The sequence below is a fragment of the Carya illinoinensis genome, chromosome 6, assembly GCF_018687715.1.
Source record: "Carya illinoinensis cultivar Pawnee chromosome 6, C.illinoinensisPawnee_v1, whole genome shotgun sequence".
In the NCBI taxonomy this organism is placed as follows: domain Eukaryota; kingdom Viridiplantae; phylum Streptophyta; class Magnoliopsida; order Fagales; family Juglandaceae; genus Carya; species Carya illinoinensis.
Genome location: NC_056757.1, coordinates 31688823 through 31759765, shown reverse-complemented (window position 1 = coordinate 31759765; position 70943 = coordinate 31688823). Strand labels below are relative to the sequence as shown.

Sequence of the window (70943 nt, the reverse complement as noted above, 5' to 3'; positions counted from 1 at the left end):
TATTAGTGTTCAAATAGGTTTCTTCTATCATGCAATGAAAGAAACCTACCTGCGTATTCCTTTGGATGACATGTAAAATGTGTTGTAAACATAACTGCCACTTGGCTTACCATACCCCAAGTTGAGATAGCTTGAATCTACTGCTGGGCTTACTTGCAGGTTTTGATGTACATACATGCATGGTGCTCTCAATAAAAGGGATAGTCCAATCAACCTCTTAGATTCCGTAAAGCATTAATTTCATCGAATATATTTGTATTCTGTATCATGCCAAAGGTAGACTGTATCATGCCAGAGAGAAAAACTAACTTCACCTTTAGATTATTTTTGAAACATGCTTTCTTGAACGTGGTCAAATTTGATCCTTGTTGCTTTCGCCGTAAGTGGTAGATTTATGTTAGACAATAAACTACGTTGGTGTTGGAATTTACTTTTGTTAAACTGCATGCAGGGAAGTGCAAGAAGACTGGTAAAAGCTGCTTTGCAAGAAGCTGCAAAGAAGAGAGAAATGAGGTATTCAGACTTGAAGAAGATTGACCGTGGTGTTCGCCGGCATTTCCACGATGACATCACAGTGATTGTTGTCTTTCTTGACTCAAATCTCGTGAGCAGGGCTAGCCAAATCAAGTGTCCAAATATATCTGTGAGAGGGGGTGGCATAAACCTTCCCCCTAAGACACTGGCTCCTTGTACCATGCCAACTGAAGCTGGCAATACCTAGTTAAGCTGTATCTCCTGTTTGTCTGTTGTATCATTCTCTTTGTGAATACCAGGTAGCTTCCAGAAGAGATCACATGAGCAGGCCTTTAATTCTTTAGTGTACACTGTCAACTTTAACTGGAAACCGATACTTGCATTTAGCTTCTGCGCCAAAAACGAAAATACTGGAGAAAAAGTACTTTTCTAGATGATACTTCTTATTTCCTCGGCACTGTTTATACCATCTATTATTTATGATTTTTTTAACTCTCCCTTCATATGTGCTTGCTTGTTTGCTCTGTTCATTTACTCTAAACTGGCATTGAGAAAAGTTTCAAATGTAGAGTGATTTGCAGGCATGGTTGTGCCTTGATACACAATGGATACTCGATATTTGGACCACTTCTCTCGGGGAAGCGAGTTCAGAACATGATAGTGGTCAGGAAAATTCAAAAATACTCATTTTGTGAACATATGAAAAGAGCTCTACGTTTCTGGGTAGTGGCTCAGATTTATGCTGCCTTGTTGTTTAAAAAGAAGGGAGAGACTATATAATGAGGTGATGCCAATGGATGCAGCAGAAATACTTTTATGACATCTTACAATCGGGAGCGTTTTCAGTCGAGTTCATGGGGTTGAATGGTACAACAATGGTGGTCATCCATTGATCTTGGTTCACTTTAACCTTTTTTTTTTTTTGTGAGAAGTGGTTCACTTTAACCTGGGTCGGTGATTAGAATGCTGTGTTCGATGTCTTATTTTTTAACACTGTTCACACGAGTTTTACTGGACGCCGATGGTTCCGAACGCCTACTTGCAACAAGGCCGGCTGTATAAGGGTGGGTTTAGTTCCCTTCCCTTCTCGTTTGAATTATAAAGCTAAGGGCGGAAGAGAGAGATAGACACGTCAAATTCTAACGCAACAATAATTATAAGATTTATTTCACAAGTCGTCTCTCTCATTTTAAACGCTATAGTTGTGGTAAGAACTCTAGACTCCATAGTTTAGACATGAGCTCTGGAGAATCTCAAACCGATAAAGGTTACTCTTGCACCAGTCACAATGTCATTTCAAATTTTTCAGGTCTAAATATTAAGGGTTTGGTGGGGAATTTATATTCTCTCATCTCATCTCAAAATTTTTTATAATTTTTTTTTTCAAACACTATTTAAATATAAATATTTTTTAATTTTAAAATTTTAATTTTTTTTATCTAATCATTATTTAATTATTACTTCTCAAACTTCAAAATAAAACATAAAATTAGTTTAACTTTTTTAAAATTTAAAATAAAAATCATATTGAAAATTATATTTTAAGAATATTTTAATTTTATAATATTTTTATTTAAGTATTTCTCTCTCATTCTTTTAAAATTTAATAAAACATCTTTAATTTAAACTATTTATCTATTATTTACATATTTTTTTCTTTTTAATCTCATCTCATTTTCCGAATCAATCCTAAATAAAAACAGTGTCATTTCGTGTCGCCGTCGGAGAAACAGGACAGTGAAACAATGCCCTTTAGGACAGAACTAAACTAGTTTAAACAGAGACGGCAAATGGACTTCCCACTCATGGGCTTTGATAATTAATTGAAAAAAAGTGGTACAATAAACGTCTAACATAATAATATCCTCGAAATTCTCAGCAGAAACATCGAAAAAGAAAATGAAAAGCAAAGAGAAGGAATTAGGGGAGAAAGGCTAGCATTTCTGTTTCGTGAAATATATTTATTGTTATAGAGTGTGAAAGTGTCGTACAATTTATTTAAAAAAATAATTAAATATAATTTTTTTATAATAAACATTATTTTTTTTAAAAAAAATTATGTAATATTTGTACACTCTAATATAACATTATTCGATACAGTGAATGTTGCGGCACAAAAAGGGTATTTAGAAGCTCGACATGGCTGGCAAGCAAAGTCTGTAGCTCCAGAAGTAGAAGGATAAATTAACAGGTAAAGCAGTAGCTTGCTTTTGCATTGAAAAGCTTTTGCAGAGGACATGAAGGCTAGGAAGGAACAGAAACAGAAGAGGAAATTGGACAGAAGGATTCTAGCGTTCCAGAAGTTCAAGCACAGAGCAGGTTTCTTGAATACAAGCTTGCGGGATTGAAGTCAGAGAGTCAGAAGTGGAACATGGGCATGAATACTTTGAGTGATAAGAAGGATCAGTTGCACACATGGAAAAAGGAAGTTGGATGTGGAGAACGAAAAACTCCACAACTGCACTCAAGAAACATAAAGGATAATATTAAATAGATTACAAACTGTTTCTTTTTCCTAAGGCTTCTAAAAAAATGTACCATTTGTCCTTGTAACTTTAGAAGAAGATGCTGAGAAAGCTGAGTATCTATCATATACTAAAGGGATCCAAGGTTGAAGACAATGGCAGCAGATGACAAACAAATCTAAAGACGAAGGCTTTGAGGATCTGAAGTGTATGGCCCCCCATAAACGTGATGTATATATGTTTATAACTTTGCAAAGCACGTTTGTTTAGTTGTGTTTTTTAATTGTCTTATAAAAAATTTTGTTCAGAGTAAATTTGAACAACAAAATAGAAATACAAACCGAATTTTGTTTTTTTTGTTTTTATTTTGTTCATGATCATTGTAATACTCAGTCATATTGCACAGGGCCAATAGAGAGAATATTGAAATTTTTGTGTTGTTGCTAATTGAATATTTCTGAATCTGCAGCAAGTTGAATCATCTATTATTTTTTTAAAACTTGTACTGCAATAGTCTCTATAAACTTGCTCCTATATGTTAAATATTTAATGAAATTAGAGAATGAATAAATGTGTAAATAATTAATTTACAAAAAAAGTAAAATAAAAAAATAATTAGTATGCTCCTATATGCTATATATTTAATAGGATTAGAGAATGAATAAATGTGTAAATAATTAATTTACAAAAAAAGTAAAATAAAAAAATAATTAGTATTTTATTATAATTTAAAGTTGAAATGTTTCATGTATAGTATAGAAACTGTAGGAATGAAAAAATTTATTTTATGAATTTTAAGTTGTAAAATTTATTTTGATGTGTTTTCTTAATGTTAATTATTGTTTTACATTTAAATTGATCTTTACTTTAAATTAATTTAATGTTGGACTTTAATTATTTTATTTTATTAATATTGAGTCGTAGTATTTTTATTTGGCTCTTATTTATTTTTTTTATTGTGCATTTTTCTTTTATTGAACTCTTCTATTTTCGGACTGGGCCTGGTAGAGTGTATTTTATTTTTCTTTTGAGTTCAGCCCAACCCGTGAGCCTTCAACCCAGCCCACTAAATTCCTCCCAAACGGCGTCATTTGATCCAGCCATTAGGGCTTCTTCTTTTCTTTTCCTTATTTCTCTAGCGCGCCGTTGTTCTTCTCCACCTCAATTCCTTTGTTTTCATCCCCTTCATCAATCTGTGCACCGCTACTTCTCTTATTCTCCTTCTTCATTTTATTTTGTTTCTTTCCTCTGTTTTTTCACGTCGGCAGCTCTGCGCTTCGATCCTAGGCGTTGAACCGGGTCTTTGTTCAGCAACCCGGATATGAGGTTCCTCGCGTGGAGCTCAAGCGTGCCGGAGGGCGTGGAGGTCGGGAAGCTAGGGGGTTCTTTTATGATGCTGCGCAGGGTGGCCTCTTTCGATGGAGCCGCGAAGGGCGTGCGACCGTATATCATCAACGACTTTCCCGTGCGATCCACCGGATGCGATCTCCAATGCCACATATTCGTGGGTTCTGACGATATACAGCCATTGATGATCAACGGCTCAGCCACAAAAAGCCGTTGTGTCTACTGGTTGCGACGAAGGTTTTGCACCTTCCGCAACCAAAACAGTGTTCGGGAAGCACCGTCGTCGTTGTGTTTTGTACATGACGATGTTGTGTTGGAGAAGCACCCTCGTTGTTGCGTGACGGTGTTCGTGGCGTCGATGGAGCCGAGGACCACCCTCGTCGTTGTGTTTTGTACGGAATGTAAACGGAATATTAATCTTTTACACGAAAAAAAAAAAAAAAAAAAAAAAAAAAAAAAAAAAAAAAAAAAAAAAAAAAAACGGAATTAGCATTTACTGTAGATTCTTGTAGCAATATAATAGACACTTATTATTATAGATAGATATGGTGTGAAAGCAGCTCGCAGATACACATTTCTTTATATGTTCAGCAGATTTTTTTTGCAGCATCGAATTGATATTTGGTAGTATCAATAGTTGTTGGGGTTGCCCGCGATTTTTATCGCAGAACCTGTAAATTTTCCCTTTTTTGGCAAAAGTAACGAGAAGTGCAGAGAGAATGGAAATCCAAGTGGGCAATTATTGTAAGTAATTGAACATTGATCTTGATCTTGCGCAACGGCAAAAATGTACCAAGAAGTCTCAAACTGAACTTTTATTTGGAAAATGGATATCACTTCCTAATTATCCTCATAAATGCAGCATTTAAATAGACCTTAACCCAAACCAACTATGAATTGATTCGCGTTTCACTACAATCTTTCCAGTTTTGTACAAAAAGTAATGATACACATCCTAAAAAAGCTCGGGTATGATCATTCAAATGAATAATTACAGATTGCACAAGCTACAATTACTATCTTCTCTAAGCCTACCTTAGGCACAGGGAGACCAAAAATTGAGAGAAGAGTATAAATTCGCTTACAACAGCAGCAGGTGAGTTTATGCCAAAAAATGGGACAATGTCAACCTGGAGCCAGCTCTCAACTGCAGATCCCACCGCAGCACCAGCCACAAGGCCCCCTATGGTAATTACAGTAGCCTTCCCTGCAAACATGAATAGCAAAGCACTCAAATATTTTCACCTTGCAGATACAGTTGAATCGTGCTTATATCCACAATACCAAAAATTTTTGCCCTGCCTTGCTTTGAAAATGGTAACTATCATAAGCCACTGCGATTATCTTATGTTACGGGACAGGAGATAATTTTCGTTTGTTTTTTAGAACCAACAAACTCAACCAGATCACCATGACAGACCAGAACCAGGTAAGTTGACAATGGATAAATAATACTGCATTGAAGTTCTCATTAATGATGTCTTTTTTCTACATTGATGTTCTTGCTGAAGAAAATCATTTTTACTCACTTGTGCTTTTTCAACAACTGGATGACCTTAGAAAAAGTGACATAGGTGTTTAGTTTAATGGAAACAAGGTCTCAAGTAGACAACGCAAAAGCGCCACTGTTAAAAACATCAGAAAGCAGATAATGTTGTTACACCGATGCTAACAACATCAGAATGACAGGTTCTACAACCACTGCTTGAATTTTTTTTTTTTTAAAATAAAAAATTATAGGAAGAAATGTAATCGAAAGTCCAAGCTACCAAACTAACACTCTATTAATAGAGGCATCGTTCTTGTTATACACCATAAGGGACATGAGCTATATGGGATGAGATATGGAGATGTGAGAGGCTTCCATGATCTCTGTTTGTGGAGCAAAAGGGGAAAAAAAAAAGAATGCAGCCATGTCAAAGAGATGTGGCTAGTAGAGAGAGACACAGCCAGTCAATTGAGTCGTGTAGTGTGAGAGCAACATGGGTGAGTCTGAGTGTGTGATGTGGGTGCATGTATAGAGTTAGATTGTGAGAAGAGAGTGTGTTATGCCTGTGGAAGTGGAGTGGATTAAAACCATGCAGGTTGAGTTTATAAAAGCCAGGTTTATTGGTTAGTTTGCTTTGTCTGTGGTCAGTAAACTATATCTTGTATTGGGTTTTCTCCCACCCAAAAGGAGCTAATTTGTATAAGTGAAATTGTTTGAATATCTTTAACTTCTCTTTCCTGGTTTCCATCACATTCTATGCTAAACTTCTTGAGTTTAAATTTGTAAGGCATCTCAAACTTCTCGAAGACAACATACCTTTGTATTCAAATAAAACCATGCAAGTAGAACCATATAGACATAAGAAAGCTGCTTACCTAACTTCACATTTTTTTGGGTCATGAAATACAAAGAAGCTCCAAAACTACTGGCCAAGATTAGTCCAGGAACATCAGCCCCAGCATATGGGGCTGCATTGGATGTTGAAGCTCCATTGACAAAAGTTAAGACCATTAAAGCCCCATATACACCTGCTTGTATGCCCAAATCACTGCTTGATGGTGTCTCAACTGAAATAAGTGGATTCTTCACAGCCTGCCACCACTGAGGCATTGATCCCATCCCAGGAGCACTTAAAGGTTTAACATCGGCATAACGAACGCTACTATTCACAACTTTTCCCGCTCGCCGCTGAGTTAAGCTTTGCATGAGCAACATATCATATGCAGCCTCAACCTAAAACACATTAAAAACAGTAGTGACAGGGACAAGAAGACTACGACAACTCTGTTGATAGATAGTCAACTACTTCCAACAATGGATAAATAACAGAAATTATACATTGACCTAAAAGAATGCACCACCAGTTGGGTCGAATAATTCTTCCAAATCAGGCCTGAAACTGGACCTATCTATCGTCAGAATTAAATAGCATCAGATCAAAATCCTCCAGATATTCAGAATAATTCCATATTGGAGTACTTAGAATTCTAACCGTCAAGTGTTACTTACATCGTTTAGATTTTGCCATTTTAGTATGCCTCAAGTCTATAGGATTTCCAATTTTCATTAATACATTGTGTCTTATTATATTATATGATGGGTAAAATCTTATCCATTTGATTATAAATTTGAGGACCCTAACGTTAAGACCTTAATCCAACAACATCAACAAAGGCCCCTCCAAATTATAAAATGAGTAACCATGTCTTCTTTGACAACCCAGAGCCCACTAGTCATACAAATTAAAGGCCACAACCAGATGACTTAGTTTCACACATATATGACTCTTAGTGGAATTGGTATGGTCCAAAATTTTAACAAGCGGAGAGTGATACAACCCATAATCAATAACAAAAGTCTTAAAAACTCTAAATAAGTGACATATCTATAAGAGCCAGTAAAGAAAATGGAAATTTGATATTTTTTTAAAGGTAAATAAAAACTTATTGAAACATAACAAAAGACGTTGCCCAAGAACAGGAAGTATACACAAACAAGAAAACACCTAACTGCAATCTAGGAACTAGAAAATGATACAAATGGCAATTTGATAATGTGGTGATAATACAAATAAAATTAATCACAACAAAATAAAATGATCACTAATGCTCAATTTGTTAAATTCATTTACTTATCTAATATCGATTACCTTCTCAAAAAGTTTTAGAGCTCAAAAAACTCTCCCAGAATTCGAAGTACGCAAATATATGTTAGAAAAAGAAAACGATGAAAAAAAATCTGACTTTAAAAATGCTATTTTTTTATCTAATTGGAAAGACGAACAAAAGCAATCAAGATCCAAGCTAAGGAGAAGGAACCTGCGCTATCGCTTCCTGGTCGTCCTTACAAGCGGCGAGGATCGAGTTCTTGGCGCGGAGTACGTCATCGAAGGAGGCGCCCTCGGATACTCCGAGGAGCTTGAGAGCGTTCTCCATGGACATCTCGAACGGCGCAGAGTCGTCGGCTCTGGAGCCGGCATGGACCAGAGTGCGCCGGTAGGGAACAACAGTCACTGTATTCACGCATCGGCCTGGCCACGGTTCGTTCTTTGTGAGACCTACGGCGTGAAATGGGCAGAACCTACGGGCTGGGGGCCGGTGGTAGGGTGAGCCGGCTGTGAAGCGATTGGGCCGGACGGAGAGAGTGGCAGCCATTTTCGGGACAAAACGTGAGGCTGGAGTAGCGTAGGCTGCAGCAAGAGAGGCGGTTAATCTAGATTCTACACTAGCGGCTGTGTTTGCGTTCGAGAGACTTCCGGCCTTTTTGGGATTGCTGTGGAGGTTAAAAAAGTGCGGTAAAATAATTTAAAGTAATTAATCATAAAATTTATTCGTTTCATAATTTTATATTAAATTACTTCTAAATTAAGAAAAAATAAAAAATTACATTTTAACAAAAATATTAAAGTGATCCTTTTTATCATAAATACTTCAGAAAAATTAATCTATATTTTACCGTATTATGTATATTATAAAATGAGCCTCATTATTTTAACACAATGACGATTTTGCTTATCTATATTTTTTATTATTCTTTTATAATCTATTTAAGACTTTACTTATCAATATTTTTTATTCTTCTCTTATTACTTATGTATCGTTAAAAAAATTTTCTTTTTCATTATGATTACTGAAAAATCTATTAGACTATTTTTGTTATTATTTTATTATAACAGTTGATTTTTATCAAATATATGCCCTTTTATGTTATTTTTATCTCAAAAAATACTTTTTTAATTTATTTCTAAACGAAACTAATATTTTTAAAAGTGTTTTAAATATACAGATCCCAAATAATAAATAACTTTTTAATAATAGAACTTATTATGTTAAACTTTAAGTTATAAGCCTTAAGTTAAAAGTAATATTTTCCACCACAATTTCAAACATACTTTTTAATCCCTGACCGTCAGATTATCGAGCATGAGGTAGCAGCGTGTGCTTTTCAATCTCTATGTTTAATGTTTTTCAATAAGATATTCAATCTCTACGTTTTATTTAAAAGAAATGCTTGAATCAAAAAAATATTTCACAAAATTAAATTTATAAATTAATGTAACTTGATATAATATTGTAAAAATATTTTTATTATAAAGTATAATATCTAATATCTCATATAAAATCATATCAATTTATAAATTTACTTTTGTATAATTTTTTTTTGTAATTATAGCACACACTTGTACTTAAGAAAGGTAGATCAAGGGATAGATTAATAAAAAACCAACACCACCGTTGGAGAAAGAGTTTTGCTACATACAAACATAATCGGACATTAATCTGTGTACCAATACTGATTTATTCATACTTAAAATTTAAATTAACAATGTTTTCAATAAAATCTACTTTTTAATCAATCACATCATATTAGTACACAGATTAGTACACAATTATGCTTGCAACTATATTTTTCCTTAGAGAAATAGCTGCAGAAGAAGGAAGCCTCAGGAGGAACCCATTCTAAAATAGTCGAGACATTTTGGGATCTCATTGTATTACAGTTTTTTTAAACTTTTTAAATTAAGGTTTATCATTTTGTTTCTGTCACGGTATAATTTGTACTTGTCTGTGTTGACTTTATGCTTTGTTTTAATCCCACATCGGTGGGATTAATAAAAATGGCATAGGCCATGTATTATAAATAAGAGGTTTAGCCTTTTAGTTTAAGTGCACCAGTTGAAAGCTTATCTAGTAACTTTTGACTTTAATTCAATTATTCTTTTTAACTTTTTGTAAAAGGTAAATGGGTGTAAAGTTAAAGTTTTACTAGTGGGGTAGCTTTGTAGGTGTGGTGAGGAGAAAAATTGTGTGATTGTAACAATTTTTCACATAGTGAATTTTCTTCTCTAGGTCTGGTGGTGTTTCTCCTGTTTTGGAGTTTTCACGTAAATTTCTTGTGTTGTTATTATTGCTCTATTTTTCTTGTTATTCCTGCAAATGGTAGATCCTAAGGGAGTGAATTTGGAGGTCCAAATTCTCAACAATTAGTATCAGAGCCACTAGATTCTTTTTGTAGGGTGGAGTTTTGATGTGGTAGTGTGGATAAGTACAGTCTAAGGAGGTTCTGTCTAAAAGATTGAAAATTTTAAGTGTGTCCATTGTGACCCTCCAATCTTTCATGTGAATTGACTTAGTGAAGTACTATTCATTTCTACAGTAAAATTCATCAAAGCAATGTCAGGAAGTAGGCCTTCAAATCTTGTCAAATTTGAGGTGGAGAAATTTGATGGAAAAATCAATTTTGGCTTGTGGCAAGTACAAGTCAAGGATGTCTTGATTCAATCGGATTACACAAGGCATTGAAGGGTAGACCAACACATGAAATCAGCACTGGTACTAGTGTGACTGGTGAAATGAGCAGATCTAAAATAAGCGATGAAGATTGGGAGGATCTGGATTTGAGAACAGCAAGTGCGATACGCCTGTGTCTGGCTAAAAATGTTCTTGCAAATGTGCATGTAATATCTACAGCAAAGAAACTCTGGGAAAAACTTGAAGAGTTGTATCAGACGAAGGGCGTCTCAAATCGTGTGTACCTGAAGGAGCAGTTTCATACACTGCGGATGAGTGAAGGTACAACTATTTCAGATCATTTAAGTGTTCTCAATGGCATTGTCGTTGAGCTAGAAGCTATTGGAGTTAAAATTGATGATGAGGATCAAGCCTTAAGATTCATCTGGTCTCTTCCACCTTTCTATGAGCACATGAAGCCTATTTTGATACATGGGAATGAGAAAATAATTTTTTCAGAAGTTACCAGTAAAATCTTTTCTGAAGAGAAAAGACAAAGTAGTGGAAGTAATGTTCCACTTGAAAACTTAGTGATGGTAGCAGCTGGAAATGAGAAGATGAAGAACTCCATGAAGAAGAAAGTAGTCTGCTGGGAGTGTGGACAATCTGGGCACTTCAAGAAAAATTGTCAAAGAGCTGGAGCAAGTTCAGCAAGTAGCTCCAAGTCAGTAAATGGAGATACTGATATTGATGCTAATATTGTGTCTCTCTCCATGGAAGATTTCGATTTTTAAAAAGAGACATGTACATGCTCATGGCATGCCGCTAATTCCCAAAATTGCCATGATAGAGGATGTGTTAATATTAGCGGGTCCACAAGTTTGCACACAGGCATTGGTTTGGCATTAATGCAGGATGTGTGGTGGAAATTCATGTCGATGACTGATGAACTTCCAGGAGAGCCAAACGTAGAAGTTACACCATAATTTTCAGCAATGTTGTTTTCGACATGGGCCGAAGTGAAATGCTTGGAATTGGTTTATTCTGAGTGTGTATGCTTTTATGGTGAAACATGATAGCAGAAGCTATGAAGATTTTCATTGAGATGGAGCTTGGCTGTGGGATCAGTCAAAGTCGGAAGGTGGAGATTGTTGATTTTATGCTTTGTTTTAGTCCCACATCGGTGGGATTAATAAAAATGACATAGGCCATGTATTATAAATAAGAGGCTTAACCTTTTAGTTTAATTGCACTAGTTGAAAGCTTATCTAGTCACTTTTCACTTTAGTTAAATTCCTATATTAACTTTTTGTAAAAGGGAAAGAGGTGTAAAGTTAAAGTTTTCCTAGTGGAGTAGCTTTGTAGGTGTGGTGAGGAGAAAAATTGTGTGATTGTAATAATTTTTCACATAGTGAATTTTCTTCTCTGGGTCTGGTGGTTTTTCTCCTGTTTTGGAGTTTCCACGTAAATTTCTTATGTTGTTATTATTTTTCTATTTTTCTTATTATTCCTGCAAAAGGTAGATTTTAAGAGGGGTGAATTTGGAGGTTCAAATTCCCAACAGTCTGCAGCGTCACTACATGAATCGTTGCCACCGGGCTGAAGGATGGGGATATAGTGGTCTTAACTCTCAAACTGCATCAAGGTCTTCGAGTATGCCACTGTGAAGGATAGAGGTAGATTTCCACAAGTAGATTTCCACAATCTAAGGACCTATTCATGACAGATTCTAAATTCACATGCAAGTAATGGCTAATATTCCTTGATCTAAATATCTATTAAGTTTGGTAAAAGATTTGTATAGGTGGCACACAAATGGCTTTTGGTGTAGGTGTCATCCTTTCCTATCCATTCACTGATCTCCTTTTGTCACATATATCTGTTATTTTTATAGATCATGTGAATTGAACGCGCATGTTAGATTATTCTTTTTTTTTTTTTCCTTCTTAGTCATTTCTATATATGTTCTTTACATGGGTAACTGGGTTCATACAAGTATATGATGCAAAGGTCTACATCTTTCCCGAACTTATTCATGGATGGAAACTGGTTCATGAAGGAAAACAGAATTTGAATACTTGTATATTTGTTTATTGGTTATATCGGTAGATTACAGAAAGTACAAATAGAAGGACATGTTACGTTCAATTGCTAACTTTCAGCAATATATTTAAATTCAAAAGTCAGTTACAGGAATCAAAATCAAATGGCAGGATCACAGCTTTCTCATCCATTATTTGTAGTGTTGATATCAGCAGCTGGTAGATGATTTGAAAGCTTCTAATTTTCAGCCATAGAATCTACTTGATCTTCTACAGTTCACAACTCGACAAGTTTCCTAGGTTGATTCGAATTGTCTCATTTCCCTTGCTGGTCTGAGTGAAATTACAAGAGCAAATGAAGATATATTACGATGAATGTCACAAACAGAATAAATCTAATGTCATGTGGATTGAAGCTGCCATTCGGATGCTAGACTTGACAATGTTGAAGAAGGTTTAGAGGAAGATGAACATCATGTTACAAATATTATAAATCATGCTAAGAACAAGAATTACCGTCATCAAATTACTGTTTAAAAAAATATCTTTGAAAAATATCTTGAAAGTAAATCTTGATACTCTATAAATATTAGTAGCCAAATCTTCTTCTCCTCACAAAATATTAGCTTTCAATGAAACCCATATTTTGAAATTTTCAGAATAAAACCTTTATGCTAGCTTCTTGGCTTACATACGTAATTTACCACATTAAATATAATGATATAATCCTATATTACTATATTACAATGGTGCAAAAAATTTCGAATAATTATTCAACATATTGGGTTTAATCAAAATACCATTATAAACTATATATCTAACTCGTTTTTATAAAACACGAAACATACAATCAAATGAAACCCATATTTTGAAATTATTCTAAAACATCATATCCAAGTGCTTCCCTGCCTCAACAGTTCTTGATCTGCCACTGGCATGGATTCTTTTTGTACACCGGAAAACACAGCCTTTTGTTTTGGAAGTTTTAAACACCAATATGTGTTTGTTTCCACATAAAATAATCAAAGGACATGATGCAGAGAGATGAATCTGTTGTTACAAGCAGAGTTGTTTAGCCAAAAAAAAAAAAATGTCTATTTATTAATTTTAGAGCATCAAATTCAAAAGCTTAAACTAGTGATGGAAGTTTTTATTAATGCATTAAATCCATACGTTGTATTTCGCACCATCAATCAAAACCAGTCCAAGACAAGTTTTGAAAAACAACAAAAATTGGGAAGCCGCGGTAGACCCCAACCCTAACCCTCCCTGTCCACGCCACATGCCATGAACTATTTATAATTAATAATTAATAAATTTCTAAAAAATTAATTTGAAAGACTATTTAAATCTCGTTTAAATATCAAGATGGGTTGAGTTATTTATTAATATTAATGAGTAGAAATGATGGAGTGAGTTTTGTAAGACCTATCTAAAATGAGTTTAGATGTATTTATGAGAAATTAAAAAATATTATAGACCCCACGTATACAGAGGTGTTGAGTTGAAAAATATTGTGAATCTTATATGTAAAGAAGTTTTGAATTGAGATTAGTTTAATGATTTGAGAGTTAGATACTAAGATGTTAAATTCAGCTTAAAATTAGACTGAACTAAGTTAAAAGTTCTAAATGGACCCTTAAAATTGATATTTTCAATTTAGTGCATTAATTAGATATTTTGATAATTTTTTTCTTTATCATGTTATGTTGGGGAGTAAACATAACTAAAAGAACCTATATTTTATAATAAATAGATACTATCCATTTCATTTGAAAATTGAGAAATTTTTGGTTTGGTACTGGTTTTGTTTGGCATTTGAAAATTTTTATCTTAAACTTAAAATTATCATCTCATCATTACAATTTTATCAAATTTCCATACAAAATATAATAAATAATTTAATTTTTTCTTAATTTTTTCAAATCTCAAAACAATAATAATATTAAAATATAATATTTTAATATTTCATCTTAAAACTCAAAATTCTCATATCAAAATTTTCACTTACCAAATCGAACTGATTTACTAAATTTTGTACCAGGGCTAGGTCTAGTTGTAGCTTATTGGATTTTCCAATCGGCTAGGTTTTTAAAAAATTATAAATTAAGAGAAATTCTATTTACAGTTTTTAAGTAAAAACTGCATGTGTAGACTATATACTAAATAAAAAAATATCATTTAAAAAAATATTTTTATAATTTTAAAGATAAAATTACATATAGTTACATTGCTGGCTCTATTTAAAGACGGTATAAAACATTGCTTATAAATTAAATTAATTTGAAAGAGTGGATATGATTAACTTAAATTATAAATGGAACTAGATTTAAGAAATCACACATATCACATTCTTGTTTTATTTTTATTTTAATAGAAATAAATATCTCACATTTTATATAATAAAAAAATAAAATAATAATTTAGCTTATATAATTTTTAATTAATAATTTATTTATTATGTACGGAAATAAAATTGCTAAATAAAAATAGACAATCATTGTCTGCCACGTCCCTACAAGGCAGCCAACGAAGAAACTCCATCTATGCCGTACACCGAACAAAAAACTCTCGTCCTTTTGTCTCTCCGATATTATTACCATAAAATAATTAGACGATTCATAAATTATTTTAAATTATATAATTCATATATTTTTCTAATCCGTTGGATCTCAGTTTATTTCTTCTCTCTCTCTTATTTCTTCTCTCTCTCTCTTTCTCTGTTTCGGATCGAAAAATAAAGGTATGCTACTGGTGTATCTTACTATCTTATATAGTCTGTGAAATTCCCAGATCGTCATTTTCTCCGATACAATCTTTAATTGTGTGGTCTCTGCGATCACAAACCTCTGGATATTTACAGCGTAGGAATTGGTGCGACCGATTTAATACCCATCCGGTGCGTGTTCATTTTCGTTTCCTTTCCATTTTACTGTGTTTTATCGGCTAGAAAATAGAGAATTGTAAATGATTTAGCTAGTCCAGATTGGTGTATCTTATATATAATATAGGAATTTCATCTAATCAGGGTGGCCAAAGTTTTGTTTTTTTTGACCTTTTTGTTGGGGTGATTGAAGCTCTGAAATGGGTGTACCGCCAAACAATCATGAAATGGAAGAGGGAACGCTGGAGATGGGCATGGGTGAGTTTTGCATTGATGTCATTGTTTTCTTTAACGTTCTGTATTTGGGGATGTGTTTAATTTGGGTATGAGATTTGATTTCAATGCGAGTGTCAAGCACAGCGGATATCCACTTTGAACTCAAAATCCATACTACTCATAGTAAATTGAATAAATTGGAAGACTAAGGAGAAAATGTAAGACTGATGGATCAGTTTTTATAAGTTTTTCCCTTTGTTTATTATTTTACATTGCAGAGTATAGAACTGTTTCTGGAGTTGCAGGACCTCTGGTTATCCTCGATAAAGTAAAGGTGGGGGTTTTGCTCTCTTGCCTCTCATCGCTTAGTATGTTGCCAAGAATTATCAATCAGGATTTCCCTTTTACTCATGTTTTCGTGATCAATCTATCCTCTGATAACCGTTTCAGGGACCTAAGTATCAAGAGATTGTCAATATTCGTCTGGGAGATGGAACCACCCGGCGAGGACAAGTCCTGGAAGTCGATGGAGAAAAAGCTGTTGTTCAGGTTATTTTTGTTTGGCTATCTATATTATTTGCTTCTCATGGTTATGATTTCCCCATAATCGACATTCTAGCATGATTTATAAAATTTGAGGAATTCCTTGTCTTTATTGTGGACTCATATGCTGCTTCTCAGTAGTATAGTTTATTCATGTCTCTAATTGCCCTACACTTAAAAGCATCCTTTTCCCCTTAAATCTCTTCTGGTATAATTAATTATCAAAAAAATCTCTTCTGGTATAATTGTTTATTGTTTTTTATATATACTTTGTTATCTGGTTGGCTTTGGCCAGGTTTTTGAAGGAACATCCGGAATTGACAACAAATACACAACCGTGCAATTTACAGGAGAGGTATTAAACTTTGTTCTTATTCTTCCCTTGTACTTTGAAGCATGTTTTGTCATAATTAATTGGGTTGTCCAGGCGCTGCAAGGTACACTTATCTGGTAAAAGTTTTCAAATCTAGAGTCATCTATCTGGTGAAGTGGCTTCATTAGAGGGGATACTAAAACACTGCAAAACCTTAGTTGGTCTATGTGCAGTAAGCTAGAGATCTCATTTGGTATTAGAAACTTCTGATGTCACTCTAGGTAAAAAGCAACAGGATCTCCCTGATATAACCTAGTGATGTATTAGCCCAGATTATAGATCACGGTTCTCAATTTTCCTTTGTAACCCTCTGATTCTGTGACTATTAGTTCAGTATTGCCTTCCTCATTCTCTCGCTGGACGTGTTGCAGGTTTTGAAAACTCCCGTGTCATTGGACATGCTTGGGCGCATATTTAATGGTTCTGGGAAACCCATTGATAATGGTCCCCCTATTTTGCCTGAGGCTTACTTGGACATATCCGGTGAGTTGTTGGGGTTAATGATAAGTATATGCTTTATATATAAATATTTGCATTGCTTCAATTTGTCACATCTTTTCTAGGGAGTTCTATCAATCCTAGTGAGAGAACCTATCCTGAGGAAATGATACAGACAGGGATTTCAACAATTGATGTCATGAATTCGATTGCTAGAGGACAAAAAATTCCTCTTTTCTCTGCTGCCGGTCTTCCCCATAATGAAATAGCTGCACAGATATGTCGACAGGCTGGTTTGGTCAAGCGATTGGAGAAGTCTGAAAATCTTCTTCAGGTAGAGGTCATTCTAATATTTTTTTTTTTTGGCTAGCGACGATTGCATATTAAGCTAATTAGATGACTGAAAGAAGGAGAACCACAAAAAGGGTTGCCCCATATCTTCTGATGACTCTGACGTTTTACTGATTTTTATATTAGACATACTTAAATGCATGGACAGCATAATTATAATTTGTAGATGAATCCAAGATCTTCGTAGAATGTCCTTGAGGAAGCGTTAGTTTTCATAAAGTATCCCCTTGTTTCCCCACTTTAGAGTTTAAATCCACAGGCACTAGCCACTCCCTGTTACTTGAAATATATATGGTCCTGGAATTATCTACCTTACTTTGAAATAGTAATCTACCTCTATTGTTGTAGATGACCCTCAATCTCCTTTTCTGTTAGATAAATTGCGGGAGTTGTTGTGAAATCTCTTAAAGAGTTGGAGAGGTCCATGGATGACTTGATGTCAAACTGCTTCAATTGTTGTATTTACCTCATTCTATTGCTTACTTGTGACCCAGTTGTTTCTTTTGCCTTTGAAATAAATGAGCTGGTTGTTTCCTGGATGGCCACTTCGTTTACAATGTCTCTTTTGTTCTTTATAATGTAATTTTTTTTTTGGGGGGGGGGGGGGGGGGTGGAATTCAAACTTCTAGGTGATTATCCTAACCTACTCAATGAATTTACAGGATGACGTAGAGGACAATTTTGCCATTGTATTTGCAGCTATGGGTGTAAATATGGAGACTGCACAGTTTTTCAAACGTGATTTTGAGGAAAATGGCTCGATGGAGAGGGTGACCCTCTTTCTGAACCTGGTACTTTTTAAATCTGCATTTGAATGATATCGTGACTACTTGTTTTCTCTAATGTGAGGATTTTTCTGTTATCCCTGTTTGAACGTCATACCTAAAACGTGTTCACTGATCTTCTCTTGGGCAGGCAAATGACCCCACAATTGAGCGTATTATCACTCCTCGTATTGCTCTTACTACTGCTGAATATTTGGCTTATGAATGTGGGAAGCATGTTCTTGTCATCCTTACAGATATGAGTTCTTATGCTGATGCTCTTCGTGAGGTAATATAAAAGATTTGTTAATTTGCACAAAAAAAGTCCGACTGTTTTGTAAAACCCTTTAGCATCTTTTTCCATGATAGCTCTGAGGTATTCAATATATATGCAAACTTTACATGGATTCCGGCTAGATTAGAAAGTCAAAGATTTTGTTTATCTGGATCTTTTGTGTACCATGTGAGATCTTTAAGAACTTCTTACAAAAATTTGCATGACTCAAATTACTGATTGCTACTGTGCAGGTGTCCGCTGCTCGTGAAGAAGTGCCAGGAAGGCGTGGCTATCCTGGATATATGTATACCGATTTGGCAACAATTTATGAGCGTGCTGGAAGAATTGAAGGGCGGAAAGGCTCCATAACACAAATTCCAATTTTAACCATGCCTAACGATGGTAATGCAATTTTGATCATCTTGCCTACTGTTCCTTCTTGCTTTAGTGATGGTCATTCTTGAACATTGATTGCTTTGTTTTGCCAGATATTACACATCCCACTCCAGATCTTACAGGATATATCACTGAAGGGCAGATATACATTGACAGGCAGTTGCAAAACAGACAGGTAGGGTTATAATAAAGCTTAAGGTTTTGAATTAGTGTTGTTGGGCACTGTAGTTTGATGATGGGAAATCATTTTCAGATAGATCTGGGTGTTTTTTTAAGCATGTTAATTTAGAGCTGTATGTGCATGGTGTCAACATGCATTGAACAAACTAAACCTTTATTTTAATCTCATCAATAAGAAAGTTTGTTTTTACTATCCTAGCATGCTTTTGGTGAATTTTTTTAGTGCAACTGGGTTTGAAGGAACTGGTTTGTCATTGAAAGCCATATGTAAAAAGTAGCTCCCATTTAATTGATCTCAAATATTAAAATCACCATTGTTGCACTTAGAAGCTAGCTCTCATGTTCGTTTCTGAGGCCAGTATAGGTGTTAGGAGTGATATTGATTGGCTATGTGGGCCTCTAAATGATTCTGAAACTAAATATTGATCTGTTTGAATTGAGCAGATATATCCACCAATTAATGTTCTCCCCTCCCTGTCTCGTCTGATGAAGGTAAGAAGAATCTTTAAATTGTTTGGACTTTCAGTATATTAAAGGGGTGGAATCTTAGAAATTTACTAATTTGGGCGAGTGTTCTAATGTATTATGGATTTTCTGCAGAGTGCTATTGGTGAGGGGATGACACGCAAGGACCATGCTGATGTATCCAATCAGGTCTGCTTGGTTAATTTATAAATTCAGTGATGTCTCACTTAAGCCATCTAACCTTCCTTTTACACGCATTGCTTGATTTATTTTTAGCTATATGCAAACTATGCAATTGGGAAGGATGTCCAAGCAATGAAAGCTGTGGTTGGAGAAGAAGCACTTTCTTCTGAGGACCTGGTCTGTTACCTCTTTTCTTTCTCATGAAGATTTTCTTTTTTGTTCCATCATTATGTAAAATAGATCATGCAAAGGAATGAAAGAAACTAATGAGATTTATATTTATAAAACAGCTGTATTTGGAGTTCTTGGACAAGTTTGAGAGGAAATTTGTCACCCAAGGAGCCTATGACACACGTAATATCTTCCAGTCGCTAGATTTGGCATGGACTCTTCTTCGCATTTTCCCCCGCGAGCTTCTCCACCGTATCCCTGCAAAGGTCCTTGACCTGTACTACAGCCGAGATGCATCTAATTGACAGAGGAAACAAGCAATATCTCTTCCCCCGCCACCACCCCCCCCCCCCCCCCCCCCCCCCCCCGCGCGCGCTTAATCATCACCACATGAGCTTGGCGGTTTGTTTATTTATTTCCCTTTCCTTCCTGGGTTGCGCATCTCTCTTATATACAGCACAACAAATAAAGGTTTTGGTCCAAGTCAAGTCCCACCTATTCCAAGCCCTTTGGCTAGTCAAAATGACAATCTATTCTTTTAGTGAGGCACTTCAAATCTTGTAATCCCCATGTTTTTTTCTTCTTTTTGTTTTTGTTAGTTCGGATCCTATCTGTGTTATGGCTGTTGCACTCTCTCCTTTGATGAGATGTGAGGAACAATCCTGCTTTTAGGATAGATGATGCCCTGTCAGATATGCTGCTTGTTCTATGTCATGCTTTAATCTTTTATGTTATATTCTCGTATCTTCATACACTCAAGACTACGTATAATATGTGATCGTGGTAATGCTTAAGGTATCAATGCTTCTCTCTATTTAATTTTTGAGAAATGATACACCCATAACTACTTGTATAATTATGTTTTAAAAAGAGTATTTATGTAAAAATATGTTATTTTTACAAGTTATTTTACAAAATTATCCCTTGTTCTAAACGGAATTGTGTAATGGATTGGAAAAAATGATTGTATCTGAACCATTTTTCGTAATTCTTATATTCAATTTTGTGCAACAAATCAAATATTTCACAATCTTGCATTGTTCTTCTTTTGGAGGAAGGATGGTTGCTTAAGTTATCTAAATTATTTCCTTTCTGACTTAAGAAAATATTATATTCACTTGTGTAATATTTATAATTGTATAAAAGGGTGCACAGAATTCATTATGATGGCATTCAAGAGGCTTATTTATACACAAGAACATGCTGAACATTGTTTTCAAACTTCACTCTAAGAGGTTTCCAATTTAGGATAATGAGATGAGATGAGATGATTTTAGATAAAAGTTAAAAGTTGAATAAAATATTATTTTTTAATATCATTATCATTTTAGAATTTGAAAAAGTTAATTTGTTTATTATATTTTGTATGAGAATTTAAAAAAATTATAATAATAAGATGAAACACTTTCATTATCCAAACAGCCTAACTTCTTAATAACAACCTACAAAATTAATCAACACAGAGAATTTATCCCTTTTTTCCCCTGCACTCCTAAAATACAATACAAACTTTATCTAGGGCCTCAGCATTCTTTCTAACGAAGCAGGGCTGAGATAATGAACATAACGTATACTAATTTATGGAGAAGTCTACAAAGAAGCCAAGAGAAATGGCCAATCATATAAAATTGAACCTTAGCCAGCTTTTGATGTTCTTGCTACAGGTGGCAGGACAACCGAGTCGAGGTTACCAGGATAAGGAGTCCACAATCCTAAACCTCCCCTACTTTCTTTCATTCTGCTACCTTTCCCATCAAGCTCAGTGATATTCTTCACCCATTCAACAGCTGAAGAATGCTCCCTCGTGTGTGGGTGCAGCACAAACAGCGAGTAGTACTCACAATTCGGAAACATAAAGAACTTGAACAAACCCCCTAACCTATATACAACATAGCCAAAGCTCAGTTGGTCTCTTGGTGTGAAGAGGTCGACCTCATTGAACCACAAGCAGCTAAATAAGTTACTCATTGCAGTGTGCTCCCGTATGATGATGGCTCCCTCCGGCACATCTGCAATGCACAACTCTATTAATATTATGAAATAACAAATGTATCATGCATCTTTCAACTAAGTAAATGCAGTTTTTTCACAAGTTACCAATGCAGAGCACCTTTTTTTTTTTTCACTATATGAATTTCATTTATTTTCTCTTCGTGTGAGCGGAACTCCTTCAACACAGAAGATTCTACACTGAATGAACTGTACTGTGGAAATTGAATATCTTTCGACAATAAATGCTTGTTCACCAATTGAAGTGTTTATGACGCATGCACTCTTGTATTAACAACTTTTAATCCATCTTTTAGGTTTCAATTCCCCCCCCCGGCTTTTTGAGGCCTGAACATCAGTTAATGAACTAATTCCTTATTTCCATCTTACCACTAATGGTTTTTCCTCCCGGACTCCATGAACCCATTCCTTCATAGCGGTAGATTTTCATGTGGAGATCAATAAGAGGTCGGGCATATCGCTTTCTCCGCTTGTTTGCATCAGCTTCCTCATATATACTACGGTGATGCTTGTGCTGAGCAATGGCAAATGAATATTTCCCCCGCCATAAGTATCTGAAAACCAATAATTCCTTTAAAAGAAGTTTCTCCATGATAGCAGAAAGAGAGTGAAAAATAACAAAAATCTCAATATGGAAGTAAGGTTAATGGAATAGAAAAGCAGTCCCTCGACAAGTTTCAAGACACATATATACATACGAAAACGTTAAGGTACCTTTCCATTATTAGCAATGGATCAACAATCAGTTCCATTTTGCCATCAATCCAAATGCTGTACTGAGCTTGAGGGAACAACCTATGGAGTAAGATTTTTGGGATTTTCCCGTTCCTTCTGGGCTCATCGTAAGGTGGATGCTTCAGTAAGACAAGACGCCAGATGCCCACCCATTTCCCCCCACGATCATCTTCTTTGATGGTAACATTTTCCTTTATGAATTTGAGGGAAATCTCATCAACAACCATAAGAAAACAGAAGAGCTTCCTAGAACGTAGGCTTATATTTGAAGGCTGTTGAGGTATATCATATCCATCAAAAATGCCAGATGCAACCACAAACCTACACTTCTTGACATATTTGATATCTGAAGGAGCCATTTCAGCACCACTTTTACGGATAAATCCACAGTGCACCTGAAGGACCAGTACATAATAACATTTACAATTGTACCCCATAATTTTTTTTTGATAAGTAAATGGTAGTATTAATGATAATAGACAGAGTCCAAGTATACAAGAAGGTATACAAGTGGAGCACCTATCTAGATTTAGCTATTAGATACAAGGAAATCATGAAAACTTAAGCCATTAAAGTTTATTGCTATGGCCCAAAAGCATAAAGTACAGAAAAATAAAGACCGAAGCTCCTCTAAAGACCGCTCCTTATCTTCAAATGTCCGCTCATTACGTTCCTGCCATAAGCACCACATAATGCAGATAGGAACCATCTTCCACACTGCCTTGATTTGAGGGACCCCGCCCGGAATTGACCAGCTGGCCAAAAGCTCAACCACTGTTGCCGGCATTACCCAGTTTAACTCTATGCGACTGAACACATTTGTACCCCATAATTATTGCCATTTTAGGGAATAATATATGTTATTTGAATTGAGAAAAATCCAATGTTTCATTGTCAAGAAAGGAATAAGCAATTGAACTAACTTCATCATGATGGTTAGGAGGAAGAGTACTAGCAATACAACAAGAGAAAAAAGTAACACAATACTATAACTCATAATAGTAATTGCTATAGGTCACACAATATTGAAAGTAATAAAAGATTTAGTTTTACCTTCATGGCTGGATTTAGCTTGAAACTCTCCTCTCTCTGTGACCAGCTCTGATGTCCTCCAAATAGTGGAGATGTCTGCGATCCATTTTTCAAAAGCTCGTCCTCCATCGCATACGACAAATCTTTGACAATCCTGTCAGGAGTTCTCCCCTTTGGAATAACAATTTCATCAGGGTCCTCAGAAAGTGGAATTGGACAGCCTGATTAATATGAGCATACCAATTTAAATTATGTAACTAAGCAAAGATCGACAAATCAAAGAAGAGATGTTGCCATCATCTTACGGTGTTGGGACTGGAGAGGTTCTGGTACATTAATGCCCATGCTGTTTAACACCGTGAACACTTTGCTATCTTTGTTACATATAGCTGCATGTCAAGCAAAATGCCATCATATCATCACTGACCATTTTTTGATCAGTACATGATATTGTCACAGACCATTAAAAAGGATATCTACAACAAAACAATTTGAATCGTACAGATCCTCGAAAGATTGAGAAGTTTTCATGAATGACAAGTACAATGCCCCACCCTCCAAACTCCCAAAAATATCAGCAAGTCTTGGTTTAACTTCTTTTCAAATAATTTATGCAACTTTTGGTTTCCGTATAAATTTAGGGAGATGAAAGGGAACTGTTTCAAAACCTATGAGTTAATTGAAGTTAAGCTATTCATTCAGCCACACTTTACAACATGTCTCGTGAAAGGTCAACAAAGGGCGCCCCCTCCCTGAACTGTCTACGCTTTTGAAATGCAAAAATAAATAAATTGATTCAAATTTACGATACCATCATCATCTTCCATATCTACAGGATCTGAATCGAGCTTAAGGAGCACAAGAAGAAATTGGAACGGAAAAAGTAACCGATACATAATCCCAAGGAAAGATTCAAATCTGCAAATACCTGAAAAGAAGGAAACTGAAGAATGGCAAGACCATACATGAAACAACAACGCACTAAGAATTAGCAGCATCCACAAGATGCCTCCTACGAGAACCAATCGAATAAACCCCTTCTTCCACACAATCATCATGGGGTACTCTTGGGGCGACCTTCCTGTAATAAAAAATTATTAAAAAAAAAAACCCTTCAGAATCTGCACCACCACCGCCATAATAACCTACTCATATTTATTTTAGGAAACCAAATATACGCCTACCTCTATGTAATGACAAAGTACCAGTTCTACACCCAAAACCCACATAACAGAACAAGTTAACTTTGCATTTTCATAAAGAATCTACACATACTCGTTCGATTTTTGTGCTCCAAGAACGATTTTAGTCTCATAATGAGGAATGCGGAATTGTAACATTTTAGCTTCCTCACCTTTGGGACGCGGGTTTTGAGGAGCCCAATCTCCTTTGCGGATTAACCGAAAGGATACTGACCGCTGAGCTTCTTCATCCATGATTTTACTCACCAAAACTGCTCATCACTACGCCCAAAAAATAATTATGAAAAATTATAAATAAAGCATACTGACCAGCATTGCATTTGTTTCTTACAAGCAATATGATTCGAAATCTTACACAAAATTTAATATAAGAAGGTGGAGACTTCAGGGCTGCAAATTTTAGGACTCGAAATTCGAAAACTGACGGGAAGAATTTTGAGGGGCAACGGTGGAAATAAGAAGAATGCAAAAAAGTGCCCATATCTGGGAAACCATAGAAAAGAATTTGTTCGAAGCTTTAAACAACAAAATTCCGAACAAATGTATTCACTTTTTCTTTGAAAATTAAATTATTGATAACTGCTATAATAAATTTATGAATTGATGTGATTTTATAAAATTTATTATATTTATTTTATAATAAAAATAATTTTATAATTTGACATATCACATCAAATCACAATAATTTAAAATTTATTTTTATGTAATTTTTTTATAACTAAAATATTTTTCTTTAATTATACATATTTTTTTCTTTGAGAGGAATCATAATTTAACTATCTAAATTTTGTCATGTTTAATCTTTATTATGTACCAATTATTTAAATAAAAGATCAATTAAAACATATCAAATCAAGAAGTATAATTAAAATACAAAATAATATTTTTACTCGGCATTAACAATTGAGACCTCTTCAAATTTAATTAGGCAACCTTTCATGATAGTTTAGTCCCTTAATTATAGTTTGCTTTAGCTAACAAATTTTTAGTACATATCATGCAGAACAACTATTGATATAGGATTTAGGATTAGTTTGATTATGCAAAATCAAACTATTTTATCTCCCGCCTTCTTATCAACCATTTCATAATTGTTTCAGAGAAGATGACGAAAGGCATAAAGAAAGATCTTGATTCTCCTTAAAATCATTATCTCATATAATCATTATAACTTTTTCAATGTTTCATACAAAATATAATAAATAATTTTTTTTTTCAAATTCTAAAACAAAACTAATATGAAAATAATATTTTATTTAACTTTTAACAAAATATTTCATCTCATATAATTTAAACTATATAACTAAATGAGTCCCTTTTGAAAACTAATGTGAAGAGAATGTGTTTGATTTAAAAGTCTAATGCATTGTTTTTGATACCGCACTATACCGGTTGGTACGGCCAGTACATTTCGTATCGGTCACTAGTCTGGTACATGTATGGTACCTGTTTCGTACCGGTCGGTATTTCGGCCTTTTTTTTTTTTCATTTTTTCACATTGTAATCTCATTTTTTGACCCCAATTCAGATCAGACTATTTATAATTTATATATACATATGTATTCATATATAATTTATTTATATATAGACTATTATTTTGAAATATAATTTATATATATAAATTATTTATATATTGATTATTCCGAAACGGTATCGGTATCAAAATATTTTATTTCAATAGCTTGACTGATACGACATCCGGTATGGTATTCAAAATATTGGTCTGATGTGTATTTATTTTTATAGTGTCACCGTGTATATAAATAATAATATCTATAATTTTTAATAATTATATTTTTATTATTGTTGATCTATCGTTGTTAAATGATTGAATATATAAATAAATTATGGAAGATAATTTGTATGGTTTTAAAAATATGAAAAAAATTTATTTTTTAATATTAAAATTATTATTTTTTAAATTAGGATTCGCGAGGCTGCTGAGATAATGCAAAATAATCAATCAAAGGATATAAGTCTTAAATGGCTTACATTAGACTCGCACGTACGCTAACAAAACCCCAGCGAAGGCAAAACCCAGAAGCCAAACTCATCTTTCTCGTAGTCGTGACTCGCAGACCAAAATATTTAAACGCGAACAAAGGTTCGGTCTCGTCGGTGCTGTTCCGCCCACCCAAGCCACCAAGAAATCCTCGCAACCTGTCCTAAAGTAAAGCACTTCCTCCAATTCCAAAACTTTTCCCAACCAAGAGAGCTTAGATTACGCTTGAAAAGAAAACTTTAATAATGGCGGAGAGTAGTGCCCCGTGGCAGCCCCGGGAGGAAGGGTTCAGAGAGATCTGCGGCCTTCTAGAGCAGCAGATTTCTCATTCCTCTTCCTCCGCCGACAAGTCCCAGATTTTGCAGCAGCTCCTGCACTACTCTCAGTACCCCGATTTCAACAACTATCTCGCTTTCATTCTCGCACGTGCCGAGGTAGACCGATTCATCGTCAATCTGTCGGACATGTAATTTTGATATTAATTTATGCCTGGATTGTGCATTTATCCAGGAATTCTCGAGAAAATGGGCTCTGTTTGTATTGGCGGATGCTGGGTTTTGATCGGATTGTACAGGGATAGTGGGATTTGTAAGGTTTTTTGGATTTGATCGAACTACTTGGCTTCTGGGAAGTGGGGAATCAAATAATGGGTTTTGTTAAATTTTGTGGTTATTGAGTAATGAGTGCATAGGAATGGTTTGATTGTGGATTAAAGGTTGATTTGATTGTAATCATGAAAAAAGAAATTAAGAATAGAAAATGACAATGATTTGGTTGGACTTCTTCATGTTCAATTCAGCTCGCGTAGGCTTTATCTAAGTTGGCTTCTATATGCTTTTGGACTATCTTTTTGTTTCAACCTTTTGCGGTACTTGAACATCTCGTTTTAGGTGCATAGATAATTCGAAACTTACTTGAACTTTGTTGTTGGTTTTCAGCGTAGTGGAGGTGGAGCATTGAACTTTGGGTTGATTATTCTTTGAGATGAGTGGAGCACACTTTATCTAAATTGTTTAGGGCTTGTTTGATGGAGCTTAAATGGCTTCTTTCTATTTTTACATAACATTATTTAGTGATCTACCATATTGGGTGGGGCCTCGAAAGAGATTTTGAGTGATCACCATAGCTGGCAGGATAGAATCAATGTTAATTTTTCGCACAAGCACCTGTTTCATTTGTTTAAGAATGAGTACATTCTGTGTATTGCCCCATTTCACAATGACACATGTTTTCATGAAACAACAAGGCATTCGCTTAAAATGTCCACTTGAATCCTAAAAGCCCATCTCCTCTCTCCTAGCTAGAATGTAATTAGGTGATTCTTTTGTATACTTCCTGTGTACATGGGCTATGCCTACTTCATTCGTATGGATAAAATTCTCTTATTACTTATCAAAAAAATGGAAAGGGAAATACAAATTTCAGATGGAATTATAGATTGATACTTTTTATGGATGTTTAGATAATTTGTTTTTAGACTGTTTACACATGCTCGTGTCATAATATACTTTGGTAGGATTTTTGCCTCTGAAGGCATGTGCTGCATATCTATCATGAGGTTTTATCTATTATTCTGATATTTGAACTCCATCTTTCAATTTTCATCTTATGAGCTTGAAGAAATTTGTTTTTTTTTTTGTTTTCTTGTTTGTTGTTTGGATATACCTTGAATGCGTTTAGTTCTGGGTATGCTGTTTGGTTTGAATCAATCAACATTTTGATTTTTTGGAACTTTAAAACAGGGAAAGTCGGTGGAAATTCGGCAAGCTGCTGGCTTACTTTTAAAAAATAACCTCAGAACTGCATATAAATCCATGGCTCCTGTAAACCAGCAATATATAAAATCAGAGTTGTTGCCTTGCTTGGGAGCAGCGGATAGGCACATTAGATCTACGGTTGGGACCATTATTAGCGTTGTCGTTCAACTAGAGGGAGTTTTAGGATGGCCCGAGTTGTTGCAAGCTCTAGTCAATTGCTTAGACAGTAATGACATAAATCTCATGGAAGGTGCTATGGATGCTTTGTCCAAGGTATATTCTGCATCCTTATTTTGATGGTTTATCATTGTCTTGGTATCTACAATGGCTTTGAAATGAATTACATGTGCTAGAATGCTTCTATACCATTTATATAACTCATCAACTCCTTATATTGTGCTATGTGATATAATCTAGCTCATTATTATGCTTTGGCATGATTTTGGGTTTAATATGCATTGCATAATTGAGAAATTTTTAGGAATGTATAAATTTGACATGTGCATGCAGGTTTAAAATAGTGCAAGGGTTATGGACAAATGGTTTGGCAGTAAGATAAAAAATTAATTGAAGATAGAGAATGCTCGATGGGAGAACTTAGGGAGTTTTTCTTTAATTCTTTGAGTTTGTGGGCTAAGGCTCTTGTATTAAATGGTCGTTATACTTACACTTATCAAAAAATTAAATGGAGATGATTTTTTCAATCTGTTTGTCTTTTTTAGTTTCTTGAGTGTATGTAGGTATTTTCTCTTGTATACTTCCTGTGTACTTGGGCTGTGCCTATTCTTGGTAATAAAATCTCTTATTAATTATCAAAAAGAAAAAGTAAGATAAAAAATGTAACACGAATTCTTTATGGAGCTTAATTATAAAAAAAAAAAAAATGAATTCTTTATGGAGCTTTATATGTTTATAGAAAGCAACATGATTTAGCTCTTTTGTTGTGTCTGTTTGTCTGTTTCCATTCATTATGTATTAGAAACCTTGATTATCTAGAGTCCGGTGAACAGAACCTGAAGTTACAAAAGAAGTGTTCATGTTAATGTTTTGGTCTACATAAACATAATTGCTTTCATCTTCAGCAAAATTTTATTTCCTGCTTAATTGACTATGCGGGTAGAACATTCAATTCAAAATGGTATCTTCCTATCTTACAGGTTTGATATGGTTTTAGATTAAATTATCTTAGTATATAGTTGCTTAACATAGAATTATGCTTAGAAGTAATGTCTAATCATCCTGTTAGGATTGATCTAAGCCAACTCATTGTATGAGTCAACATACCAACTATTAAACAACTATTTAGAATGGCACAATAGCTAACAGAAACGTCATGAAATCCCCCACCCTTGGTGGATGCCCCGAACAAGGAGGAGCAAATACCAGGTTGTATGTGTGATTTTTTAGAGCATGGACTGGGACAGAAGAAAAATAACCAATTTTACCCATATTAATTATCAGTACCAATAAATAGGATAAAATGGAAAAACTCCACTCACTATAACCTCAGGCCTTGTATGAGGTCCTCAAAACCTAGCAAGAATGAAAGATGGCTATTAAATTAATGTAGCTTAAGGTGATAAATGTAAAAATTACTGGCTTGATTTATACTGGCATAAGAAATTACTCATATGTGCTTAATTCATCCGCATGTTGTCATTGTCATATTCTTCATTATTTGTCCCAGCAACCCTAAATATTTGTGGGGTTTGGCAGCACAAGCTCTCTTTTTTAACTTTAATGATGTGTGTGAACACACGCAAGCTTGAGAGGCAGGACATATAACTTTTTGGTTGATTTAATCTTGGGATGCAAATTCTCATCTCTAGGACTTGGTAACAAGGTGTTTATAGAGTTCCTTTTATGTTTATTTGGTATCATTCTGTTGGAACAATTATGAGCACTTCAACTATTCTTTCACTTTAGCTCTTTATAGCAGGAATGTGTTATATATATATATATATTTACTAAATTTAATATATTTGACAGATTTGTGAGGATATCCCTCAAGTTCTTGATTCAGATGTATCTGGCTTAGCTGAGCGCCCTATCAGTATACTTCTTCCTAGATTATATAAGGTAGACTTTTTTTCCCATTTGTTTTGTACTTATCGTCATTTCAAATCTTCTGTCTAACTATAACTGTTCTGCTCAAGTTTAGAATAGGACCTTTTTAAAATTTTTTAAACTTATCAAAAAAGAATAGGACCTTTCAACTTGTCATGCTGCTATTTGGTTTTTTGGTGGATTTTTTACCTATTTTTTGTTATGTCAGTTTTTCCAGTCACCACATGCCTCATTAAGAAAGCTTTCCCTGGGTTCTGTTAATCAATACATTATGTTGATGCCCACTGTAAGTATAATCCAATAAATTTCTTTCAGTTCTCACTGAACCTTATCCAGCTAAACAATCATGATTCTTACAGTTATAAGTTAATTTTCTGCAGGCTTTATATGTATCTGTGGAGCAATATCTCCAGGGTCTGTTTGTTCTTGCGCATGATCCTGCCTCTGAAGTGCGAAAATTGGTAAGTACTTTATCTTGTCTTACTGTTTGTGAGTTTCTTCTACAATAAATGAATCCAATGTAACTCTAAAATAGTTGTTGTCCAGTGGAAATGAAATTATTTACTCTTAATTAACTCTTCTGATGTTTAGAAACCTAGTTGTATATAACTATTTGTTAAAATTCAATTGTTTGTACCAGGTCCAGGGCCGCACCTTTTTGTTTCATTCTGTATTGTACTTAAGCGTAAAATATAATGCTACTGACGGATGAAACAAATTGTGGATTTATCATGTTTGTTTTATTTTTCATGCATCCAACATCAGTTTGAATAGAGTCGAGGCGTAATATTGTGTGTTTATTATTTAGATACTTCTCATGTATACATCCTGTGTATTTGGGCTATGCCTCCTTTTCCTATGAATAAAATATCTTGATTACCAATCAAAAAAATATTGTACATTTGTACGTTTATTATTGGTCACTGTTATTCTTTAGTACTAATATGAGTGGAATGTGGTGCTCTCTCTCTTTTTTTTAGCTCCACTTGCCACCTTTGGGTTTTTTAGTGGTTTTGTTATTTAATCCTGTAAGCTTGTCTACAATCTCATCTATTTATTGTATTCCTATAGGTTTGTGCAGCATTTGTTCAGCTAATTGAAGTCCGTACATCTTTCTTGGAGGTTAGCATTTTGTTCTCCACCAATGTAGTTTTAGACACGTATTGTATTTGTAGTATATACTCTTTCCTACGTATAGTGCTTGCATGTAGTTTCCTTGAGCGTATAGGGACTATTTCTGTGTGCATCAAACTATCATGCTAGCTTCTCTTGCTGTGGCTATTGTCTTTTTAGCCACCACTTCTTTTTAGCTTTGCTGAACCAATTTTTGACATTTTAATGCAGCCACATTTGAGGAATGTAGTTGAATACATGTTGCAAGTCAACAAGGATACCGATGAGGAAGTGGCTCTTGAGGCCTGTGAATTCTGGTAGTCCCCCCTCTTTGTGAACTCCTGATTTACAACAGTAGTCATTTATGTAGCTATTTGATCTCACGTAAATAAATGTTAGGAGCTTTCTTTCTTGTTTCCTTCTTCCCTCCCATCATGGAACTTCATATTTTTGTTCAAAGGTGCTTTCAATTAGTGAATAGAAGGAAAATGAGGTTTCTGGTGTTCTCTTTTCGCATGCTGAATATTGTTGTCTTAGTGTTCAATATTTCAACTGATCAGTGTAAAATTAGGTGACCTCAGTTGGTTATGTCTTGAGTCTAAATGATTTTGATTATTTCAGATATCGGCATCTGGTGGGGCTAATTTACGTGGTAGATAACTCTACCAATTTCTCTTTCCCATGCACTCATCTACATTTTCACAGTTTGTTTATCCAGTACCTTAATCCTTCCCCCTTTTCTCTACACCCATCCACCCATAATACCATATGCTTATATGTATATGCATTAGAAGATATGGGATTGGATGTTTAATTTTTTGCTTTGGATAGTAGATATAGAAATGGCTAACTTATTATTCAAGTTTAAATTTTCTGGCCAACCCTGTTTGGGACTTGTGTTATGTGGTTGGTCTTACTTTTTATGGATCAAGGTGTAGGAATTAAAATCGAGTTGTTGCTAATTGTTCTTTTAGTCCTTTGCTCTCCAATCCCTGTGCAAGTTTGTCATAGTTATCTCTATAGGACCAGGAGTTCATGTTCAACTTTGGCTTTTAGGGTATTGGGTTGGGGCTAATAGTCATCGCTATTTTTTTCCCTGTTCAGAAAGGCTAAAGATTATTTTGAATTATGTTCTTGATAAGTTTGATGCCTTTTGCTGTGTTCATATTTGGCCTTTTTTTTTTTTTTTTCAAAAAATGCTATATGTATTGAGTAACAACCTATGTGGAAAACTTTTTCTTTATTATTGTGGTGTGGCAATTTTGTTCTTCTGCTAACTTGTAAAAATATATATTTTATTTATTTATAAGTAAACGGTAGTATTAATAAGGATGGGTATAGCCCAAGTACACAAGATGGTATACACAAGATAAGACCTATCTAGGTTGTAATAGTGGAAACAAGAAATTCATATAAATTTAGGCCATTAAAATCTACAGTTATAGCCCAAAGAAATAAGGTACGGAAAAATAAAGGTCGAAGCTCCTCTAGTGTACTCTCCTTATCTTCAAATGTTCGCTCATTACATTCACGCTATATGCACCACATAATGCATATAGGGACCATATTCCACATGGCTTTGATTTGTGGAGTAATTGATTGAACACTTCACTCCACATAGCTCTAGCTATCTCACAATGTAGCAAGAGATGATCCACTATCTCACCAGCTTTCTTGCACATACAACACCAGTCTGAAATAATTACCTGGCACCTTCGTAGATTATCGGTTGTTAAGATCTTACCCAAGGTCGCTATCCAAGTGAAAGAAAAGAGCTTTGGGGTGTATTTGGAAGAAAAGTAAGGGCCTTATAGAAGGAACGAACCGAGAAAGTACCCTTACCCACAGGTGTCCACCATAGCTTGTCAGCTTGTAGTCCATTCAGTCTCACGAAATACACAAGGCTGAAAAAAGTCTCAAAGCTGTCTAGTTTCCAATCTTGGGCTGCTCTATTAAAAGTGACATTCCATTGGACTTGGTCCCTTGAACAAACCATGAGATCCGCCACTGAAGCTTCTTGGTCACATGCCAATTGGAAAACGGATGGAAAAGAGTCCATTAGGGCCTCCTCCCCGCACCAGATCTCCCCCAAAATTTTATACGAGTACCCTCCCCCACTAGTTTAGTATGGTGAGAGAACACCCCCTCACCATAGGTCCAATTCCCCTCTTTAGTACACCAAACACCCCCCCCCCCCCCTTTCTAAAAAAAAAATGCACTACCATATTTGCAATTGACCACCATTTTCCAAAGAGCTTCCGGTTCCATATTATATCTCCAAAGCCATTTCCCAAGTAGGGCCCGATTAAACGTTCTCAAGTTTTTATCCCCCAAACCACCAAAGGGAATTGGCATGCACACCTTAGAGTCACTTGACCTACTTTTGACAAGTACACTCTTTTCCAACCTGCCAATCTTCGTTCTATCTTTTCAATAACTATGTCCCAAATAGATGAGGTCCGTGAGGCAGCCCCTAACGACAATCCCAAATATGTCATGGGAAGAGAAGCAACCTTACACCCAAGTGTGCTGGCCAAGTGCCGAGTGATATTGACACTCCCAACTGGACTAGCTCTGACTTATCAAAGTTCACTTTCAGCCTTGATGCTGCTTTGAAGCATATTAGGAGATCGAGATAAGGCCCCTACTCGAATCACCTACTGAAAATCCAGCCATAAAACCATTTCTAATAACCACCGATATCATCCTACTCAAGGCCTCCATGATAATAACAAAGAGAAGTGGGGAGAGGGGATCTCCCTGTCTTAGCCCACGAGAGTTGCTGAAGAAACCCTCTTGGTGGCCATTGATCAAAACAAAGAATCTTGTCGTTGAGATGCACCATCTGATCCACAAACACTATTTTTCCCCAAAGCCACATCTCTTCAACAAGTAGAGAAGGAAGTCCTAGTTTACATGATCATATGCCTTTTCCATATTGAATTTGCAAATAATCCTTGCAATACCAGACTTTAATCTACATCCAGTCACTCAATAGCTATCAGAACATAATCCAGGATTTGACGATCCCTTACAAAGGCATTTTGCGGCTTTGAAATTATCTTCCCCATGGCCTCCCCTAGCCTGTTAGCAAGTACATTGGAAATGATTTTGCACACCCCATTTATGAGGCTAATGGGTCTAAAGTCCTTCACTTCCGATGCACCAATCTTCTTCGGGATCAAAGCAATAAAAATAGTATTTAGGCTTTTCTTAAACTTCCCAACCAAGAACAATTCCCGGAACACATTTGTAATGTCCTCCTTCATTACCTCCCAACATGTTTGAAAAAACCCCATGGAAAAACCGTTTAGACTTGGCGCTTTGTCTTTCACTATTCTTCTTACCACCCCATAAACCTCCTCTTCCTCGAGAGCTCTTTCCAACCAAAATGCTGTTTGGGACTCAATAGTATTGAAACCGAGTCCATCTATATTTGGCCTCCACCTCTCTAGTTCTGTAAATAGATGTTCAAAGAAATTCACCACATGGTCCCAGATCACGGGGGCCTCCGTGCAGTCTATACCATTGATGTTTAGCATCTCAATGGTATTATTTCTCCTATGAGAATTAGCCACTCTATGGAAAAATTTTGTGCTTTGATCCCCTTTTTTCAACCAAAGTGCTCTTGACTTCTGTCGCCAAGAGATCTCCTCCAAAGATATTACTCTTTCCAACTCTGAACCCAGTTCTACCTTATGTGAGACTTCATCTGAAGTGAGGCCTCTTTCCTCAACAATCCTCTCAAGATCCCGTAATTCCTCCATCATGGTTTTCTTTTGCTTTCCTATATCTCCAAAAGATTGAGAGTTCCAAAGCTTTAAATCCTTCTTTAAAGTTTTTAGTTTGTCTAGAAGTATGTGGGAGGGGGTACCATGAAACTGATTAGATGACCACCAATGCCTTACCTTGTCCACGAAACCTTCGCCTTTATGCCACATATTTTCGACCTTAAAGTAGTGACGCCCTGCTTGAATACTGTCTCCATCCAACATAATGGGAAAATGATCTGAGCAAAGACACGACAACCTCTTTTGAAACACAGATAATGAGTTTCCCAATCTGGTGAGATTAGGAATCTATCTAGCCGAGACCACGTTTGACTATTAGACTAGGTAAAGGGCCCACCTATGAGCTGGAGATCCATCAGGTTCAAGTCAAAAATACAATCTGAAAAATTGTAATGGTTGGGCGTAGACGACTGTCTCTAGATTTCTCACTAGGGAACCTTGTGACATTAAAGTCATCACCTATGCACCATGGGAGGTCCCACCAGCTATGAATTCCAGCGAGTTCTTCCCACAATAGTTTTCTGCTGATGTGCACATTCGGACCATGAATACTTGCAAAAGCCCACATAAAATTATCCTCCACCATCTTAAAAGATCAAGCCACTGTGTATTCCCCTACAAAGTCCTCCATCTTCTCCACCACCCTTTTGTCCCACATCACAAGAATACCACCTGATGCCCCATTCGAAGCCAGATAAACCCAATCTACATATGGGCAACCCCACACACTTCTTACTAGATTTCTGGATGCCGATTTTAGCTTGGTTTCTTGTAGACAAACAATGTCCGCCCTCAAATCCCGAAGTAAGTTTTTTATGTGAAGACGCTTATTAACCTCATTCAACCCGCAAACGTTCCAAGATATGATTTTCGGTTTCATAAAGAAAACACAATCCCCTTCCCTTTGGACCTTTCACAGCTTGAGCTCCCCTCATTCAAAGACCATTTAAGTCTCTTGAGCTCCCTTTGTTTCTTTGCTCCAGGTTTCTTGGACTGAGAATGATCCACCTCAATGGTCGTGAGAAGAGCCATAAATTGCTCCTCATAACCCACACACTCCATTCCCACAACATGTTGGATATCCTTTACCTTTTGTAACACCCAGTCAGAGACTAAAAATAAAAAATAAATAGTTCATCTTTCAAAGTTTTGATGCAGCAAATAAAAGAAAAAAAAGGAAATGGAACTGTTGGGGGACTTATCCGGTGAGGAATTGGAAAGAAGTTCTTCGTGATGGTGGAAACATCATTTCAGATCAAGAGCTCATTAAGGATCACATTGTCAATTTTTATGAGAAGTTGTTCAGCAAAGAATATTCATGGAGACCTAAGCTTGATGGTTTGTTTTTTGACTCCATTGATCAGGCAAATGCAGAATGGTTGGAGAGAGCTTTTGAAGACGAAGAAGTTCCGATGTGGTTAGAGGAATGGCAAGGGATAAGACTCTGGGTCTGGATGGCTCTTCAATGGCTTTTTTTTTTTTCAATCTTGTTGGGATATTGTGTGGGAGGATATTATGAGGGTTTTTTGTGAATTTTATCCTTTTATGAAATTTGAGAAAATTCTCAATGCTACATTTATAGCACTTATTCCCAAAAAGGTAGGGGCTGTGGAGATGCGTGATTTTCGGCCTATTAGTTTAGTGAATGGGGTCTACAAGATGATCTTTAAGGTGTTAACTAATCATATGAGTGGGGTGTTGGATAATATTATTTCAAAATCTCAAAATGCCTTTGTAAGAGGGAGACAAATCCTTGACTTGGTTTTAATTGCTAATGAGTATGTGGACAGTAGAATTAAAGCAAATGAATTTGGAATTTTGATTAAATTGGATATGGAAAAAGCTTATGACCATGTTAGTTTGGATTTTCTCTTGTATTTGCTTGGGAGATATGCTTTTGGAGAGAAATGGTGTATGTGGATCAAACATTGCATTTCGACGTCGAGATTTTCCATATTGGTGATGGTACTCTGGTTGGGTTTTTAGTTCACGTGGTTTGAGACAAGGAGATCCACTATCTCCTTTTCTTTTTGTCCTTGTCATGGATGCGTTGGGTAGAATGTTGGAAGCGGCGGTTGAAGTTAGGTTCCTGTTGGGTTTTGAGGTGGGCAATGAGGATCGGAATAGTATGCAATTATCTCATCTAGTTTTTGCTGATGATACTTTGATTTTCAGTGAGCCCAATCGTGAACATATTCGATTTTTGAGAGCATTGTTGTTATGTTTTGAAACTGTTTTGGGTCTCAGGATTAACCTTAACAAGTTTGAAATTGTTCCGGTGGGTGATGTAGGTAATATTTCTGTTTTGCTAATAAATTAGAGTGTAAGATTGCTTCACTGCCGCTGAAGTATCTGGGTCTTCCCTTGTGGGCTCCTCACAAATCTGTTTTGATTTGGGATGGGGTTATTAAGAAGATTGAGAGAAGGTTGGCTGGATGGAAAAAGTTATATTTGTCTAAAGGGGGAAGAATTACTTTTGCCGGCTGGGGTTGCTAGTAGAATTGAGAAAATTTATTGTAATTTCTTTTGGGGAGGAATAGGAGAGGAAAAGAAGTTTCATTTGGTTAGTTGGAATAAGGTGTGTCAACTGGTTTCTTGTGGAGGATTGGGGGTGAGAAATTTGAGGTTGTTTAATAAAGCACTTCTTGGAAAATGGCTTTGGAGATTTCATGAAGAAAGAAATGCTTTATGGAAGAATCTTGTTGCTGTTAAATATGGGAGTGGCTGGGGGGCCGGGGGCAGGGAGGGGGATTGGTGTTCTAATGAAGTTAGAGGAGCGTATGGGGTGAGTTTATGGAAGGGCATTAGGAAAGGTTGGGGGGAGTTTTCTAAACATATTATAAGGTGGGGGAAGGGAAGAGGATTCTCTTTTGGCATGACATTTGGTGTGGGGAATCAGCTCTACAATCAGATTTTCCATCTCTTTACAGGATTGCAATGGATCAAAATGTTATTGTGGCTGATTATCTTCAATGCACGGATAATAATATTCTTTGGAATGTGGACTTTATTAGAGATGTAAATGACTGGGAAGTAAATGTTGTTTCAGATTTTCTGGGAAGAATTTATAATTCTACAGTGATGCAGGGAAGAGAGGACATGCTTTTGTGGGATCATTATGGAAATTTTAGGTTTTCAGTCAGTTCTTTTTATAAGGTGCTTAATTGTCATGCTGGCTGTGTTTTCCCCTACAAAAGCATCTGGAGGGCTAAAGTACCTTCTAAGGTGGGCCCATGGAGTAGGTTTATGGAAACACATAAGAAGAGGGTGGGGGGTTTTCAGTCGCTTTGCTAAACTCCAGTTGGGTACGGGATCTAGAATCAAATTCTGGAGCGATGTCTGGTGTGGAAATAGGGCTTTGAAAGATTTGTTTCCTTTGCTCTTCCAGTTGGCAAGTGCCAAGGATGTCTCAGTAGCGGAATTAATGGAGACATCGGAGGGACGACTTCTTTGGAACATTAATTTTAGTAGGATGGCATAGGACTGGGAAATAAGCAGCTTCACAGATTTTTACAGTCTCATCTACTCCATTAGACCAAACAGGCAACAAGAGGATGCTCTATGGTGGATCCCAGTAGGCAAAGGTATTTTTTCCGTGCGATCATTCTATAAGGCCCTCACTCAAGAGTCTAATATTCAGTTTCCTTGGAGAAAGATATGGCGTCACAAGGCTCCTCCCAAAGTGTCCTCCTTTGTTTGGACGGCCTCTTTAGGTAAGATACTACCGACAATTTGAGGAAAATGAGGATTATTATTGTAGACTGGTGTTGCATGTGCAAAGGAGCCGGAGAGTCGGTAGATCACCTACTATTGCATTGTGATATAGCAAGGAGTCTCTGGAATGAGGTTTTCGCTTGACTGGATATGGCCTAGGCTATGCCAAAAACTGTGGAGGCAGTTTTGGTTAGCTGGGTAAACTTGAGAGGTCGGCAACCTATTAAAGCTATTTGGAAGATGATCCCTATCTGCATTATGTGGTGCTTGTAGCAGGAGCGTAATGAACGGACGTTCGAAGATCAGGCGAGATCATTGGAGGAGCTTAAAGTCTTATTTTTTAGAACTCTCTGTAGTTGGGCTGTTGCTGTTGACTTTAACAGCATGGCCCTTCATGATTTTCTTGTCTCTAATGTGCCTACCTAGTTAGGACATTTTGTCTTTATTGTAATACTGGCTTTTGCCATCCGTTTTTTATCAATAAAGTTTGTTTATTTATCAAAAAAAAAAAAAAAAAAAAAAAAAGGTGGTGTTCTTTGGTTGGGTGGTTGCTCTTGGGAAAGTATTGACCACGGATAACCTTAGAAAACGTGGTTGGTGTATAGCTAATTGGTGTGTCATGTGTAAGAAGGATGGTGAATCTGTAAATCATCTTTTTTTACATTGTGAGGTGGTAAAGTCTTTGTGGAATGAAGTTCTTGGTAGGACAGGGTTATATTGGGTGATGCCTAAAGAAGTTGTGGATCTCCTTGCATGTTGGTGTGGTTTTGAGGCAAGAAAAAGTGTTGCTGCCGGATGGAGAATGATTCCTTTGTGTCTAATGTGGTGTATATGGCTGGAAAGGAATGGAAGATGCTTTGAGGATAAATAGCATTCTTTTGAAGATCTTCGCTATTTTTCTTTTCTACTTTGAGTATGTGGGCTAGGATCTTTTTAAGGAATGATGATAATGTACTGAATCTGTTTCTATCGAAGTTTCCCTCTTTCTAGTGTGTATTAGGTATTTCCCTTGTATTTTTTGTGTACTTGGGCTGTGCCTATGCTTGGTAATAAAATTCTTATTAACTATAAAAAAAAAAAAATCATCTTTCATATGACACTTAAAAGTTGCTTAAAGAAATGTGTAACCGTTTAGTGGGATGATTATGGCATTTGATTTCTGATGTTTGGAACTCTGAAAATCTGCAAGTTGGTAAATTTCCTCTCTTTTTTTCTTTTTTTTTTTTTTTTTTTTTTTTCCAAAACTTTTTGGTCCTTTGATGAGCTTCCTTTTCCATATGGATTATGATTGCCAGGTCTGCATACTGTGATGCTCAGTTACCACTTGGGAATTTAAGAGAGTTCTTGCCACGTCTAGTTCCGGTATAGTTAGTGCTCTATTGAGATTTTTCTGGACAATAATTTTTCTCTGGAGTCGTGCAATTCTTTAATGTACATTTTTCTGTTACAGGTGTTGTTGTCCAACATGGTTTATGCTGACGATGATGAATCAATTGTGGACGCCGAGGTTAACTTTTATGGGTCAATTAGTTTTGGGGTGTATCTGAATTAATTATTGCTCATAATTCACCTGGATTCAATTTATTTTTGCAGGAGGATGGGTCACTCCCAGATCGTGATCAGGTTGGAACCATGTTGTCTTTGTTGCGTTCTTGGGTTTTCTATAGTTTGCATATTTCTTCAGTTGTAACATTGTGCTCATCAAGTTTTATTTTTTTTGTTCTTTCCTCTACTTCTATTTTCTGTCCTGCAGGACCTCAAGCCTCGTTTCCATTCCTCGCGATTTCATGGATCAGATAATGCAGAAGATGATGTAAGTAAACCATCATCGTTCTTCCTTTGCTTATTGAACAAGTTTTGGTCAGTCGAGTTGACTCACTAAAGATCAAATGGGTTTTTGCTTTCATTAATGATTTTTGGAAGGTTAAATTATTGTTGTGGAGTTCTATTCAAATAGCACTTCTCAAATCTACAGGATGATGACATTGTTAATGTATGGAATTTACGGAAGTGCAGTGCTGCTGCTCTTGATATACTCTCAAATGTGTTTGGGGATGAGATTCTTCCAACACTGATGCCTATAGTTCAGGTAATTGATTTAGTTGGCATTCAAAGCAAATACATGATTGTGGAAGGATATATTGCTTTCATTGCTTCTTTTCTTCTGTAATTTTCTTTCTTATTCCCATCTCTTTATTGGAGCTCTCTTCCTGTTCTTGGTCATCGATATGATCTGTCCCTAATTGAACCAATATGTTTTTCTGAACAATCAGAAATGGTCCTCGTTGTGAAATTACACGGTTCAATAATATTGAAAATGATATTTTTATTTTTTAGGTTTTGATGGGTTATTGGTTATACCTATAAAAAAAGGTTTTGATGGGTTATTTTGGTTATTAAGGCAACTGATATACTTATCCTGTAATTTAGTTTTAAACATTTGTTTACATTGTGTGTGTGTGTGTGTGTGTTTGGCCGTAGTATATGCAAACCTCAAATCATGTGCTGTTACTTTGGAAAACATTATCGTACATGTTCAGGCACAAGAATCCAAGCAATACTTGAATTGCTGTCAATATGTTGAATTAAAACAGTAGCCTTTTTTTTAATTGGCACTGGGTGTCAAGGAACAAAGTCCTGACTAATCTCAGGGTGCATAGGCTCTCAGCAAGGAGTTTCCTACAGGTGCACCTTGGATGGTATAAAGGGAAATTCTCCTAGTTTGATGGCCCTAGAAATTATTTGCACTGAAGGGTTTGAACCTTAGACCTAGAGTGAGTATATGACCCAGACCAAGGCTCTTACCACTTGAGCCAAACCCTAGGGGTTTTAATCAATAGTTGAAAACTGAACTTGAATCTAACGCTTTTTTTTTAAAGGTAGCCGGTAACATCAGTTAGGATTCTTTTTCATAAATTTTAAGTGCAAGTTGAATCCAAATGTATCCTGTTGGAGGAATGTTTCTCTTTAAGTAGTAGCTCCTGCATCAAATACATGTTTTTCACTTTTCAAATTTCCTCAGGTCAACTTGTCCAACACAGATGATACAACCTGGAAAGATAGGGAAGCTGCTGTTTTGGCTCTTGGCGCCATAGCTGAAGGTTGCATTCATGGTCTTTATCCTCATTTATCTGAGGTAATATTTCATTGTCTGATTTTAATTAGTTAAGTTTTTAAGCACATGGCTTATGACTTAACAGAAAAATGGGGGTAAATCTGATGTATATATGGCTTATTTTTTTCGGTGAGATTTTGCTTGTTGCTAGGTTTGAATTATTTTATTTTTCTGTTTTGTGAATTTGATTGTCTACTTGTCTTTTGACTTTTTATCCCCATTCTTTCTAGAGCTTATTTTTATACTATTCAGTTGTGTGATTCCTTTGCTTTTCACTTAGATGGGAATCATGGAATTGCTATACTTTTGATTCAGAATTTAGTTTTGGCTTACTTTTTTGCATTTTTATATTGATATCATCATCATCTCCATAGCAGTAGGTAGGTCTTGCAGCGTGTAGTTAAAAGTTTTTATATCTAGATGGTAAGAAATGAGAAATTCGTATTCTATACTGTTTCTTATTATACACTTGGTACTTACCAAAATGAAAAGCATCGAGGCTTGCCGATTCGGCACATTTGGAAGCTTGATTTATCTCTTTTGCAGATCGTCACATTTCTAATCCCTCTTTTAGATGATAAGTTTCCACTCATACGAAGTATTTCATGCTGGACACTTTCTCGTTTCAGCAAATTTATTGTTCAGGTATAATGATATATCCATTTCATTGTCCAGTTGTAGTCAAAGATCATTATTGCCTTGATGCATTTCACTTGTATATGCCTTTCTTAGGCTGATAAAACGCATGATGAGTTGAAGCTTTTGAGTGGGTTTTTTGAATAAAATATTTTAGAGTAAGCTGGATTAGACAGAACAACAGAATTTAATTGTTGTGGACTAGGGTAGAAAGGCAGGAATGATGCTGGTGCTCTGGAGAAACTCAGATTCACTATCAGTTAATTTGGTCCAATCTCATGGATGAACAAGGGGGTGTCCACTCTACTAGGACGTTGTGTGTTCAATAGATGTCCTATCTGAATGCAAAGCATTATTCAATAAACTGGCTAGAAGCCAGCCGTGATTATAGGGAGCAACATCATGCCTCAAAAATAGCTTAGCTGAACTGAAGTTTGTCACAAGTGTTTTCTGAACACACAAGTGATACTTTTAAGTGCAGATGCTCTGTGAAACATTATTCTCAATGAGCAAGAAATAGAACACGCCCAGAACATCATGAAGCATGCACTAGTTGCTCAAGAGAACTTTACAGTACTCTTCCATGAGTTCATCCAGATCCTAAATCACTTAAAAGCAAGTTAGCTGTAGTTCTCTATTGAATATGCCTTTATGCTTGAAATATATACATATATATATATATATATATGTACATGCATAATACAGTTGTGATTCATTTCAGATCTGGTAGTATCATGACTTATTTACCTATATTTTGTGGCTGATAACTAATCTTTCCTTGTATTTCAGGGTATTGGACATCAAAAAGGCTATGAGCAATTTGACAAGGTTCTTATGGGTCTTTTGCGAAGAATATTGGATCCTAACAAGAGGGTGCAAGAGGCTGCTTGTTCAGCTTTTGCGACGCTGGAAGAGGTTATTTCTATAATGTTTCCCATTCTTTTTCTAGATGCAGGATGTGGTTTTAATATTTCATTTTTGGTAGTTTTATGAATTGGTAAATGGAGGTTTATTAATTTGCAGGAGGCTGCTGACAAGCTGGCACCACGCTTGGAAATTATTTTGCAGCATCTAATGTGTGCTTTTGGGAAATATCAGGTTGTTTTCTGGACATTGCTTTAACCAAGTTCCTTTCAGTAGTACAATAATGATATGTAATTCTGATTGATTACATAATGAATCTGTGCAATTCTTCATGCTTTGTTTTTTATTATGTATTACTTTGGCTTTGTGGAATTAAAATCTTGTATGATTATACCTAGAGACGGAACCTCAGAATTGTATATGATGCTATTGGAACCTTGGCAGATGCTGTTGGAGAGGAGCTAAATCAGGTATCATCATTATGCTCAAGATAATCTCACCATCCCATTTTCCACCTGCACTTCGTTTGAAGTGATGTTTACATCATTAAAATATATATTTTTAGCAAAAAAAAAAAAAGAAAATTGATGTTTACATTATTGTACTGGAAGTTTGTTGCCCTCTTCATTTGTGGAGAATATTAGATGCCAATTCACTGTCTGAATTTGCAGCCCAATTATCTTGACATTCTGATGCCGCCATTGATTGCAAAGTGGCAACAACTTTCTAATTCAGACAAGGACATCTTTCCGCTTCTGGAGTGTTTTACATCAGTAGCACAGGTATTTTCACTCATGTCTTTTGATCTTGATTGTTGTAGTATTTAAAAAAGATTGTGACTGTGCTATTTGTTACAATAATAATTGGGCTTTGCCTATTCTTACGAATAAAACTTCTTGATTACCGATGAACAAAAATCGTTACGATAATAATCTACTCAAAGCCCTCATTACAATAACAAATAGCAAAGGGGCATAAAGGGTCTCTTGTTGGAATGCTCAAGTACTACTGAAGAACTCCACAAGAAAAGTTCCATTCACCAGTACCGAAAAATATACTGAAGAGATAATATGGGCAAACAATCACACTCTTTCTCCCCAAAGCCATACGTTCTCAATGAGGAAAAGTTTGAGAAGTTTTTTCTTTTGGTAGAAAGTTTGGGAGTTATCACACGAAGGTCTTCGACTTGAGTTTTAAGTACCAGATCTCTCTTAAATCATCTGTGTCCTTTAAAAGTAAATCCGCTTGAGCCAACTATGAGTCTATGAGTACGCCACATATATGGTTAATGTGCCAACCACAAGCAGTCATACTTCTATCGCCGTTATTCTGATCACACAAATAACAACTTGAAGTTGCTGTATTGCTGAAGAATAACAAGTTTTTCGTTTTGTAGGCATTGGGTACTGGATTCTCTCAATTTGCCGAGCCTGTATTTCAGAGGTGCATAAGCATCATCCAGACACAAGAATTGGCAAAGGTCTTAGTATTTTGATATAGACTGTTGATGACTCAGCCGTTTTAATTCATTTGTTTATTTTTTAGCTAATGAATTAGTAATATTTCTTTAAGGTTCTACTTTTCACACACACACACACATTACCTTGTGGTCTGAAGTTATCTCTTTATTTTAACGTTAATGTTACTGTTCAATGTTACTTGGGGGTTTTTTGAGATATATATATATATATATTTTGGATAAGGTTGTTTTAGATGTTAACAGAAAGGCTCATAGACATCAAGTTGGTGATCCTCGCTTTCAAGTCATAGCTTCCTCTTGGAAATTCCTCAAGTCTGGTTAGAGAAACTTAAGTTATTTATCGTATAAAAAAAATTTGTATCTTGGAAACTCATTGGAAGAGAGACACTCTTGGCTTCGATGCCAACATAGTGCATTAAGTTTATCAACTTCACAATTAAGAGAAGTCACTATATGAAATGTTGCTTGAATCTAGTACGAATTTCGATGGTATCTTTTGTTTTTTTGATTGGCACTGGGGGCGAACAATGTCCCGACTAATCCCGGGGGTGCATAGGCCCTTAGTGCACCTCGGGTAATTCAAGGATAAAATTCTCCAATCCGATGGTCCCTAGAGATTATTTGCACCCAGTGGGATTCAAATCTTAGACTTGGAGGGAGCATACCTCTAAGCACAAGGCCTTCATTTGAGCCAGCCCTTGGGGTTTAAAAAAATAAAATGTTGTCTTCATCACTCAGTGGTATCTTCATCATTCAGAATCCTGCATATGTTGTGTGTGTCAGTAACTTTGGCATAATTTTTGAAAGCCCAACTATTCTGAATTCTAGTGCCATTAGTGTCACTTAAAACTGCATGGCATTAAATAAACCTCATAGTGTCCGTTCTTCTTTTAAGATATTTATTCCAGCTTCTAATTTTTGCAAGATGCTTATTTGAAATTCTATTGCAGGTCGATTCTGTTTCAGCAGGGGTTCAATATGATAAAGAGTTTGTTGTATGCTGTCTTGATCTGCTCTCTGGACTTGCAGAGGGTCTTGGCAGTGGGATAGAGAGTCTGGTACTCTCCTTTCTCTGAATTTTCTGCATTAAGAAAAGATATGAAATAAAGTGTATTGCTTTCTTATCTGCTTGCCTTAGTGACTTCCCTTCTGAGATTTTTTTCTCTCTACAGAAAAAAATTGTTTTATATTTGTTAAGAGAGCAACTTCAGTGCTTCACTCAAAGAAAAAAGAAAGCAACTCCACTCTGAAAATAAGACATAACTAAACATCTATGACTGTTATCTATATAATACTGCTAGACAATGGATTGGGATTTACATAAAAATGATTTTATCTCTGAATCTGAGTAATTATTGGATAGATAGTCTTATAGGCGAGTGTTTTGCACTACAAGGGCATGCCTTTTTAATTTATATTCATGCCAGCTTATGTTTGGGGATGAAAAACATGATTGTGCAAGTCTTGATAATTTTTCCAAAATTTTCTTTTTGTAGTAGATTGCAAAACGCAAGCTGTGTCTGTAACAGAGCTGGGACTACATAATTTCTGAATGGAATGTGGATATTCTACTTATTAAGAAGATTTAAACATGTTATGGCTTGTACATTGACTTGCTATTACATTCGTTGAATAAAATTTTTAGTTATAAAAAAAAATAAAATTGGCTTGCTTATACTATTCCTTTCTTCAGGTTTCACATAGTAAGTTGAGAGACCTGCTTCTGCAATGTTGCATGGATTATGCCTCTGATGTCCGACAGAGTGCCTTTGCCCTTCTCGGGGACCTGGCAAAAGTAAGTTGAAAATCTTATTCGTCTGATGACCTTATTTTACCCCAGCCCTTAGGAAAGCCCATGTCCGCTTGAGCTGCTTGTTGGATCCAAGAACTTGAACATAAAGACTTCCTGTGCTCAAAAAGAGATAAAAAGGACTTCTCAAAAAAGCAGTGAGGTACCACAGGGCAACAAGGCCATGGGACATGGACCATAGCCTCCTTTTTTTTTTTCAATAAAAAAATATAAAGACTTTCTATGTCCATAAAGTAAAAAAAAGGGACTTCTTGAAAAAAGAAGCAGCGAGGTACTGCAGGGCAACAAGGCTACTGGTTTTAGAGGACCTTTAAATTTTGTTGTGCCAAGGTAATTATCTATCTGAATCTTTGATGCATATTAGTGTCCTTCATTGATTTTGATTAGGTATGCCCTGTTCATTTGCAACCCCGACTGTCTGAATTTCTTGATGTTGCAGTGAAGCAACTGGTAAGTAAAACAAATTTCATGGTGTTTACTTTTAACCAGTATCTTGGTAGCCTTTTTATCTATGTAACATTTGTGCTGTACAGAGCACTCCTAATCTAAGGGATACTCTTTCCGTAGCAAATAATGCATGTTGGGCCATCGGGGAATTAGCGGTTAAGGTATGCTAAGCTCTTATGCTTCATCAAATTACTCTTAGCTTTTGCTGATTTCAAGTTTAGGTAACTTTGGTTTAAAGAAATGTCTAGGTGATTAATCCACATAGTGCAGAGTTTTTCATTCTTGATCTACAACCTTTTCTCAGGCTCTTTGGGTGGTTCCCTTTGTCATTTAGAATTCCTGGGTTTCATTAATCATTACTTCAGTGGCCTACTTCATCTGATAAACAAAGGACTTATTAAGGTTTGCAAAATATGTCAAATGATGGGCTTGCACTCAACCAATATGATCATGGAGATAGCACATTATGGAATTCTCGCATGTGATCTTGGATTCATACTTCTTTGTTGTGCCACACAAACAAATTTGAGTGTATGACCGTTATATAATCTCCCTCCAGCCCATATGTTTAGTTCTGAAAATGGTAGTCTTAATTATATGGATACTTCTTGGGTTTGCGTTTCTTTATCAATCGTGAACAAGTCCATGGCTTTGTTCACTATGCCATTTAAAGCACTTAACTAATTGTGATTTTAAATTTCAGGTCCGTCAAGAAATCGCTCCAGTTGTTTTGACAGTTATTTCATGCTTAGTCCCAATACTTCAACATGCAAAGGTAATTATCTGTTTCATTTTTGTCTGTTTATGTGTGCACGTATTGTAGAACTTTTGTCATTCTCAGTTGCTTTTCTTGATCCTGAGTAGGAACTCAACAAGTCACTCATAGAAAATAGTGCTATAACCCTTGGGAGGGTTGCCTGGGTTTGTCCAGAGATTGTGGCACCACATATGGAACATTTCATGGAACCATGGTGCAGTGCTTTGTCTATGTAAGTAGTTCTTTGCCTGCACTGATGAATGAAACTTATTTTTGTCAATACCTTTTGTGTATCAAGAAGTGTTTTGTCAAGAAGTTCCTGATGAAGGTAATCAAACTCTAGCAATAAGACTTAGAATTCAAAGCTTCCTTAGTTGCTTGACTTGTGTTTCATTTTGTCACAACTAAACGAGAGCTTTCAGAACTTTTATTCATGGCAATAAAGTGATCAAGAGGGAAACTGGGCGTTCTCCAAAGGCTTCAATTGTGAAGTGGTTATACTTGGGTTAAATGATACTGTACAATTCAGCATAAGCATATTCACTCCAAACTTTTTAGTCTCATCTGTTTATGCCATTGATGACACGATCATCTCTTGAGCAATGTTTATATTTTTTAAGATGAGCTCAGAATAATAATCCTTGCTCACAGGCCTTCATTTTCTCCTAAACAAATTTATCGATGCAGGATACGTGATGATGTTGAAAAGGAGGATGCTTTCAGGGGTCTATGTGCAATGGTATACATCTGCTTGCTCAAAAATTTATATTTTTAAATATCAATCATTAAAAATGTTCCATGGGTTTTGTAAATGATGTCAGGTTAAAGTAAATCCATCAGGGGCGCTAGGTTCACTAGTTTTCATGTGCAAAGCAATTGCAAGTTGGCATGTAAGAATGGCTTGCCTTCCTTTAGAGATCAATCTTATTGTTCTGATTTCTAATAAAAACTCAATGGTGTTACTTTTCCTATGTCAATAGGAAATAAGGAGTGAAGATCTCCATAATGATGTTAGCCAGGTGTTGCATGGTTATAAACAGGTTAGCTTTGATTTTTTATTTTTCTCTGGCTCCTTCATAGAATTATGCAATTACCTGTATGTTTCCAGCTTCAATTTATGTCATGGTACCAATAATTCTTCAATAGGCTTGGTTGAATTATTTGGAATACCTAGTTGTTCCATCTATTTGTAAGACATGTTATTGGTAAGACTGCGCCATATTGATTTTCTTACATCAACACATGATTTGGCAGATGCTTATAAATGGAGTGTGGGACCAATGTATGTCTGCTTTGGAGCCCCCGGTGAAGGACAAGCTGTCAAAGTATCTTGTGTAATAAGTTTCTTACAGCATATGTATTTTCTCTGCTGGCTCTCTTCTGCAGTGTGCTTATTCAGAGTTTTGTGTCTGCATCATTACTGCCGGTCATCAATCAACTGTCTGATATTTTATTGCGGTCATGATTAACCGAAGCAAAGTCCGGCCCTATCTTCTCAGCAAAGCTTCGTATTGACCTAATTCATTAAAAGCTTGGAGTTAGCGAACTTGCTCTGCAGAACCTTAATGGAATGGTCATGTCTAGACAGCATTTGTTTTGAGAAAAATGAAGCCACTTAGGGCTGGGACATAGATATGGTGTACAGGGGTGCAGCTTTCTAAGCTTTGAGATGGAGTGTTCATTTTTTCCTATATCTAGAAAAATGCTAAATATTTATCAATCGGTCTCTGGAGTCATCATTGTTATTACCTTTTCTGGGGCTTAAGGTTTCTCTAAAGTTAAAACTTTCAGTGGATAGGGTGTGTTTCCACAGATTTTGTACTTGGTGTTCCATTTTTTACTAGGGGCTTGACATATGGTCTGGTTGGACTGTAATCTTTATATCGAGATGGGGGTCATTATTCTTGCTGCATTCAGCAGCAGTTCGGATTCGAGTTGTGGCCTTGTGGGAGGATTAATTACTCCATAACGATGGTTTTTATAAATTATTGGATTGCATTTTTACTCAACATAACTATGCAATGTTATTTTCTCCAGTTTGTGAATTTTTTATGATACATTTTCCCGTTGTGATCCGACCACACATGCCCGCGTGCCGGTGCGTGCACACATACATACGCCCGTGCGCGCACACATACATAAATAGTTGTATATATCTTACACCTGTGGGTTGACGAAGAGATGCGTACATCAATAACTTCAGCCCAGATGCCCAGCCAGAACACATATATGGTTTACAGCCTACACAAATCTTAAATTCTAGGAAGAAAGGGAACTTTCAAGCTCACACTTCCAATGGGTTGCTAACTCTTCCACTAATCTCAACGAAAAGCAAGTAGTCTCACTGCCCTGCCTTCTTCCTACAGGAAAAGCAGTACTGTTCATAGTTTAAAAGTTTTTTACTTTTATGCAGCTAGAGTTTGCTTCTTGATTACGGTTTTCTGATTGTTGTCTGTTTTATCTGTGGACAAACATTGTTGGGTATAAAAATGAGTCTAGAGAAACTGAATCCTTGAGAGTTAAAAGTATATGGTTAAACAGAGAGAAGGGAGAAAAGGAAATGAGAAAAAGTCTGCCATGGGACTAGGTGAATTTACTAAATGTCGACAAAGACAGGATATAAAAAGTAAAGCCGTAAGGGCAAGAGACACGATCAGGAAGGGAAACTTTTTCCGGAAACCATGCAATGTTCATCTTCTTTGACCTCTCATCCACATTTTTAATCACTGCAATAGAGGGTACAAGAAGCTTTGGGAGCTATAGACGTAATTAGTGTTGAATCACGTAAATCTTGATGTCTTTTTATCTACCTTTTATGCATTTTATTTACTATGTAAACCATAGATATGTATCCAAGCACCTCATCACGGTTCGAATATCTTTATGGATCACTCAATTATACTGTTAACATTTGACCTCGGTGGAAAAATCGAATTAGAACAAAATCTGGGATAAAACGACATTGACATAAATCAAGAAAATAAACATTTAGTTAATGATCACATGTATCTGTAAAATTAATGACGGACCCATTTGCCATGGATACGGCTCTTAAATAGAGTATTCAGATGAGCAGCTAATGAACATGATATATGTTGATGTTGTGTTTCACAGTTGAGCAACTCCACGGAAGCCAAATCTGATGACTTGCAACTAAGAAGAAATGAGAGCTCTGGGGTAGTGCGGGGCACCTCCGATGCTAAAGTTAGTGGGTGTTCTTGGTGTAGATTCAGGAGATGGAAATGTCAAAATGTGTGTAGAAGAAGAGTAGTGAGAAGAAAATCCAGCCCCCTCCTTAGTGAGGATGGGGGTACTTATACCTGGCTGGGGCTCAACTTCAGAGAGGGATCGTGGTGTGTCAGTCCATACTCAGGTTAGACTTGCTGTCAGCCACTCCATCAGGCCATAGTGTGTTAGGGCAGGGTCGTGCTGACTATTAGCATCCTTAGAAGCACATCGTTGAGTGCTTGGTCCCTCTTGAGCATTGAATGCGGTATGGTCCCTAGCTGTGGCGTGCCCTCCTCTGTGTCCCATTTAATGCGGCATGTCCTTTGTCAGGCACGCCCCATTTCTAGATATGTCCAGTCGTTAGGGCTCTAGGGTAGGCATTGCTTTCGTCCTTGTTTGCAGGGTCCTATTGGTCACTTAGGTTTGATTGTGGCATGCCCTCTGGCTGCCTTGTAGCCTAGCTTCTTGGACGAACCTCTGGCACAACTTCTCTCTTGGGTCCTGGGCCTCCTTCTACCTCGCGGTCCAGACCCATTGGGCCGAAGTTGGCCCTGGGAATAACCCACCTCACAATATATACATACATACATATATATATATATATATATGATCGAGGCTTTACCAAGTTGATTTACTCTATCGCGTGAGTCAGTGCTTCAAAGTGGTGTAATGAATGCTTCAAACTTGGAGAAGAAAAGCTTCAATAATTCAAACCATGTATCAAGATAAGCAAACTTTATGCTTCTTGGATTCTTCATTTTTTTGTTTAAGTTCTTCAATAATAGGCAACCTTTACTACAATGTAAATTTGTGTTTTCTAAATCCTTAAAGAATCATAGGAAATAATTGTGCAGAAAATGGTTTCCTCAATTCATCTGAGGGAACCTTCATGTCTATTTATAGGGTAATTTCAACGTACAGTTGCAAAGCAATTGAATTTTGAATATAATTATGTTGTTATCCTATTCTAACTTTATCTCTATCACAATGTTGTTGCTCGTATTGTTGTTGGTCTTTATCCTTATCTTCATTTGAGTTGTTCTAATATTTTTCCTTATTAATTTGGTGTTGTTGTTTATCTATAGATAAGCTAGAGTTGATCTCAACATGCCTCCTCAATCTCAAGAGTAAGTTGTGAACATTGAGATTGGCTTGTAGCTGGCAAAATCGTGCAATTGGTAGTGGTTTGGTAAGTGTATTAGCTAGTTGATCTTTGCTTGAAATGAAACATATTGACAACATGCATTTGGAAATATGATCCTGAACGAAATGTGAGTCGATCTCAACATGCTTTGTTTTGGCATGGTACAACGGATTTGCAGTCATGTAAGTTGCTTCTATGTTGTTGCACCACAAGATGTGGGGGCTAACTGGGATAATGCCCAGTTCGAAGCCATAATAATTCAGCAGTAGTGTTTGCAATTGCTCTATATTTAGCCTCAGTGTTGGAACAAGATATCGTGGCTTGCTTTCATGAGTTCCAAGAGAGAACGTTTGAGTCGAGAAAAACACAATACCCACTCACAGAGCATCGGTCATCTAGGCACCCAGCCTAGTTAGCATCAGAGAATGCTGTCAATTATAGGGTAGAGTTGTGGCGAATTAGTAGCCTGTGATGTATGGTGTCTTTTAAGTAGCAAAGGATCTTCTTTATGGCACTCCAATGTTCTGTAGTTGGTCGATGCATATACTGGCAGATTTTGCTGACAAAATAAGAGAGATCTGTCTGGTGAAGGAGAAATATTGTAATGACTCGACGACACTGTGATTAAAAAAGGCTTCACCTTTGAACTGTGAAAGATTTGCAGTGGTGGACATTGGAGAAGACATTGGCTTTGCTTCTAACATATTTGTTTTCTTGAGAAGAACAATGATGTACTTTTTCTGAGATAGAAATAAACCACTAGAATCAGAGATGGCCTTGATACCCAAAAAATAATGTATTGGGCCGAGATCCTTCAAAGCAAAATCATGTTGGAGTTGTTTAGTGAGTGTTGTTAAAGCAAGTGGGTTAGGCCTAGTAATTAGAATATTGTCGACATAAATAAGAAGAAACATGAGGTCCGATCCATTTCTATAAATAAAAGTGAGGTATCGAACTCAGAATCAACAAAACTCAGATTGTCTAATTTATTGTCGAGGCATGATAACTAGGCTCTTGGTGCTTGTTTCAATCCATATAGGGCTTTCTACAAAAAACACACATGATTAGGACAGTTTGGATTTATATACTCGGGAGGTTAGGTCATATATACATGCTCTTGCAAATTCCCATGCAAGAAAGTATTTTTAAAATCTAATTGATGGATTGGCCAATTAGAGGAGATTGCAATGTAGAGGACTGTCTTGATGGTTGTTGGTTTTACAACTAGGCTGAAAGTATCATCATAATCAATGCTGGGTACTTGATGGAAGCCATTTGCAACAAGACGAGCTTGGTATCTTTCTATGGATCCATCTACACACCGTTTGACTTTATATACTCATTTGTAGCCAATGAGATTCATGTTGGGCTGATGAGGGACAAGGGCCCAAGTCCATGAGGGCTTGAAACTCATTGTTCATAGCCATGCGCCAGTTGGGGTCTTTGATTGCTGAGGAAAAACATGTTGGTTTAGTGATGTTGTCTTCCATTGTGGCGAATAAGGCTTGGTGAAAAGGATAGCGAACCATTTCATGTGGTGTCATTTTCCATTTGCTGATGTTGTTTTTGGACCTTGTCTGCATATGGTGATGAGAATCTGGACGAGGAGTTGGAGAAGGAGCATAGTTTGTATCAGGCGCAAGTAAAAGAACTGAAGTGAGAGTATCATACGGTTCAGCTGGAGGCTCCAGCGAGTGATTTAATTGTGGATAAGTAGAAGGAAAGTGAGGCAGGGAAAGTTGGATGGAGAAAAGAAATGGTATGGCCGATGATGGCTGTTGTTGCAAAGGAGAAGATGGATTTGTAAAGGGGAATATATTTTCATAAAAAATGACATGGCGGGAGATGTAAATATAATTGGTTAATGGGTCTAGACAGCAGTAACCCTTGTGTTGTGTGCTATAGCCATTGAAGACATAGAGAGTGGACCTATAGTCAAGTTTATGGTGATTGTAGGGATGGAGATATGGCCAACAAGCACAACAAAAAAATTTTAGAAAATTGTAATCTAGTGGGTGTTTGTATAAATGTTCAAGAGGGGTTTTGTGATATGTTGTGGGAGAAGGTAGGCAATTGATGAGATAGCATGCCATTTGAAAAGCCTCATCCCAATAGCAACGTGGGATAGAGGCAGTAGCCATTAGAGCAAGGCCAATTTTCACAAGATGACGACGATGACATTCAATTGAGCTATTTTGTTCGTGAGTGTGGGGACAAGCAAGTCGATGGTTAATGCTAACAGATAGGAAATATGTATGTAAGGACCTGAATTCTCCACCCCAGTCAAATTATACATTTTTTATTTGTTAGGAGAATATTCGTTCCATTTGAGATTGGAAATAAATAAAGGTTTGAAAAACATCTGATTTTTGCTTGAGTGAAAAAATCCACATAAATTTGGAGAAGTTATCAACAATGCAAAAATAATATTTATTTCCACGCATAGTTTCAATGGAGACAGGACCCTATAGATCAATGAAAAGTAACTCAAAAGGACTTGAAGACCTATAAGGAAATAAATAAAATGGAAGTTTGTGACTCTTACCAAGTTGGAAAGCATGACATGCACAGACTTGTTTAATCTTTGAGATTGATAGATGCTTTTTGGAGACAACCTGATGAACTGTGCGTAAAGTAGGGTGACCAAGTCTAGAATGCCACTGTGCAATAGACACACGTTCACCTAAGTTGGCGATTAGTGGAGATGATGAAGAGACAGAGGAGATTGCTGGGAGTGGGTAGAGCCCATTTTTACTTTAGCCACTGAGTAAGATAGCTCCCGAGGATGGATTCTTGACACAGAAAAAAGATGGATGGAATTCAAAATACATGTTATTGTCTTTGGTGAATTGATATACTGACATTACATTTTATTTATTTATTTATTTTTATTGCAGGTAAATGAAGGATATTATTTAAGAGGAAATATTTAGTGGATGAGAGCAAAAGAGAAGAACCAGTGTGATGAATATTCAGTCCTTGACCATTACCGACACGCACTTGATTCTATTTAGTGTACTCTTCAGAAGGGAGGTTGAGATTTTGTAGTTCAAAGGTAATGTGAGATGTTGCTCCTGTGTCTGGATACCAAGAAGAATCTACAGCTTGGTGAGAGGTAGCAGCATCGGCTTAAGGAGGTAGGGCGGCTTGAAAAGTTTAATCAAACATGTGCCAACATGCAGCTGCAAGATGACCAATTTTGTTGCAAAGTTGGCACTGTGGGCGAGAACCAAGGTTGGTAGGAGACATCGTTTGCAAACTAGATGAAGGATTGCCACGACCAAGAGTGATAAAGTTATGGAGAGTGGTAGGAGAAGATATGGGAGGGGCGGAAGTTGGCGGTGTGGCAGATGAGATTGAACTTTCTGAGGCCATGGGAACGAGAGGGATGTTGATAAATGGCTCTCATACCATAAAGAATTACAGGAAATAATTGTGCAGAAAATGGTTTCCTCCTTAATTCATTTGAGAGAACCTTCATGTCTATTTATAGAGGAATTTCAACGTACAGTTATAAGGCATTTGAATTTTGAATACAATTATGTTGTTATCCTATTCTAACTTTATCTCTATCACAATGTTATTGCTCGTATTGTTGCTAGTCTTTATTGTAACAGCCCGCTAGAAATTCAATTGTGAAATTTCTATTAACTTTAGGAACCTCGTGAAAACTCCATAAGTTTTCACGAATCCATTAATCGTATAGGTTTTTGTCTAACTACATAGTTAGTGTTATTATTTACTATGGTATCAGAAGTGTGTTTTTGATTATTGGAGATAGTTAGAAGTATCAAAATGTATTATGGTTTGTGCCATTAGACTCGGAGGGTTATTTAAAGTCTTATGGCGCAATAACATTTTTTCATATTTTCGGACAAAACGTCTGTTCAAAACTGTAGATATTATTGGATAAAAAGAAATATCTTGAGGTAATTTTCATGAATATTATTGGGTAAAAATATTTTGAGTTGATTTTTATAGATATTATTAGATAAAAATATCTTAAGTTGATTTTTTGTAGATACTATTGGATAGAATATTATGAGATAATCTTTTATAGATATTTTGGGTAGGAGAAAACTACACTCAACTCTCAACTCCAGTCTCATCTCTTCCATATCTCATCCATAAGTATCTCCAGCCACCTCTGCCCACGAAATTATCTTCATTTACACTTTCCATTGAAAGAATATCAAACACTCTCTCTCGGACAGCTTTTAGGAGGTCTTTTGCACACCCATTTCGAAGCTTTTCTAAGTGTTTTATCATGAAGTCTCGTTCATATAAGTTGTTCCTTTTTGAGTCTAGTTTACATGGATATCTTATTTGCCCCATTTGCAGATCATTTGATCAGTCAAATATTGTGTAAACTATAGAAAGGTCATTCTGGGAGATAAACTGGAGAATATGTTATAGTTTGGAGTTTTTGACCAAGCTAATGGATAGATATTGGTCCGAAATTTTTATGGAGTATTGTTAACATGTATATGTGACTATTGGTTGAGGAGTTTTGCATGATTAAAGGTTTTGATGAAAGATTTTCTTAGATTTAGAAACTTAGAAACTGGAAGAAGAAAAACAGTTTCTGTTTTGAGAAAGTTTAACTCTTTGGTGGTCTAAACCTATTCTAATGACTTTAATAATTTTATTGGAGGATCCTAAGTATCTTATATACATGTTATATTATTATTTTGAAGATATTTGATGTTAGTTTCAAAGATATGAAATTTTATGCAAAGAGATATTCAAATAAGCCAAAGTGTGGATATTCTTGGCTAAATTTATATTTTGGTTAATTTCTAACCATGTGATCTTGAATTAGAAGCTTATATATGTTTTAGGACATATTTTTAAACCATGTAATGGTTTGGTTTGAAGATCATATATTTATAAGTCATAGATCAAGAGATTTATCAAAACTAGTTGAGGAAAAAGTTTCTGTTTTTGGACTAAGTGTAAAACCAAAAACTCCAAATGTTATTTTGTGATTTTGGTGACTTTAGTTTGATGATTTAAAGCATGGTTGATGTTAGGATGATATTATGAATATGTTAGAAGTAAGATTTGATTTTTGAAATTCTTGGAGATGTTTTGATTTAAGGTCAAAACTTGTGATTCAAGTGCTTGAATTTTTTACAAAAAGTTTGGTGTTCATTATTAACTTTTTCTAAATGTATGTTTTAAGTATGGTTTTGAACTTAGGATTGGAAGATGTTTGTTGCAAAATTTTGGTTTAAGCATGAGTTTTGAAGTTGGAAGGAATTGCAACAAAAATCAAGGGAAATGACCTATGGATGTTTCGGCCATAGTGTGTTCTTCATAGTTGTGCTTTGTTTTAAATTTTTCTGAGTTGATATTTAAATTTAGGACAAAATTTACATGAAGAATGTAAATTTTGGAAATTTTTGGAGTTAGTATGCAAAATCCTTAAGTTATGGGTAAAACGATCATTTTCCCAAATGTAGAGAGTAAAATGAAAATTTTACTCTTTAAGTTAGTATTTTTCATATTTCAAATTATTAGTGATTTAGTTCTAACTTTTAGAATCACTAATTACAGTTCCTCGTGGTCGCACTTGAAGTTTTATAAGAAACGCGGAGATCGAGGTAAGTTAGCTTTTAACTTACTAGGAGTCTACTGTGTATGTGTGCTAAGTAAAGGAACTACAGTGTATGTATGTGTGTTATCATATATGTCATGCCATGCCAAGTTATCACGTAATTGTCTATTATACAGAATTTATTCTGTCGTCAATTTTTATCTGTTACATAATATATTCTATTATGTATTACTGTACCTTACAAGTACGTCATGCTAAGTATGCCATCTATTACATGTATGTCAAGTCATGTAATATTCACTGTTGTAAATATGTCATGTTAAATATGTTGTCTATTATATGTTATGCAATGTTACGAAATTTTTCTATCTCAAGTTGGTCATGTATTTCAAGTTATATTCAAGTCACGTTATGTTATATCAGGGCTTCAGTCATTTCGTATTTCAGTCACGTTTCATCTTGATTACTTATGTATGGGGTCACAACAATTGTGACGCATACATTACGTGAGACATAGCAATTACGACACGTAGAATACATGGGGCCACAACAACTGTGGAGTATGTATTTAAGCAGTTAAAGAATAAGTTTCCGTAGAATACATGGGGCCACAACAACTGTGGAGTATGTATTTTTCATGTTAAGTCAAGTTTGTGTAGAATACATGGGGCCACAACAACTGTGGAGTATGTATTTACACGTAGAATACATGGAGCCACAACAATTGTGGAGTATGTATTTTTCATGTTAAGTCAAGTTTGTGTAGAATACATGGGGCCACAACAACTGTGGAGTATGTATTTACACGTAGAATACATGGGGCCACAACAACTGTGGAGTATGTATTTTTCATGTTAAGTCAAGTTTCAGATCAAGTTCATGTCAAGTCAAGTTCAGTTCATGTTTCAATTTAAGTTATGTCAATTATGCTATGTTGTACGCCAAGTTATGCTTTAATTACTTATGAATTTGATTATGCATTTATGCTTTTACTGTCATGCATGCATCATTAGCTTGTGTGGAAGTTTTTTGTTAACTTACTGAGATTTGTAATCAAATCTCACTTTGGTAGTCCCAACTACCATTCCCCCCGAATGGTAGATCTTGTTACAGGACCTGGAGGAGAATCAGGAGCTGATCAACTAGACACAGTTGACTAAGCGACGGTGCGACGTCAATGTTAATATAGTAGTTAACGTAAATTACTACTTGTACAATGTAGTTACATCTTTAGTACTTTTTGGATCATAACCATTTTGGACTAGTGTTGTGATCTACTCAATGAGTCTTTATGTATGAAGTATGTTTTAAGCATTTGGGATATTTTCAATTTGGTGCATAGTATTGCTAAAGAAAAAAATTATCCGCTGCGAATATTGCATAATGTTAGATGCATGTTAGGAACATTGCATCTTATATGTCATGAACGGGGGTAGATAACCTTGTGTTGCATGTCTCGACGCTTCAAATGTCCGTCCGATCCCAAATGGAATTTGGGGGCGTCACAGGGTGGTATCAGAGCAAATACGTCTCTGGGCAGTAAATCCACATGTCCTTAGGAAATGCACCAAACATTAGGCTTGAAATTTTAGTCGTCAGTAGGCTTGAATTTCTTAAGGTATGAAAGGTAGTATGTGGTTTTAATACATATACTCGTGTGTTTCAAGAAGGGACACATGACTCGTGATAGAATACCTCGGAATCCTAAGGGAGATAACAATCAAGAGGATCAGAATTTCCCGATGGATGAAGAATTAGTTGAGGTAAACATAGTTAACGTTGATCTGATTGCAATTGATGGTAGTATTGCATTATTGTTATTTTGGAGTAGGTCAAGTCATTGGGGTTGGTAAATTGTACATTATTTGATTCAAACGAGTCATTGTTTCTATTAATTGTGGTGCTTGAGAATTCAGCTTGGAAGCTAAATTGTTACCCTAGTGGTAAGAGTAACAATTTTCATTAGAAGTATTATTGTTCATACCAATGTAGATATAAAATACCTTTTAGTAATATGAGAAAGGATATGTAGGATTGATAAATGGTATTCCACATATTTGGAGAATTGTTTTGATTCTGAGAATACGATAGAAATTGTGTTTGGAAGAGTAATTTGATTAGGAGAAACTTTAGCCTTAGTAGGATTCATTTATGATAATAATATTACCACGCCGCCAGTAAATGATTTCTGGCAAAGCACTATCTTTATGGATACATAAATCGATCTTCTTTTGAAGACTATTATATGAGGAGTAAAATCTTGATCTTGAGGATTTATGTGAACATTAGGAACAAATCATTTAGAGTTAGAATAATTGATAACTCATGATGGATAGAAGAGTTATGACAATCATAAGAGAGAAAGTCTCAAGTTTAAGTCTCAAGTCAAGTTCAGTTCATGTTTCAATTTAAGTTATGTCAATTATGCTATGTTATACGCCAAGTTATGCTTTAATTACTTATGAATTTGATTATGCATTTATGCTTTTACTGTCATGCATGCATCATTAGCTTGTGTGGAAGTTTTTTGTTAACTTACTGAGATTTGTAATCAAAACTCACTTTGGTAGTCCCAACTACCATTCCTCCTGAATGGTAGATCTTGTTACAGGACCTGGAGGAGAATCAGGAGCTGATCAACTAGACACAGTTGACTAAGCTACCGTGTGACGTCAATGTTAATATAGTAGTTAACGTAAATTACTACTTGTACAATGGAGTTACATCTTTAGTACTTTTTGGATCATAACCATTTTGGACTAGTGTTGTGATCTACTCAATGGGTCTTTATGTATGAAGTATGTTTTAAGCATTTGGGATATTTTCAATTTGGTGCATAGTATTGCTAAAGAAAAAAATTATCCGCTGCGAATATTGCATAATGTTAGATGCATGTTAGGAACATTGCATCTTATATGTCATGAACGGGGGCAGGTAACCTTGTATTGCATGTCTCGACGCTTCAAATGTCCGTCCGATCCCAAATGGAATTTGGGGGCGTCACATTTATCCTTATCTTCATTTGAGTTGTTCTGATCTTTTTCCTTGTTAATCCGGTGTTGTTGTTGATCTGTAGATAAGCTGGAGTTTATCTCAATAATCCTAAATGATGCATAAATTTGCTGGAAACTCTGAGAATATTTCGAATACTTTCTGTGGCTGGCTAGCCATGAGGCCTATTCTAGAAAGTTATTGTTAAAATAATTGGCTTGATCTTGACGATTATTAGTTTGACAGATATTTTTTGGCCTTTAGTGTCATGATTTTGTAATGGATCCAAACTAGACTTATTTCGAGATAGTCAATCTCCAGAAGAATAGAAGACAGAGAGAGAGAGAAGTAGGGTGAAGAAGAGGATTTTGTAAAAAGGAATTTCGTTGTTGGATTTTCCCTCCAACCTTCTATTTATAGATTTTGTTATTGAGTACAATGACTAACACAAAATATTACAAAACAGTAATGTTTCATGTATTTATTACATGACAATTAAGCTAAGGTGAAACGACAACGTTCTACTAACTCCCTTTCTCAACACCATACGACACGATTTCTTTCTTCCACTAATAACAACTAACACCAATGGCTACTGCTGCACACAGAATCACAACCAACACTTCACTCACCACCAGAAACTTCATCTACTACCCATCCACTCCAGCACCTTCTTGATCCCTAACATATCCTCCCCCTTTAGAGCACCTTGCCCACAAGGTGAGGGAATTGTTGGCGAAGCTTCCAATAAGACTCCCAAGTAGAGTCATCCACTCCAGCACCTTCGCATTGCACTAACACCTCAACCACAGCCCTGTTATTACGCTTGACACTTCTGCACTCCAATATCTTCTCAGGTTGAGGAAGCAGTTCCCCTTGGAAATCAGTTGGTGGTAAAGTAGATAAGGGAGTGACATCATCTCCAAGCTTTTTCTTCAAACAAGAGACATGGAACACAGGATGCACAAGAGAATCTGATGGCAAATTCAATCTATAAGCTACCTTGCCTATTCTTTGGGAAATTTGGAATGGTCCAAAAAACCGAGGGGAGAGTTTTAAGTTTCTTCTGGTTGTTACAGCTTGCTGTCTATAAGGTTGCAACCTTAGATAGACCCAGTCCCCCACCAAAAACTCTCTTTCAGTTTGATGTTTATCAAAATGGAGCTTCATTCTGTCCTGAACAATAGTCAGATTATTCTTTAATGTAGCCATAATCTATTCCCGTGTCTTCAAGAGATTAGCTACTACTGGGTTACTGGTAAGACCAGGAATGTAGGATTGAAGTCGAATAGGAGGGACTCCATGTGACGCCCCCAAATTCCATTTGGGATCGGACGGACATTTGAAGCGTCGAGACATGCAACACAAGGTTACCTGCCCCCGTTCATGACATATAAGATGCAATGTTCCTAACATGTATCTAACATTATGCAATATTCGCAGCGGATAATTTTTTTTTCTTTAGCAATACTATGCACCAAATTGAAAATATCCCAAATGCTTAAAACATACTTCATACATAAAGACCCATTGAGTAGATCACAACACTAGTCCAAAATGGTTATGATCCAAAAAATACTAAAGATGCAACTCCATTGTACAAGTAGTAATTTACGTTAACTACTATATTAACATTGACGTCGCACCATCGCTTAGTCAACTGTGTCTAGTTGATCAGCTCCTGATTCTCCTTCAGGTCCTGTAACAAGATCTACCATTCGGGGGGAATGGTAGTTGGGACTACCAAAGTGAGATTTGATTACAAATCTCAGTAAGTTAACAAAAAACTTCCACACAAGCTAATGATGCATGCATGACAGTAAAAGCATAAATGCATAATCAAATTCATAAGTAATTAAAGCATAACTTGGCGTACAACATAGCATAATTGACATAACTTAAATTGAAATATGAACTGAACTTGACTTGATATGAACTTGATCTGAAACTTGACTTAACATGAAAAATACATACTCCACAGTTGTTGTGGCCCCATGTATTCTACGTGTAAATACATACTCCACAGTTGTTGTGGCCCCATGTATTCTACACAAACTTGACTTAACATGAAAAATATATACTCCACAGTTGTTGTGACCCCATGTATTCTACGTATAAATACATACTCCACAGTTGTTGTGGCCCCATGTATTCTACGTGTAAATACATACTCCACAGTTGTTGTGGCCCCATGTATTCTACACAAACTGAATGTATTCAAGATGAAACGTGACTGGAAAACGAAAGGACTGGAGCCCTGACGTAACATAACGTGATTTGAACATAACTTGAAATACATGACCAACTTGAGATAGAAACATTTCGTAACATGGCATAACATATAATAGACAACATATTTAACATGACATACTTGTAATGTACAGTAATACATGACAGAATATATTATGTAACAGATAAAAATTGATGACAGAATAAATTCTATATAATAGACAATTACGTGATAACTTGGCATGGCATGACATATATGATAACATACATACATACACTGTAGTTCCTTTACTTAGCACACATACACAGTAGACTGCTAGTAAGTTAAAAGCTAACTTACCTCGATCTCCGCGTTTCTTATAAAACTTCAAGTGCGATCACGAGGAACTGTAATTAGTGATTCTAAAAGTTAGAACTAAATCACTAATAATTTGAAATATGGAAAATACTAACTTAAAGAGTAAAAGTTTCATTTTACTCTCTACATGTGGGAAAATGACCGTTTTACCCATAACTTAAGGATTTTGCATACTAACTCCAAAAGTTTTCAAAATTTACATTCCTCATGTAAATTTTGTCCTAAACTTAAATATCAACTCAAAAAAATTTAAAACAAAACACAACTATGAAGAACACACTATGGCCGAAACATCCATTGGCCATTTCCCTTGATTTTTGTTGCAATTCCTTCCAATTTCAAAACTCATGCTTAAACCAAAATTTTGCAACAAATATCTTCCAATCCTAAGTTCAAAACCATACTTAAAACATCCATTTAGAAAAAGCTAATAATTAACACCAAACTTTTTTGTAAAAAGATCCAAGCACTTGAATCACAAGTTTTGACCTTAAATCAAAACATCTCCAAGAATTTCAAAAATCAAATCTTACTTCTAACATATTCATAATATCATCCTAACATCAACCATGCTTTAAATCATCAAACTAAAGTCATCAAAATCACAAAATAACATTTGGAGTTTTTGGTTTTACACTTAGTCCAAAAACAGGAACTTTTTCCTCAACTAGTTTTGATAAATCTCTTGATCTATGACTTATAAATATATGATCTTCAAACCAAACCATTACATGGTTTAAAAAGATGTCCTAAAACATATACAAGCTTCTAATTCAAAATCACATGGTTAGAAATTAACCAAAACATAAATTTAGCCAAGAATATCCACACTTTGGCTTATTTGAATATCTCTTTGCATAAAATTTCATATCTTTGAAACTAACATCAAATATCTTCAAAATAATAATATAACATGTATATAAGATACTTAGGATCTTCCAATAAAATTATTAAAGTCATTAGAATAGGTTTAGACCACCAAAGAGTTAAATTTTCTCAAAACAGAAACTGTTTTTCCTCTTCCAGTTTCTAAGTTTCTAAATCTAAGAAAATCTTTCATCAAAACCTTTAATCATGCAAAAATCCTCAACCAATAGTCATATATACATGTTAACAATACTCCATAAAAATTTCGGACCAATATCTATCCATTAGCTTGGTCAAAAACTCCAAACTATAACATACTCTCCAGATTCACGCCCAGAATGACCTTTCCATGGTTAAAAATACTTTTGACTGACCAAATGACCATGGAATGATACGAAAAATACATCTACGGAAACTAGACTCAAAGAGGAACAACTTATATGAAGGATACTTTATGATAAAACACTTACAAAAACTTTGAAATGGGTGTGAAAAAGAACTCCTAAAAGCTGTCCGAGAGAGAGTGTTTGATATTCTTTCAATGGAAAGCATAAATGAAGATAATTTCGTGGGGAGGGGTGGTTGGAGATACTTGTGGATAAGATATGGAAGAGATGAGGCTAGAATGAGAGTTAAGTGTAGGACTCTCTTACCCGAAGTGAGAGTTAAGTGTAGGACTCTCTTACCGGAATGAGAGTGGAGTGTAGGACTCTCTTACCTAATAATATCTACAAAAATCAACTCAAGATATTTTTACCCAATAATATCCACAAAATTAGCTTAAAATATTTTCTAAATGTGGAGTAGACTTGGAAGAGTAAGGTGGTTAAAATCTGTCCATGTGTATTTTAAATCTATGTTCTTAATATATTTTCCAAATGTGTATTTTGCTTAGGTGTCATGATCTCACACATTGATTTCCTTCACAATTCCATCTAATGGTTTCTCTTTGTGCTAAGTATCTAATACTATTCATTATGTGTGGTTAAGATCTTACCAAGTATCCAAATAAAATTTCGCTAACCTAATTTGGACATTTCACACTGTGATTTTGAAAACACTGCATTTAGTACGTTTACCGAGATTACTATTCACTCCAAAAATAAACGTAATAAACTTAGTACTGAAAAATCCTAAATATTCAATTAAGCCTAGTGGTGTAGACTATAATGTATTCTGATACTTCTAACTATCTCAAATAATTAAAATCACATTTCTGGCACCATAGTGAGTGATAACACTAACTATGTTGACAGGCTAAAACCTATGCGATTAGTCGATTCGTGTAAACTTACGGAATTTTCAAAAGGTTCTTAAGGTCAAAAGAAATTCCACAATTGAATTTCTAGCGGGCTGTTATACTCCACAAACTACTTCAAATGGAGTTAACCTTGTGGAGGAGTGAAAGGTGGAGTTATACCACCACTCAGCTAAAGACAACCAATCAATCCATAGTTTGGGCTTATCACCAGTGAAGGATCTCAGAAAATGTTCTACACATTTATTCACAGCTTCTGTCTGACCATCACTTTGAGGATGATAGGCAGAAGAATATGACAAATTGACTCCTTGCAACCGAAACAGCTCTTTCCAAAAAGAGCTTGTGAAAGTGGAACCCCTATCTGAAACAATGGTCTTTGGCAGCCCATGCAACTTAAAGACATTGTTTAAAAAGAGTGAAGCTACTGTAACAGCAGAGAAAGGATGTTTCAAGGGCATAAAATGGGCATATTTCGACAATTGATCCACTACCACCATAATGACTGAATAGTCCTTTGACAGTGGCAACCCTTCAACAAAATCCATTGAAAGATCAGTCCATATTTGTTCAGGTATAGGCAAAGGTTGCAAGAATCCTGCTGGAAATACATTCTGCACTTTATTTCTTTGACACAAATCACATTCTCGAATAAACTTCTTCACATTAGCTTTCATTCCAGGCCAATAAAAATCAACACGAGTTCTGTGTAAACACTTATGAAACCCAGAATGTCCAGCAGCTGGACTGGCATGAAGATAATTCAAAATTTTCTGCTTTAATTGTAGAGAATTAGGCACATAAATTCTACCATTTTTAAACAATATGCCATGCTTTAAACTGAAAGAAGGTTTTGAAGTTGCATCAAACTGTAAAGCAGAAATCAATTATTGTACTATCTGATCTTCTGCATAAGCCATCTTAAGTTCAGCAAGCCAAGATGGAGTAGGAAAGGATAAAGCAGCAAACTCCCCAAACTCTTTCTTCTATCCTCTTTGGGATAATGCATCTACCACCTTGTTTTCCACCCCACTCTTATATTCAATGGTGAACTCATAGCCAAGCAACTTAGAAAGCCACTTTTGCTAAGCAATTGTACCAATTTTCTATTCCAACAGATATTTGAGACTATGGTGGTCAGTTCTTACCACAAAAGCACTCCCCAACAAATATGGCCTCCATTTTTTTATAACTAACACTAAGGCTAGCAGCTCTTTCTCATAAGTGGATAGAGCCAAATTCTTGCCTTTCAATGTTTGGCTAAGAAAAGCCAAAGGTTTCTGCTCTTGCATTAAGATAGCACCAACTCCTGTGCCACATGTATCACATTCAATCACAAACACTTTAGAAAAGTCTGGGAGAGAAAGAACAGGAGGGTTAGTCACTGCATGTTTCAACTCATTAAAGGACTGAGTAGCACTATCAGTCCAAGTGAAGGCATTCTTCTTTAATAAGGCAGTTAAAGGAGTAGCAATTTGGCCATACCCCTTTATAAATTTTCTGTAGTAACTTGTCAAACCCAAGAATCCTGTTAAGGCCTTAAGAGTTTTGGGAATTGGCCAAGTAATCATAGAATCCAGCTTCTTAGGATCTTCCCGTACCCCATCCTTAGAAATTATGTAGCCCAAGTACTCTATTTCTTGGCAAGCAAACTTGCACTTCGATTGTTTAGCATATAACTGATGCTGTTGAAGGATCTGTAGTACAGTTGTTAAGTGCAATAGGTGAGAGGACATATCCTTGCTATAAACAAGTATGTCATCAAAAAATACAATCACAAACTGTCTCAAAAAAGGCCTGAAAACTTCATTCATAAGGGACTGGAATGTTGAAGGGGAATTGGTGAGTCCAAATGGCATAACAAGGAACTCATAATGCCCTTCATGAGTTTTGAAAGCAGTTTTATGCACATCCTCACTTCTCATGCAAATTTGGTGATATCCAGCTCTTAAATCCAGCTTGGAAAAGATAAAGGAACCAGAAAGTTCATCCAAAAGTTCATCAACAACAGGAATGGGGTATTTATCCTTTACTGTAGCTTCATTCAAAGCTCTATAGTCAATGCACATTCTCCATGTGCCATCTGATTTCCTTACTAGTAAAACAGGAGAGGAGAATGGTGACTGACTTGGCCTAATGACCCCTGAGCTCAACAACACCTTGACAATTTTTTCAATTTCTAGCTTTTGATAATATGGATAATGATAAGGTCTCACACTAACAGCTGTAATTTCTTGCTTCAAATGAATCTGGTGATCATGAGACCTGTTGGGTGGCAACTCTTGTGGCTCTTCAAATACTTTCTGAAAAGTATTTAAGATCTGTACAACCCTTCTATCTTCCAAAGAACTATTTTCAATTGCTGTAGAGGAGACTAACTGCAACAATAAACCTCTCTTCCCACAACTATAAGGTTTTAAAAAATCCTTATCATCTAACAACTCAGCTTTACAAGCTATCAAGCCTTGAAAACAGATGCCCTTCCTTTCAAAACTGAACTTCATTTGTAAACCTACAAAGTCCCACCAAACAGGTCCTAGTGATGCCAACCACTGAACCCCCAAAATAACATCACAGCCACCTAGGGCCAAGGTGAAAAAATCCACTAGGAAGGAGACCCCCTAAATTTGCACAGGTACTGTAGTACACTTGCCCTTAGTTTCAATAAACTGACCATTGGCTACTTTGACTTGAAGGGATTGCCTCATTTGCACTTCAAGCTTACAACGAGAGGCCATGACAGTATCCACAAAGTTGTGAGTACTGCCAGTATCAATTAGGATCACTACCTTCTTCTTACCAATCAAGCCAACTAATTTCATAGTTCTAGGCCTTGAGGCACCTACAATAGTATGTAATGCAATATAGGCTATCTCAGCCTCCTCTACCTCAATATCCATGGCTGTGGCTTCACAAACAAGATCAATACCAACCTCATTGGCTAGATCTGTACTGAATTCCATACCTTCCAGCAAAAACAGTTTTGGTTTGAGGCACCTATGGCCTTGACGCCATTTCTCATCACAAAAGTAACAAAGACCTTTCTTACGTCTCTCTTGCATTTGAGCATCAGAAAGCTTTTGGAAATGAATTTTAGCTAGAGGTTGGGATTTTGGTGCTCTTAAAATAGAAGCAGTCTGTCCAGATTTCAACAAACTAGACTCTGGACTAAATTTATTAGAATCATTAAATGATCCTCTCCAAGACTTCCGAAGGCTTAAGAGATATTGTTCTTGAATTTTTGCCAAACCAAATGCATCATTCAGATTGGTAGGTTTCAGTAGTTTAACAGGAAACCTAATGTCATCTCACAAGCCACTCAAAAAAAAAACTAAGCTTGTTCTTTTCAGATACATCACTGATTCTATTAGAAAGAATCTCAAAGTCTGTCTAATAATCAGTAACATTACTGACCTGTTTCAATCGAGTGAGGTCCTCCATAGGATCTTCATAAGGAGAAGAGCCAAATCGAGTTTGAAAAGCTAACACAAACTCCTCCCATGAATGAAACGCCCTTACCTCACTAGCACCCTCAAACCATGTCAATGCTGTCCCATCCAAATGAAAAGAAGCAACAAAAATTCGCTGAATAGGAGGAACCTGATGGTATAGAAAATACTGGTTAGCACAAGAGATCCAAGGTGAAAGATCTCCACCAAAAAATCTAGGAAATTCCAGCTTCAGTCCCTTAATAAAGCCTCTGTCATAAGCTTCATGATGAGGAGCCTTGCCAGTGCCTTCATTCATATCAACGTGTGGCTGTCCAATTTGAGGTTCATGAGGATCTCAAGAAATGTTACAAGAGATGCGTGAAAGCTGGTGTAACAATTCTTGAAATTTCTTGTCTTGTGTCTCTTTTTCAAGCTTCGCAGCTTCTTGTTGCTTCATTAGTAATCCAATTGCATCCTCAATCTGCTGTTGTTGTCGATCCTGTTGTTGTCTCAAATGATGCATCGAATCAACTATTTGTGCATATGAACGTGTGCCTTCTACCATGGCTCAAGATACCAACTGTAATGGACCCAAACTAGACTTATTTCAAGATAGTCAATCTCCAGAAGAATAGAAGACATAGAGAGAGAGAAGTAGGGTGAAGAAGAGGATTCTGTAAAAAGGAATTTCGTTGTTGGATTTTCCCCTCAACCTTCTATTTATAGATTCTGTTATTGAGTACAATGACTAACACAAAATATTACAAAACGGTAATGTTTCATGTAATTATTACATGACAATTAAGCTAAGGTGAAACGACAACGTTCTACTAACTCCCTTTCTCAACACCATACGACACCGTTTCTTTCTTCCACTAATAACAACTAACACCAACGGCTACTGTTGCACACAGAATCACAACCAGCACTTCACTCACCACCAGAAACTTCATCTACTACCCATCCACTCCAGCACCTTCTTGATCCCTAACAGATTTTTACTACATTATAATGATTTTGACTGTAAATAATTCTGATGAGCACGTTTTAGTTGGCAAACCAATCACTTCTAATCTGATGCACATGCATATATATATATGAATATATTGGCCGGAATACATGCCTTCTGGTTTCAGGTATCAAGAAATATATCGTATTAATCTTCCAGTATAATGTTCAATGATTTTTGAGTTGATTGCCAGCACGGGTTTCTACACATTTGTTTCTCCAATGAGGGACATCTGCAATGTTGTGTTTTGAGGAACTGATTCTGGGCTATTGCCTTTTCTATTCTCTTCCATCTTTCCTTCCTCTTGATCTTTTCTTGATGAGCTCTAGATTCTCTGAGGTCAATTTCTTCGAGGCATTCGGAGTAGAAAATAGGATCCATTTCTTCCAGCATTGCCTTTTGTTGAACCCAAGGTTTCAAGTTTCACGTGATTATAAATCTACACATGAATTTTGATAATAACAAATGAATTCAAAGAATAAAGGAGTTTCAAGCTCAAGTTGTTCACACAATGGAATCAAGCACATCAAAGAACCAAGCATGAGCAA

General features: G+C 36.0%; 5 protein-coding genes and 1 pseudogene across 9 annotated transcripts in view; 3 read left to right on the top strand and 3 right to left on the bottom strand.

The window, feature by feature from the left end:
- Positions 1 to 977, top strand: part of LOC122313585 (probable protein phosphatase 2C 46) — a 5294-nt gene extending 4317 nt beyond the window's left edge. For both annotated transcript variants that reach the window (XM_043128707.1, XM_043128706.1), the window contains one exon: positions 452 to 977. In XM_043128707.1, the coding sequence (XP_042984641.1) occupies positions 452 to 721 (270 nt within the window). In that variant the 3' untranslated portion in view covers positions 722 to 977. The remainder of the gene's footprint in view (positions 1 to 451) is intronic.
- A 4179-nt stretch (positions 978 to 5156) lies between these two features.
- LOC122313904 (protein CHAPERONE-LIKE PROTEIN OF POR1, chloroplastic-like) lies at positions 5157 to 8521 on the bottom strand. The gene is made up of 3 exons (XM_043129205.1): positions 8094 to 8521; positions 6651 to 7008; positions 5157 to 5493 (listed from the first exon to the last, which is right to left on the bottom strand). The coding sequence occupies exons 1-3, from the start codon at positions 8427 to 8429 to the stop codon at positions 5318 to 5320; spliced, it is 870 nt and encodes a 289-aa protein (XP_042985139.1). The 5' UTR covers positions 8430 to 8521; the 3' UTR covers positions 5157 to 5317.
- Positions 8522 to 15296: 6775 nt separating this feature from the next.
- LOC122313780 (V-type proton ATPase subunit B 1-like) lies at positions 15297 to 20590 on the top strand. Its single transcript, XM_043129003.1, has 16 exons — positions 15297 to 15446; positions 15625 to 15689; positions 15926 to 15981; positions 16098 to 16196; positions 16486 to 16545; positions 16935 to 17046; positions 17127 to 17335; positions 18015 to 18143; positions 18268 to 18405; positions 18645 to 18795; positions 18882 to 18964; positions 19414 to 19461; positions 19570 to 19623; positions 19711 to 19794; positions 19908 to 20128; positions 20160 to 20590. The coding sequence occupies exons 2-15, from the start codon at positions 15632 to 15634 to the stop codon at positions 20091 to 20093; spliced, it is 1467 nt and encodes a 488-aa protein (XP_042984937.1). The 5' UTR covers positions 15297 to 15446; positions 15625 to 15631; the 3' UTR covers positions 20094 to 20128; positions 20160 to 20590.
- A 608-nt stretch (positions 20591 to 21198) lies between these two features.
- On the bottom strand, positions 21199 to 25299 carry LOC122314448 (probable hexosyltransferase MUCI70). Of its 3 annotated transcripts, XM_043130062.1 has the most exons (8): positions 25123 to 25299; positions 24920 to 25028; positions 24494 to 24646; positions 23871 to 23954; positions 23587 to 23786; positions 22513 to 22928; positions 22168 to 22352; positions 21199 to 21797 (listed from the first exon to the last, which is right to left on the bottom strand). In XM_043130062.1, the coding sequence occupies exons 2-8, from the start codon at positions 24999 to 25001 to the stop codon at positions 21424 to 21426; spliced, it is 1494 nt and encodes a 497-aa protein (XP_042985996.1). In that variant the 5' UTR covers positions 25002 to 25028; positions 25123 to 25299; the 3' UTR covers positions 21199 to 21423. The 3 variants fall into 3 exon arrangements, with proteins under 3 accessions (XP_042985996.1, XP_042985997.1, XP_042985998.1); XM_043130063.1 differs by lacking the exon at positions 25123 to 25299 and having other exon boundaries at positions 24841 to 24965; XM_043130064.1 differs by lacking the exons at positions 24920 to 25028; positions 25123 to 25299 and having other exon boundaries at positions 23871 to 23987; positions 24494 to 24631.
- Positions 25300 to 26799: 1500 nt separating this feature from the next.
- On the top strand, positions 26800 to 50329 carry LOC122313128 (transportin-1-like). Of its 2 annotated transcripts, XM_043127869.1 has the most exons (29): positions 26803 to 27203; positions 28512 to 28799; positions 30516 to 30605; positions 30802 to 30879; positions 30974 to 31054; positions 31665 to 31715; positions 31938 to 32023; positions 40507 to 40573; positions 40662 to 40718; positions 40805 to 40834; positions 40965 to 41024; positions 41187 to 41300; positions 42234 to 42347; positions 42873 to 42971; positions 43752 to 43877; positions 43986 to 44060; positions 44225 to 44296; positions 44498 to 44608; positions 45223 to 45306; positions 46257 to 46364; positions 47000 to 47101; positions 47504 to 47566; positions 47650 to 47724; positions 48267 to 48338; positions 48428 to 48552; positions 49008 to 49059; positions 49142 to 49210; positions 49301 to 49360; positions 49575 to 50329. In XM_043127869.1, the coding sequence occupies exons 1-29, from the start codon at positions 27015 to 27017 to the stop codon at positions 49656 to 49658; spliced, it is 2682 nt and encodes an 893-aa protein (XP_042983803.1). In that variant the 5' UTR covers positions 26803 to 27014; the 3' UTR covers positions 49659 to 50329. The 2 variants fall into 2 exon arrangements, with proteins under 2 accessions (XP_042983804.1, XP_042983803.1); XM_043127870.1 differs by lacking the exons at positions 48267 to 48338; positions 48428 to 48552; positions 49008 to 49059; ... (1 more) ...; positions 49301 to 49360; positions 49575 to 50329 and adding an exon at positions 47868 to 48142 and having other exon boundaries at positions 26800 to 27203.
- A 20213-nt stretch (positions 50330 to 70542) lies between these two features.
- Positions 70543 to 70943, bottom strand: part of LOC122312769 — a 7638-nt pseudogene continuing 7237 nt past the window's right edge.

What these genes read in the sequence shown, in the direction of transcription:
- LOC122313904 (XM_043129205.1), bottom strand. Translation starts at nt 8,429, where the DNA reads ATGGCTGCCACTCTCTCCGTCCGGCCCAATCGCTTCACAGCCGGCTCA. An exon ending in ACCAGGAAGCGATAGCGCAG is followed by an intron (nt 7,009 to 8,093) that starts GTTCCTTCTCCT and finishes AATGTGTTTTAG; the next exon opens with GTTGAGGCTGCATATGATAT. An exon ending in CCAAAAAAATGTGAAGTTAG is followed by an intron (nt 5,494 to 6,650) that starts GTAAGCAGCTTT and finishes TCATGTTTGCAG; the next exon opens with GGAAGGCTACTGTAATTACC.
- LOC122313780 (XM_043129003.1), top strand. Translation starts at nt 15,632, where the DNA reads ATGGGTGTACCGCCAAACAATCATGAAATGGAAGAGGGAACGCTGGAG. An exon ending in GAGAAAAAGCTGTTGTTCAG is followed by an intron (nt 16,197 to 16,485) that starts GTTATTTTTGTT and finishes GGCTTTGGCCAG; the next exon opens with GTTTTTGAAGGAACATCCGG. An exon ending in GGCTTACTTGGACATATCCG is followed by an intron (nt 17,047 to 17,126) that starts GTGAGTTGTTGG and finishes CATCTTTTCTAG; the next exon opens with GGAGTTCTATCAATCCTAGT.
- LOC122314448 (XM_043130062.1), bottom strand. Translation starts at nt 25,001, where the DNA reads ATGGATGAAGAAGCTCAGCGGTCAGTATCCTTTCGGTTAATCCGCAAA. An exon ending in ACCTCTCCAGTCCCAACACC is followed by an intron (nt 23,787 to 23,870) that starts GTAAGATGATGG and finishes CATATTAATCAG; the next exon opens with GCTGTCCAATTCCACTTTCT. An exon ending in GGGAGGAAAAACCATTAGTG is followed by an intron (nt 21,798 to 22,167) that starts GTAAGATGGAAA and finishes TGTGCATTGCAG; the next exon opens with ATGTGCCGGAGGGAGCCATC.
- LOC122313128 (XM_043127869.1), top strand. Translation starts at nt 27,015, where the DNA reads ATGGCGGAGAGTAGTGCCCCGTGGCAGCCCCGGGAGGAAGGGTTCAGA. An exon ending in TCCGTACATCTTTCTTGGAG is followed by an intron (nt 31,716 to 31,937) that starts GTTAGCATTTTG and finishes ATTTTAATGCAG; the next exon opens with CCACATTTGAGGAATGTAGT. An exon ending in TCAGGGGTCTATGTGCAATG is followed by an intron (nt 49,060 to 49,141) that starts GTATACATCTGC and finishes AAATGATGTCAG; the next exon opens with GTTAAAGTAAATCCATCAGG.